This window comes from Triticum urartu, chromosome 2 (assembly GCF_003073215.2).
Source record: "Triticum urartu cultivar G1812 chromosome 2, Tu2.1, whole genome shotgun sequence".
Taxonomy (NCBI): domain Eukaryota; kingdom Viridiplantae; phylum Streptophyta; class Magnoliopsida; order Poales; family Poaceae; genus Triticum; species Triticum urartu.
Window position 1 is genome coordinate 683,466,797 of NC_053023.1, and position 72,089 is coordinate 683,538,885.

The following is a 72,089-nucleotide window of genomic DNA, read 5'->3' on the forward strand; positions in this document are numbered from 1 at the left end:
CTTGCAGCGCGTCGTGGCAAGTGCCATAGGGCGTGCCAGGCTGTCTACGCTCGCTGGGGAGGAAGAGGGTTCCCGTCCAGAACAGGTCTCCGGACGACGGTGCACCTGGCCCCACGGTGGGCGCCAAATTTCGGGTGGTAGGTGCGACATATGCCAACAGATGGCTTATCATTGTGGGAGCCAGTAAGACGTCGCCGGTGCCTGGAAACGTGATGAGGCGAAGACATGCACGCCGGCGAATCTTACCCAGCTTCGGGGCTCTCCGTGGAGATAACACCCCTACTGCTGCTCTGCGGGGTCTCCGCATGATCACTAGATGAACAAGTAGCTACACGATGCTCCTTGAGCTGTTTGGCGAGAGGAGGAAGAAGGGCACGGCTCGCTCTCTTCTCCTCCCTATGTGGTGTCTAAAACTAGCAGGGATCAACCCTTTGCATGGGTGTCCCGGGGGATTTATATAGGCCTACCCCCCGGGGGTACAATGGTAATCCGGCTGGGCGCGGGGCCCAGCCGTCTATGTCTACACTTGCCGGCTTCTGCGCCGGCTGCTGGGGCCCGCCGGCTGGTGGGTCCCGCTGGCTGCCGGCTCCTTGGTCTACAGGCAGGCCCCACTGTCCAGGGCCTTATCGGTGGCTGGTTACTATTGCCTCGACCTGGTGACGAGGGCTTCGCTGGGGTGAGTGTGGCTACAGCGCCGCCGCCCGGCGGGCGATCGCTGTAGCCTCACCGCATCTTGTCTCCTTAATGGGGCGTCTCCTTCGAGGAAGGTGGCAAGCCGGCTGTGGGGAGCCGGCTCTGTCTTGGGCCGACTGGGGAAGGCCTGGCCGCCTTCGGGTGTCTCTCTGCCCGAAGGGGCCCACCGCCCGTGGGCCGTGCTGGCAGCCCGTCGTGGATGACATCAGGGTCAACATGGCAACAGTGCCGCGCCGGACGGGTCATAGCCACCCGTACGGCGCACTGTGCCAGGCGTGCACCGGGATTCGGGGGTGGCAGGCTTTACTTTAGCCACGCCCCGTCACATCGCCGTTACGTGGATGCAGACTTCGAGGGTATGATCTTGGCCGCTTTGTGGGAGCCGGCTTCTTGGAGTCGGCCTTCTCGCGGCCGGCTTCTTTGAGCCGGCCCTCCCACGGCTTTCTCTATGAGGGCTAAATTCGGGCCGCCCTCCGATAGTCGGCCTGGGAGACAGCCGGCAAGGGGAAGGCGGCCCCACATCTTGGATTCTTGAGGGCCGGATCGGCTCGTAATTTTTCAGAAGAGCCAGGGGGTGCCGGCTAGGCTACCCGTGGTCATTTACTCCGACATGTATCTTCATAGTCCAACAGTCCGCCCGAAGGATATAGTCCGGCTGTCCGAGGACCCCCTAATCCAGGACTCCCTCACTATCCCCTGAACCAGGCTTCAATATAATGACGATGAGTCCGGCGTGCAGATTGTCTTCGGCATTGCAAGGCGGGTTCCTTCTCCGAATACTCCATAGAAGATTTTGAACACAAGGATCGTGTCCGGCTCTGCAAAACAAATTCCGCATACCATTGTAGAGAGTATAATATTTCCACAAATCTCATCTCCTAACAACTTTTCATGACGTGACATCACGCCATGGCCCGGTCATTATTCAAACCATTTTTCTCAGCCAGCTATTACACATATTGCGAAGCGGTTTTCTCGGCACGTCTTGTCGAAGCAGAGATCATGTCCCCTTATAACTGGATTCTCATCAATACGGGTGTGGGTAACCCAACCGCGCCATCAATCACGACGCTTGGGGAATAAGCGAGTTTACCAGACAAATGGGGAGGCTCATAGTTTCTTCCGCCCTTATAAAGGGACAAGGGCTCCTCCTTTTCACCCACGCCTTCTTCTTCCCGATCCATTCCCCCTCACCCGAGCTCCAGCGCCCGAGCGTTCGTCTTCTCCGCCCGAAAATGTCCGAATCCGGAGCAGGAGGCAAGTGGATGGCCTCTACCGTCTAGGAGAAGCATATCAAAAAGCTTCGGGAGGCCGGGTATCTGGCCAAAAAAATCGACCACCGTCTCCCGACGGCGGGATAGATCGTTCCCACTCCGGAACCCCAAGAGAGGGTTGTATTCCTTCCTCACCTTGTCCGCGGGCTAGGTTTTCCCCTCCACCCGTTCGTCCATGGCATCCTGTATTATTACGATATCAATTTTCATGATCTATCCCCCAATTCCTTCCTCAACATCTCGACATTCATCGTTGTGTGCGAGGCTTTTCTCCGCATCTCGCCACACTTCGGCTTATGGCTGAAGATCTTCAATGTGAAGCCCGAGGTGGTGAGCGGCGAGCACGTCGAGTGCGGGGGCGCCATGGTGAGCAAGATGCCCAACGTCACATGGCCAACAGGTACCTTTAATGATTCCGTCAAAGAGTGGCAACAACAGTGGTTTTACATTACTGAGCCGCGCGGTACGGAATGGGCCGCTGCTCCAGAGTTCCAATCCGGAGACCCTCTGCGGCTTATGTCCTGGCCCAAGAAGGGCCTGAACTGGTCTTCGTCTGACGAACTGTCTATGCTCCAGACGCGCATTAAGGATATGGAAGACAAGAAAATCGAACTTGTCAATGTAGTCCAGGTGATGTTAGTTCGCCGGATCCTGCCTTGTCAGCACCGGACTTGCAATCTCTGGAAATTCGATCTGGCCAAGAACCAGACCCTGCGAAAGCTCTTTGGCTCCTTGCATGAAGACATCTAGAAGGTGCTTTTCAAGTCCGGCAAATCATGGCCGGACTCGCCCGAGGACCGCGGGTATCAACTGTCCCGCCTTGCAAGCTCGGTAAGTTTTTACGCGTTTTAACCGCATAACCCAAGGGAAATGCTCAATGTGTTTTCCTCAACTCCCCTAGGGATGGACAAAGAAGGAGGGGCGGATCCACTGTCCGTCCCCGTTGCCCGAAGAAACCGGCCGGCCCACTTCTGACGAAGATGCTGGTCCTTGCGCCGTACAAGGCGCCGAAGAAGAAGACCGAGAAGGAGGCTAAAAAGACCCGGGGCGGCCTTCGTCACCGTGGCACTTCAGGCACAATATCTGAAGGCTCCAACGTCTGTTCTGCCTCCGAAGAGGACGAGGAGGAGGAGGAAGACGAGCCCCCAGCGGGGGGAAGAAAGAATAGGACGGCCTCCATACACCTGGAGGCCGAGTCGCCCAAAAGGGAAAAAACTCCTCTTCCGGAAGAGTCCACTGCCGCCGCTGACAGCAGCCCAGCATGGGATCCCAGGGCCCAGCCCCTGGTGAACTCGTGAGTATAAAAACCGAACACGTTTATGAGTCCAGACTCATCATGGAATAATTTTTTAACCTGAGCTATATTTGTGTAGTCCGTCGAGGTCCCGCACCGAACAATCCTCATCAGAGGATTCGCTGAGTTCGGATGCTATAGAGAGCAGGACGCCCTCGAGGGCCCCTTCCCCCAAATATGTGCATAATACCGAGGCTTCGTCCTAGAAGGACCCCGGCCAAGGAGGGGGGGAAGAGATAATGAAAGTGGCGTCTGGAGGTCAAACATCGGGGGCCAAAGACATGGGGGAGAAGATTCCCATGGAAGTCGACGGCGGAAGCCTTCTTGGATTCGGCTCCCAGCCGGACGCAATCCCGGTGACCAATACGGCTCCAAAATCAAGCATGCAGCCTCCCTCGGCTGGAGGGGGCGTGCCTATTCCACTGGCAATCTCTGTCCAGCCAGAGGTGCCGGATGTTTTGTTGGCGGCGCTGAAGAACGCCTCCATCATCGATGAAAACCGTGCCCTGATGGGTGTGGTGATTAAGGAGATTTAGTCTGGTGAGAGTGGACTGAATGAAGCCTGTATCAGCGTTATAAGAGGCTTTGAGGTATGTTTTATGAGGTTTCGAAGAGTGTCATAGTATGGATAGTAGCCCCTGATACACTGTTCGGTGCAAGAAAGGACCGGACAAAGGATCAATTTTATGTTCGCAGGAAGACTGATACGTCTCCATCGTATTTACTTTTCCAAACAGTTTTGCCCTTGTTTTGGACTCTAACTTGCATGATTTGAATGGAACTAACCCGGACTGACGCTGTTTTCAGCAGAATTGCCATGGTGTTATTTATGTGCAGAAACAAAAGTTCTTGGAATGACCTGAAACTTCACGGAACATCTTTTTGGAAATAATAAAAAAATCCTTGCAAAAGATGAAGACCAGGGGGCCCACACCCTGTCCACGAGGGTGGGGGGCGCGCCCCCTACCTCGTGGGCCCCCTGGAGCTCCTCCGACCTCTACTCCAACTCTATATATTTACTTTCAATGAGAAAAAAAATCAAAGAGAAGGATTCATCACGTTTTACGATACGAAGCCGCCGCCAAGCCCTAAAACCTCTCCGGAGGGCTGATCTGGAGTCCGTTCGGGGCTCCGGAGAGGGAATCCGTCGCCATCGTCATCATCAACCTTCCTCCATCACCAATTTCATGATGCTCACCGCCGTGCATGAGTAATTCCATCGTAGGCTTGCTGGACGGTGATGGGTTGGATGAGATTTATCATGTAATCGAGTTAGTTTTGTTAGGGTTTGATCCCTAGTATCCACTATGTTCTGAGATTGATGTTGCTATGACTTTGCCATGCTTAATGCTTGTCACTAGGGCCCGAGTGCCATGATTTTAGATCGGAACCTATTATGTTCTCATCAATATATGAGAGTTCTTGATCCTATCTTGCAAGTCTATAGTCACCTACTATGTGTTATGATCCGGCAACCCCGAAGTGACAATAATCGGGACCACTCCCAGTGATGACTGTAGTTTGAGGAGTTCATGTATTCACTATGTGTTAATGCTTTGGTCCGGTACTCTATTAAAAGGAGGCCTTAATATCCCTCAGTTTCCGCTAGGACCCCGCTGCCACGGGAGGGTAGGATAAAAGATATCATGCAAGTTCTTTTCCGTAAGCACGTATGACTATATTCGGAATACATGCCTACATTACATTGATGAATTGGAGCTTGTTCTGTGTCACCCTATGTTATGACTGTTACATGATGAACCGCATCCAGCATAATTCTCTATCACCGATCCATTGCCTACGAGCTTTCCATATATTGTTCTTCGTTTATTTACTTTTTCGTTGCTATTACTATCATCACTACAAAATACCAAAAACATTACTTTTGCTATCATTACCTTTTGCTACTGTTAGTACTACTATCATATTACTTTGCTACTAAACACTTTGTTGCAGATATTAAGTTTCCAGGTGTGGTTGAATTGACAACTCAGTTGCTAATACTTAAGAATATTCTTTGGCTCCCCTTGTGTCGAATCAATAAATTTGGGTTGAATACTCTACCCTCGAAAACCGTTGCAATCCCCTATACTTGTGGGTTAACAAACACTCACTTGATGACATCTATCTCTCTTCTTTTATAAGCAGGCGTCTGCAGCGGCTGCTGCTTCTCATGCTGCGGAGGTCTCCGGACTGAATCAAAGTTTGGAGCGGGCCGAAGAAGAACTTGGCCAGTTGAAAGGTAGTTGGAAGATAAACAAGGTATGCGCAAGCCTTGTTCGTGTTCAGTGCGAACAAATTCTTAGTATGATAAAATATGTTTCGTTATTTGCGCCAGGAGCGATGACCGAAGTCGAGGCTCCAAGGAAGGCTGTTGCCGAAGCCGAGGAAAAGGCAGCCACAGAGCAGGCTCTTTGTGAGAAGCACGAGGCCAGGGTTATTGAAGCTGAGCAAGAGCTTCAAAAGTCCGTGAAGAAATGCGAGACCTTGGAGCAGAGTTTAACAGAGAAGAAATCCGAACTCGCCAGGGCTCATCAGGCCGCGCGCGATGCCCAGGGGGAAACCCAAGGTGCCCTGCAGGAGATCCAAGAGGCGAGGACGATCGCGGCGAGCAAGGCTGTTTTCCATGTAAAGCAAGTACTTGAGCAGAAAATCATGTTTTTAATTTTGAGTTCGGATTTCTCCAGGGGTATTTGGGAACTGCCCTGCAGCATATCGGATGCTGCCCAATTCTGCCGAGCCGAAGAAGGGAACACTGCGGATAAGCTCTTCTGGTCGCAGTATCTGGCACCGAATTATCCGGTGCCTTTTGCCGACCAACTAAAACAGCTGATCGAACTGCATAGGGCGGCCGAAGTAGCCATGAAGGATTTGATTATCCGGCTATGGCCTGCCGAGCCGATTCCAGGCAGCTACTTCGGGCTCGTGAAGCGGCTTGTATGTGCCTGCCCTCGACTTGATGTCATCCAGAGGTCGGTCTATATAGAGGGTGCGCGAATGGCCTTCGCCCGCGCAAAGGTGCACTGGGGGAAGATGGATGCTGAAAAGCTAATGACCGAGGGACCACCAGAGTGGAAGGCGCACCGCAAGCCCGAATTATATTATGAAAGTGTCCTGAAAGGATCCTGTCTAGCGGCGGAGCAATGCACCAAGGACATTATATTTTCATGAATACAATTATGTTGTCCTTTGTAATGTTGAACAAGGTCATTTCTATCATTTATTGCCTGTTATATGAAAGTTTATCCTGCTGCGCGGCCGTTTTAAATATATTAATCCTGAGAGTTGGCCAGTCGTCGGCTTCTGCCCCCACATAGGAAGTACGGGGGAGTTCGAGATGAACCTGATCACTCTTTATCCCAGTTTTGGGTCCTTCAAAGGAGGTGTTCAGCACAACGAACCATGCAATCGGACTATAGGTCTTTATCACTCTCACTTGGCCATAGGAGCTTTATAAAAGGAAGGTAGGCGCAGCCCCTGGTGTTCAGAAGACCGCACGAGGGGCTATATAAGCACTTGATCGGAAGAAAAGCCGATCCATCGGACGCTGCATTGGTTATGGCATTATGCGGGAGAAATCCTTAATGATTTTACAACCTCTCGAACAGCTGACCTGCTCTCGCCGTATCATGACAGTCAGTTTTCGGCTTTCTCTACTGAGGTGCTCTTCCGGAAGAACCGGGACACAATCGCAGTAGTTCTCCCTGTGCCGCCTTAGCTGGTATAGCGGAACGTAAGGCAGCAAAACATGGGAGCTGGGCAAACCCAACATTTGACCCAAGACATGATTCGCAGCTGATGCATATAATGCTATAAGTTCGGGGTGCCGAACTTCCATGAAGGTGTTCGGTCTTTATTGCCGTATTATGGGAAAACGAAGCCCCTGGCATATTTAAAGCGTATCGCGGTGTACATATGCCACTTGACAAAAGAATTTCAATAAGAAATAACAGCAGATAAGCGTTATATAAATCCACATGTTGTATTTGAATAGTACGTCGATGTGTGTGAGTACAGGTAATGTAAAAAAGAAATATGACCGTGGAACCTGCTGAGAGCAGGGGGAAGAAGATGTGTGCGGATCCGGAGTATAGTCGGATGGTCATCGCGGGGAATATCTGAGGATTCCCTTGCGTGTTCGAGCTGCTTCCATATCGCCAGTCCTGGTCTGCGCAAAGTTGAACCTGCAAACAAAATGTAGGAAATGCTTGTGTGCCGCAGAGCAGTTGAGCTGCGGTATGTGGCCTGTCCTGGCTTTCGCTGGAGTGTTTAATTGAGCGCTGGACGAGCTGGGCTATCTTGCCACGAAGTAGTTCGAAGTCCTTTGGCGGTGTCCGGGAGCCGGACCGTCGACCCGAGGTTCGGTTGGAAGGTGCCACTTGTGGCTTCTGCTGTTAAAGCAGCGGTATACTCCTTTGTGCCGAGGCAAAGTTCGGCCCTGCCATTAACCGTGATGACACCACGTGGACCGGGTATCTTGAGCTTATGGTTGGCATAATGTGGTACTACGTTGAATCGAGCGAACGCGGTTCGTCCGAGCAGTGCCTAATAATCACTACGAAAGGGGACGATGTCGAAGATTAACTCTTCGGCACGGTAATTGTCTGGTGATCCGAAGACTACCTCAAGGGCGATGGAGCCTGTACAGCTGGCCTCCACACCTGGTATAATACCGCTGAAGGTGGTTTTAGTGGGCTTGATCACCGAATGATTGATGCCCATCTTGCGCACTGTGTCCTGGTAAAGCAGGTTTAGACTGCTACCTTTGTCCATAAGGACTCGTGTGAGGTGGAACCCTTCAATTATTGGGTCGAGGACTAGTGCGGCTGGATTGCCCTGATTGGTGTTGACCAGATGATCTGTGCGGTTGAAGGTGATCGGCCCTAGTTTATATCGTGGGATGACTGGTTTCGTTAAGTCGACATCCCTAAGGGTGTGCGTCCGGTCCGGGTTGGGAGTGTAGGTGCCGTTTACCACGTTCACCATTTGGATTTGCGAGGGAAATTTCTTTTGCCCTCCTGTACTTGGTGATCTGGGCTCCTCGTCGCCATCGTCACTTTGAGACCCCTTATCTTTGTTTTTGGCACCTGACCTGCTGGCTTGTTTGAAGACCCAACATTCTCTGTTGGTATGATTGGCTGGTGTTCCTGGGGTGCCATGAATTTGGCATGGGCGGTCGAGTATGCGGTCCACACTGGACGGACCCGAATTGTCATTTGTGAGTGGCCCGTTCTGCTGACTAGACGTAGAGCCCCTAAATCCGGCATTAACTGCCGTATCTTTGGTGTTTCCACCATTTTTGCGGCGCTTGTTGCGTCGGGGTTTGCCGTTGCTATCCCTGGCTTCTGATGTGCCAGGGTTGCTTGCTGTGTTGTTGCTACGGGCCAACCAGCTATCTTTGCCCGCGCAAAAGCGGGTCATGAGTGTCGTGAGGGCTGCCATGGATTTTGGCTTCTCTTGGCCGAGATGTCGGGCGAGCCACTCATCACGGATGTTATGTTTAAAGGCCGCTGTCGGTGTCAAAACCGGCGGATCTCAGGTAGGGGGCCCGAACTGTGCGTCTAAGGCGGATGGTAACAGGAGGCAGGGGACACAATGTTTACCTGGGTTTGGGCCCTCTCAATGGAGGTAATACCCTACGTCCTGCTTGATTGATCTTGATGATATGAGTATTATAAGAGTTGATCTACCACGAGATCGTAGAGACTAAACCCTAGAAGCTAGCCTATGATTCTGATTGTTGTCGTCCTATGGACTAAACCCTCCGGTTTATATAGACACTAGAGGGGGCTAGGGTTACACAGAGTCGGTTACAAGGGAGGAGATATACATATCCGAATTACCAAGCTTGCCTTCCACGCAAAGGAGAGTCCCACCTGGACACAGGACGAAGTCTTCAATCTTTTATCTTCATAGTCCAACAGTCCGGCCAAAGTATATAGTCCGGCTGTCCGAGGACCCCCTAATCCAGGACTCCCTCAGTAGCCCCTGAACCAGGCTTCAATGACGATGAGTCCGGCGCACAGATTGTCTTCGGCATTGCACGGTGGGTTCCTTCTCCGAATACTCCATAGAAGATTTTGAACACGACGATCATGTCCGGCTCTGCAAAACAAATTCCACATACCACCGTAGAGAGTATATTATTCCACAAATCCAATCTGCTGACAACTTTTTCATAATGTGATGTCACGCCATGGCCTGGTCATTATGCAAACCATTTGTCTCAACCAGCTACTACGCGTATTGCGAGGCGTTTTTCTTGGCATGTCTTGTCGAAGCAGAGATCGTGTCCCCTTATCACGGGATTCTCATCAATAAGGGTGTGGGTAACCCAACCGTGCCATCAATTGTGGCACTTGGGGAATAAGCGAGTTTACCAGGCAGGTGGGGAGGCGCATAGCTTCTTCCGCCCTTATAAAGGGACAAGGAGTCCTCCTTTTCACCCACGCCTTCTTCTTCCCTGCCCATCCATTCTTGCGCACTCGAGCTCCAGCGCCCAAGTTCGCATTTTCTTCGTAAAACCACTCCAAACATGTCCGGAGCGGGAGGCAAGTGGATGGTCTCCTCCGTTACGAAGGAGAACATTACGAAGCTCCGGGAAGCCGGATACCTAGCCGCAGACATCGCGCACCTGCTCCCAGACGAGGGGCAGATCGTCCCTACTCCAAGACCCCATGAGAGGGTTGTATTCCTCCCCCACTTCGTACGCGGGCTGGGATTTCCCCTCCACCCGTTTTTTCCATGGGCTCATGTTCTACTACGGGCTAGACTTCCATGATCTGGCCCCCAATTTCATCCTCAACATTTCAGCGTTTATCGTCATGTGCGAGGCCTTCCTCCGCATCAAGCTCCACTTCGGCCTATGGCTGAAGACCTTCAACATGAAACCGAAGGTGGTGGTCGACCAGCAAGTGGAGTGCGGAGGCGCCATGGTGGGACAAATGCCTTATGTCACCTAGCTCGAGGGATCCTATGTGGAGACTGTGAAGGGGTGGCAATCAGGGTGGTTCTACATCACCGAGCCGCGCGACGCCAACTGGACGGCGGCCCCCGAATTTTGATCTAGCATGCCCACGCGGCTCACCTCCTAGAAAGAGAAGGGCCTATCCTGGGGTTCATCGTTGGACCTGACCGGACTCCAAAACTGCGTAAGAAATATGATAAGCAAGAAAATCAAGCTCGTCAACATGGTCCAGGTCATGCTCTTCCGTCGGATCCTTCCGTGTCAAGGACGGGCATTCAATATGTGGGAGTTCGACCCAGCCAAGCACCAGACGCTGCGAGAGCTTTTTGACATGACACACCAAGACGTCTGGAGGGTGCTATTCAAGGCCGCCGAGGTACCTCCTCCCCTTACCGAGGATCGCGGACTCAGCGCAAAGCGCCCTGCCAATCCGGTAAGCCTTTTATAAATCATAAGATGTTTCTTTCCCCGGTATAATCATGTGGGGGATCTAAGCCTCCATGCCATTTGACAGGAATGGGTCGCGACAGCGGAGCAGATCGAGTGTCCGGCCCCACTGCCCGAGGATCCAGCAAGTGCTCTCTTAACTAAGATGCTGGCTCCGGTGCCCTATGAGGCGCCAGAGAAGAAGGCCACGGGGACCAGGAAAGGTCTCCGGCGCAAGGTCATATCGGACTCATCGTACGGTAACACCGAGGCGCCCTCCTCCGACGAAAACGAGGAGGAAGAGGAAAGTTCTCCCCCCTAGCCGGGGGAGACAAGAAAAGGAAGTCCGCCCCATCAGGGGAAGCCGAAGGGTCCAAGAAGGGAAGGACACTTGAGGGAGTCCTGGATTAGGGGGTGTTCGGGTAGCCGGACTATACCTTCAGCCGGACTCCTGGACTATGAAGATACAAGATTGAAGACTTCGTCCCGTGTCCGGATGGGACTTTCCTTGGCGTAGAAGGCAAGCTTGGCGATGCGGATATTCAAGATCTCCTACCATTGTAACCGACTTTATGTAACCCTAACCCTATCCGGTGTCTATATAAACCGGAGGGTTGTAGTCCGTAGGCAATCAACTCCATACACAACAATCATACCATAGGCTAGCTTCTAGGGTTTAGCCTCCTTGATCTCGTGGTAGATCTACTCTTGTACTACCCATATCATCAATATTAATCAAGCAGGAGTAGGGTATTACCTCCATCGAGAGGGCCCGAACCTGGGTAAAAAAACATCGTGTCCCTTGTCTCCTGTTACCATCCGGCCTTGACGCACAGTTCGAGACCCCCTACCCGAGATGCGCCAGTTTTGACACCGACAACTCTCCTCCCGGACTGCTCCACGGTGGCCGCTGTTAGCGACGAGGAGTGGTTATCCATAGACAAGCCCCTGGCAAAGTCGTACGTATCCGGATACCATAATAGTTCTTGGTATGTTTTATTTTATTACTTCTTATCATGCCGAACATGACCATGCAGCCCATCCAAAGCCCATATTGATGTATCCTCTTTGGATGAGTCTTTGGGCCTGTCGGAGATGAATAGCGATTCACTCCCGACCGCCTCCTCCCCCCGCCCTACGGATGACATCGATGTGCTGTCTCAAAGGGTACCGAACGAAGGGGAGACAGTTCCAGAAGCGCCCCAAGGCGACATTCCGGACGCTGGGCACACGAGGGGCAAGACTCCCATGGGCTCTAACGCCGGGGGCAGCAAGTCTGTGCCGATGTCCTCTGTCCATCCAGGGTCATCGAACAGTTTGCTGGAAGCGCTTCGCGACGCTTCCATTCACGAAGAGCACCGCACTATCATGAGTGCGGTGGTCAAGAAGATTCACTCCGCCAAAAGCGGACTGACTGATGCCTGTGCCAGCCTCCTAACAGGCTTTGAGGTAACTAATCAAATTATGAGAAAATGTCATAGCATAGATAGTAGCCCCTGATGCTCTGTTTGGTGTTCGGAAGAAAAGCCGAACAGAGGGTCAAATAATAACCACATGAGTCTAATCAGAATATGTCTATGTGAATAACAAGGTTTCACTGCTGGCCGCTGCCGCTCACACAGTGGAGGTCTCCGCACTGAAGCGGGACCTTGAGCGGTCCGAGGAAGAGCTCGGCCATACCAAGAGGCAGATCGAAGAGAACAAAGGTAACTGATACCTCGTCTGTTTATTGATAAAGAGAAAGGAAACTTGTCATTGGATCACAGGATCGTCATGAATTTTGCTAGGGGCCACGATCAAAGTGGAAGCCCTGAAGAAGGAGCTGTCTGAGGCCGAAAGCAAAGCGGCCAAGGAGCGCGCCGAGCATGATAAGCAAGAGGCCTGAGTTGGCGAGGTTCAGCAAGAGCTCCAGGAGTTCGTCAAGAAGTACGAGTCCTTGGAGCGTGACTCTAAGACACAAGGGTCCGAGCTTGCGAAGGCCCTCGAGAACACGCAAAATGCCAAGGCCGAAGCCCAAAAGGCCCTCCAGGAAATTGAGGAGGTCAAGAAGATAGCAGCGGGTAAGGCATTCATTATGCAAAGCAAGCCTGTGAAGGAAACTTTCCTTTTACTTACACGAATTCGGAGTTCTCCAGGAGCGTTCGCAGATATACCCTGCAGTGTGTCGAACGCTGCAGAGTTCTACCGGGCCGAGGAACGGAGCTTGACGGAGAAGTTATTCTGGTCTCAATATACTGGGACCAAACATATGATGCCCTTGAGCGACCAGTTGAAGCAACTGGTCGAGCTTCACAAGGCGGCAGAACTGGCCATTAAAGGCCTCATAGTTCGGATGTGGCCTAGTGAGCCCCTGCCTGGCAGCTATTTCGGCTTGGTAAGGCGGCTCGTGAACACATGCCCCGGTTTGAAGTCATAAAGCGGTCCGTCTGCATTGAGGGTGCGCGCAGGGCTTTTGCCCGGGCGAAAGTGCACTGGGCGAAGATGGACGCCGAAAAGCTGGTGAAGGAAGGGTCGCTGGAGGGCAAGGAGCATCGCCACCCCGAAAAGTATTATGATAGCGTCCTGAAGGGTGCTCGCCTTGTGGCAGAGGAATGTACTAAGGATGTAATATTTGAATGAATGTACTTTCTGATCCTGTAACATGAACCAAGTTCATATGCGCTATGTAGTGCTTGTTTGATTTAAAATATTACCTTCTGTGCGGCCGTTTATAAAATTTGGGAGTTGGCCAGTCGTCGGCTTCTGCCCCCATGTAACTAGTACTGAGGTGTTCGGGATAAACCTGATCACTGTTTATCCTAGTTTTGGGTCCTTCGAAGGAGATGTTCTGCACAACGAACCAGGCAATTGGACTATAGAGCTTTATCACTCTCACTTAGCCATAGAAGTCTACAATTTTAAATTTTGGCGAAGCCCCTTGTATTCGGAAGGCCGAACTTGGGGCGCTATGTACACCTAAGTCGGACAAGACCGACTCCTTGCCCGAAGCGGAAAAAATATTTAAGGATTTGGGACCTCTCGAACAACGACCAGCTCTCGCCGCATCATGACAGTCAGTTTTCGGCTTTCTCTACTGAGTTGCTCGTCCGGAAGAACCGGGACACAATCGCAGTAGTTCTCCCAGTGCTACCTTAGCCGATATAGCGGAACATCAGGTACCAAAACATGGGAGCCGGGCGAACCCAACTATTGACCCAAGACATGATTTGGAGCTGATGCATATAATGCTATAAGTTCGGGATGAGTGTTCGGACTTTTCTTGTCGTGTTATGGGGCACACTGAAGCCCCTGGTGCACTGTACGTACCAGAACGTACGGGTGCAATTTGTCCTAAATAGGCAGACAGGAAAAAAAGATGAAGAAATATAATAGTAAGCTAACGCTGTACATTGTTATTGAAATTACGTCGAAGTGTATGTATACAAGTAGTGCAATAAGCAAAAATAGGACTATTTGACATGTCCTATCCAAGGGCAAGCTGCGTGTGGGTATGTAAAACAGGTATAGTGATCGTTACCAAAGACCACCTGGGGATTCCCTTGTACGTCAAAGCTTCTTGCTTCCTTGGTGTTTCCTTCCCGTGACGGGTCCGATGATTAGATTACCGGAGAGGGCCTTTGGAGAGGAGGGGCCTGAAAGGAAGAAAATGTTAAAGGTATACGGGCCCTGAAGCAGTTGAGCCGCATTGTGGGCTGCGCCGTGGCCGTGCCTCCGCCTATGCCCATGGTATCTTGAGTGCGTAATTATGTACGCGCGACACTAATTTCGCCACTTGAATGGGACTAGGACGGAGGCCAAACTGCTAGGCGAGCTCTAAACGTGCCTGGCGATCCTCTTGCAGGGTACTCCAGACTCGCTTGAAGGTGTCCGGGGTCTTTTTCGCCGAATTGGCGGTTTGCCTCATACGGCTGCTTTGCGCTTCTGCTGCGAGGGCCGCAGTGTGTTCCTCCGTGCGGAGTGAGCTCTCTGTGTTTCCATTAACTATTATAACCCCGCGAGGTCCTAGCATTTTGAGCTTGAGGTATGCATAATATGGTGCCGCATTGAACCTGGCAAATGCGGTTCGTCCGAGCAGTGCGTGATAGCCGTTGCGAAAGGGGACGATATCGAAGATTAATTCCTTGCTTCGGAAGTTATCCGGAGATCCACAGACCATTTCTAGCGTGATTGAGCCCGTGCAACAGGCCTCTACACCTAGGATGACACCTTTAAAGGTGGTTTTGGTGGGTTTGATCCTCGAGGGGTCTATACCCATTTTGCGCACTGTATCCTGATAAAGCAGGTTCATGCTGCTGCGACCGTCCATAAGGACCCGAGTGAGGTGAAATCCGTCAATGATGGGGTCAAGGACCAATGCAGCAGAACCGCCATGACTGATACTGGTGGGGTGGTCCCTACGATCGAAGGTGATCGGACAAGAAGACCATGGGTTGAACTTTGGGGCGACTGGCTCCAACGCATAGACGTCCCTTAGTGCACGCTTCCGTTCCCTCTTAGGAATATGGGTTGCGTGTATCATGTTTACCATTTTCACTTGTGGAGGAAATTTTTTCTGCTCTCCGGTGTTCGGCGGCCGGGGCTCCTCCTCGTCGTTGCTATGCAGCCCCTTTTCCTTATTTTCGGCATTCAACTTGCCGGCCTATTTGAACACCCAACATTCTCTGTTGGTGTGGTTGGCTGGTTTATCAGGGGTGCCGTGAATTTGACATGAACGATCGAGTATGCGGTCCAAGCTGGACGGTCCTGGATTGCTTCATTTAAACAGCTTTTTCCGCTAACCGGATTTAGAGCCACTGAATCCGGCTTTAACTGCCGTGTCTTCGCGTTGTCGCCGTTGTTGCGACACTTGTGCCTGTTACGACGTGACATGCCGTTGCTATCTTTTGAATCTGAATTGCCAGGGTTTCTTGATGTGTTGTTGTTGCGAGCCAGCCAACTATCCTCGCTCGCACAAAAGCGGGTCATTAGTGTCGTGAGCGCTACCATGGATTTCGGCTTTTCTTGGATTAGGTGTCGGGCGAGCCATTCATCGCGGATATTATGCTTAAATGCCGCTAAGGCCTCGGCATCTGGACAGTCGACAATTTGGTTCTTTTTAGTTAGGAACTGAGTCCAGAATTTCCTGGCTGATTCCCCTGGCTGTTGGGTTATGTGACTCAAGTCATCGGCATCTGGTGGTCGCACATAAGTACCCTGGAAGTTTTCGAGGAATGCATCTTCCAAATTTTCCCAACTGCCAATGGAGTTTGCCGGTAGGCTATTGAGCCAATGTCGAGCAGGCCCTTTGAGTTTTAATGGAAGGTACTTGATGGCGTGTAGATCGTCACCGCGGGCCATGTGGATATGGAGGAGGAAATCTTGGATCCATACCGCGGGGTCTGTTATGCCATCATATGTATCAATATTCACAGGTTCAAAACCTTCTGGGAACTCGTGATCCATTACTTCATTAGTGAAGCATAGGGGGTGTGCGGCACCTCTGTGCCGGGCTATATCACGATGCAGTTCATATGAGTCTTGTCTGCTGTGTTTGGCCTGGCCGGATTTGCTTTTAGAGTATCGGGCATGACGGTCGTCGTCACGCGTTGGGCTGCGGCCCCGTGATCCGTAGATCGATCTTGTAAGTCCTGCTTTGTTCTCCAATACGTCTTGCAGGTCCTGCGTGTTGACCCAGGCCTTTGTGTTTTTAATTTACTGGTGAGGGCTGCGAGCTGGACTTCGGCCTGATATGCCGCTTTGTCTCGGCCACGAGCTGGAAGCGTAGGCTTCAATGCTTCCTCCTCAAGTTGGGGTAACAACCTGCGCTCTGGGTAACTTTTGGTTGGGCATTCGAGTTCGTATTCCTCGGCCACCAGGACCTCGGTCCATCTATCCGCTAGCAGATCTTGGTCAGCTTGAAGCTGTTATTGATTTTTCTTCAAGCTTTTTGCTGTGGCTATAAGCCAGCGCTTGAAGCGCTCCTGTTCGGCGGGATCCTCAGGTACGATAAATTCGTCGTCGCCGAGGCTCACCTCGCCTTCGGAGAGAGGCATGTAATTGTCATCCTCTGATTCTCCGTCTGCTACCTATTCCTTAGGGCTGGCTTGCCCATCCTCCCGCTCGAGGCTTGGCTGGAGAGGATTGTATTCGTCTTCGGCGCTATCCACAACATTATTGTCTCTTGTGCCGGTATCGCCATTTGCTATGGCGGGGCTTAGAGTGGCGTCGTTGACGCTGGTGCTTAGACTGCTTCTCGGTGGGAATATCCTCTGCTGCCTTATTGCCATCGCTTTCCTTGGGGGTGTCCACCATGTATATATCATATGATGAGGTGGCGGTCCAGCGCCCTATGGGCGGTGGTTCCTGCTCTTCTACGTCGTCGTCCATACCGTCGATGTCTTCGGAGCCGAAATCAAGCATGTCGGTTAAGTCATCGACAATGGCTATTAAGTGGGTGGTGGGTGGGGAATGAGTTTCTTCGTCGTCCGCTTCCCACTCAAGCCGGACATAGTTCGCCCAAGGGTCTCCTGACAAGGAGAGAGATTTCAATGAGTTTAGCAAGTCGCCCAAGGGCGAGTGCTGAAAGATATCCGCGAAGGTGAATTCCATGATCGGTGCCCAATCAGATTTGATAGGCACGGACACGAGCGGTTTAGAGCCTGTGGCCGGGGATGAATCCAAGGGTCCGTCAACACAGGTCTCATAGGGAGTGAAGTCAGTATTCATCTCTAACGCCGCTGAGTGTGCGGCCTCCATGGCGGGGTCTATCCACACGTCCTCGGAAGGCACGATCTGCTCCGGATCGAAGGCCGAAGTAGCCACAGGTGTGATCTCCCGAACACCGTCCGACGACAGAGCTAAGTCATGCTTGTCGAGACTGGGCGGCGCACCTGACATGGGCTCGAATCCTTCGAAGATCAAGTCTCCGTGGATGTCGGCAGTGTAGTTTAAGCTTCCAAACCTGACCTGATCGCCGGGGGCATAGCTCTCGATCTGCTCCAGATGGCCAAGTGAGTCGGCCCGCAGTACAAAGCCACCGAATACGAAGATCTGTCCTGGGAGAAAAACCTCACCTTGGATCGCATCGTTGCCTATGATCGAAGGAGCCATCAAGCCTTATGGCGACGACACAGCGGAACTCTCAATGAAAGCACCAATGTCGGTGTCAAAACCGGCAGATCTCGGGTAGGGGGTCCCGAACTATGCGTCTAAGGCGGGTGGTAACAGGAGGCAGTGGACACAATGTTTACCCAAGTTCAGGCCCTCTCGATGGAGGTAATAGCCTACGTCCTGCTTGATTGATCTTGATGATATGAGTATTACAAGAGTTGATCTACCACGAGATCATAGAGGCTAAACCCTAGAAGCTAGCCTATGATTCTGATTGTTGTCGTCCTACGGACTAAACCCTCCGGTTTATATAGACACCAGAGGGGGATAGGGTTACACAGAGACTGTTACAAGGGAGGAGATCTACATATCCGAATTTCCAAGCTTGCCTTCCACGCAAAGGAGAGTCCCACCTGGACACGGGACAAAGTCTTCAATCTTTTATCTTCATAGTCCAACAGTCCGGCCAAAGTATATAGTCCGGCTATCCGAGGACCCCCTAATCCAGGACTCCCTCAGCCGCTAGGGCTTCGGCATCCGGACAGTCGACAATTTGGTTCTTTTTAATTAGGAACCGAGTCCAGAATTTCCTGGCTGACTCTCCGGGCTGCTATGTGGTGTGACTTAAATCGTCAACATCTGGTGGCCACACATAACTGCCCTGGAAGTTGTCCAGGAATGCGTCTGCCAGGTTCTCCCAGCTTCCGATGGAGTTTGCCGGCAAGCTATTCAGCCAATGCCGAGCCGGTCCTTTGAGCTTTAGCGGGAGATACTTGGTGGCATGTAGATCATCCCCGCGGGCCATGTGAATGTGGAGGAAGAAATCCTCTATCCATACCGCGGGGTCTGTGGTGCCGTCATATGATTCAATGTTTATGGGTTTAAACCCTTCTGGGAATTCATGATTCATTACTTCATCAGTGAAGCATAGGGGGTGTGCGGCGCCTCTGTGCCGGGCTATGTCACGACGCAGTTCATACAAGTCTTGTCTACTATGTTCGGCCTGGCCGGGTTTGCTTTTAGTATATCCGGCGTGACGGTTGTCGTCGTGCATTGGGGCGCGCCCCCGTGATCCGTAGATCGATCTTTTATGTCCTGATTTGTTTTCCAATACTTTTCGCAGGTCCTGCGTGTTACCCCGGGCCTTGGTATTTTTGTTTGACTGGCGACGGAGTGTGGTCTGGACTTCAGGCTGATATGCCGCTTTGTCTCGGCCACGAGGTGGCCGGCCAGCTGCATCATACGCTGGTGGTGTAGGCTTTAATGCTTCCTCCTCGAGTTGGGGTAGCAACCTGCGCTTTGGGTAAGTTTTGGTTGGGCGCAAGAGTTCGCATTCCTCGGCTGCCAGCACCTCGGTCCATCTATCCTCTAGCAAATCTTGATCAGCTTGAAGATGCTATTGCTTTTTCTTCAGGCTTTTTGCTGTGGCTATAAGCCGACGCTTGAAGCGCTCCTGTTTGACGGGATCCTCAGGAATGATAAATTCTTCGTCGCCGGGGCTCACCTCGTCATCGGAGAGGGGCATGTAATTGTCATCCTCTAATTCTCCGTCCGCCGCCTGTTCCTTGGGGCTAGCTTGCCATCCTCCTGTTCGAAGTCTGGCTGGAGGGGATTGTCTTCGTCTTCGGCATTGTCCGCAACGTTATTGTCTCTTGTGCTGGTATCGCTGCTTTTTCTATGGCGGGGCTTAGAGAGGCGCCGATGACGCAGGTGCTTAAATTACTTCTCGAGGGGATTATCCTCCTTTGCCTTATTGCCATCGCTTTCTTTGAGGGTGTCCACCATGTATATGTCATATGATGAGGTGGCTGTCCAGCGCCCTGTGGGCGGTGGTTCCTGTTCTTCTCCTGCATCATCGTTTGATGGAGTCCTGGATTAGGGGGTCTCTGGACAGCCGGACTATATCCTTTGGCCGGACAGTTGGACTATGAACATACAAGATTGAAGACTTCGTCCCGTGTCCGGATGGGACTCTCCTTGGCGTGGAAGGCAATTTTGGCAATACGGATATGTAGATCTTATTCCTTGTAACCGACTCTGTGTAACCCTAGCCCCCTCCAGTGTCTATATAAACCAGAGGGTTTAGTCCTTAGGACGAGAACAAGGAGACCATAGGCCAGCTTCTAGGGTTTAGCCTCTACGATCTCGTTGTAGATCAACTCTTGTAATACTCATATCATCAAGATCAATCAAGCAGGAAGTAGGGTATTACCTCCATCGAGAGGGCCCGAACCTGGGTAAACATCCTGTCCCCGCCTCCTGTTACCATCCGCCTTAGACGCACAGTTCGGGACCCCCTACCCGAGATCCACCGGTTTTGACACCAACATTGGTGCTTTCATTGAGAGTTCCACAGTGCCTTCACCGTAAGGCTTGATGGCTCCTTCGATCATCGGTAACGATGCGGTCCAGGGTGAGCTTTTCCTCCCCGGGCAGATCTTCGTATTTGGCGGCTTCGCACTGCGGGCCAACTCGCTTGGCCATCTGGAGCAGATCAAGAGCTACGCCCGTGGCCATCAGGTCAGGTTCGGAAACTCGAACTACACTGCCAACATCCGCGGAGACTTGATCTTCGACGGATTCGAGCCTATACCAGGTGCGCCGCACGATCATGACGAGCATGATTTAGCTCTGCCTTCGGACAGTGTTCGGGAGATCACACCTGCAACTACTCCGGCCTTCAATCCGGAGCAAATTGTGCCATCCGAGGACGGGTGGATAGACCCCGCCATGGAGGCCGCACTCTCGGTGGCGATGGAGCCGGATACTGACTTCACCCCTTACGAGAGTCGTGTTGTCGAACCACTGGATTTGTCTCCGGCCACGGACTCCGAGCCGCCTGCGTCCGTGCCTATCAAATCCTATTGGGCGCCGAATTGAGTTCACCTCCGCGGATATGTTTCAGCACTCACCTTTCGGTGACGTGCTAAATTCATTAAGGTATCTATCCTTGTCAGGAGAACCTTGGCCGAACTATGTCCGGCTAGAATGGGATGCGGACGACGAAGAAATTCGCTCCCCACCCACCACCCACTTAGTAGCCACTATTGAAGATTTGACCCACATACTCGACTTCGACTGCGAAGACATGGACGATATGGACGACGATGCAGGAGACGAACAGGAACCACCGCCCACAGGGCGCTAGACCGCCACCTCATCATATGATATATACATGGTGGACACCCCCAAAGAAGGCAATGGCGACGAGACAGCGGGGGATGACCACTCCAAGAAGCAACCTAAGCGCCAACGTCAGCGGCGCCGCTCTAAGTCCCGCCATAGCAAAAGTAGTGATACCGGCACAAGAGACAATAACACTCTGGATAGTGTCGAAGATGACAACAATCCCATCCAGCACGATTTAGAGTGGGAGGGTGAACAAGCTAGCCCTCCAGAGCGGGCAGCAGATAAAGAATCGAAGGAGGACAATTACATGCCTCTCTCCGAAGACGAGGTGAGCCTCGGTGACGAAGAATTTATCGTGCCTGAGGATCCCGTCGAGCAGGAGCGCTTCAAGCACCGGCTTATAGCCACAGCAAATAGCTCGAAGAAAAAGCAACAACAGCTTCGAGCTGATCAAGATTTGCTAGCAGACAGATGGACCGAAGTCCTTGCGGCCGAGGAATACGAAATCGAGCGCCCCTCCAAGAGTTACCCAAAGTGCAGGTCGCTACCCCGACTCGAGGAGGAAGCATTGAAACCTACATCACCAGTGTACGATGCGGCTGACAGGCCACCTCGTGGCCGAGCCAGAGAGGCGTTTCAGCCTGAAGTTCAGCCTGCACCCCGCCGCCACTCAAAGAAAAATACCAAGGCCCGGGGCAACACACGGGACCTGCGAGACATATTGGAAACCAGGGCAAAACATGCAAGGTCGATATATGGGTCACGGGGGCGCGCGCCAACGCGGGATGATGACCGTCACGCCGGATACACTAAAAGTAAATCCGGCCGGGCCGAATACAGCAGACAAGACTCATATGAACTGCATCGTGATATAGCCCGGCACAGAGGCGCCGCACACCCCCTATGCTTCACTGATGAAGTTATGGATCACGAATTCCCAGAGGGTTTTAAACCTGTGAATATCGAATCGTATGATGGTACAACAGATCCTGCTGTATGGATTGATGATTTCCTCCTCCACATCCACATGGCTCGCGGTGATGATCTGCATGCCATCAAGTACCTCCCACTAAAACACAAGGGACCAGCTCGACATTGGCTGAATAGCTTGCCAGCAGACTCTGTCGGTAGTTGGGAGGATTTGGAAGACGCATTCCTTGACAACTTCTAGGGCACTTATGTGCGACCACCGGATGCTGATGACTTGAGCCATATAACTCAGCAGCCATAGGAACCGGCCAGGCAATTCTGGACACGGTTCCTAACTAAGAAAAACCAAATTGTCGACTCTCCGGATGCAGAGGCCTTAGCGGCATTCAAGCATAACATCCATGACGAGTGGCTCGCCCAGCACCTCGTCCAGGAGAAGCCGAAGTCTATGGCAGCCCTCACGACACTCATGACCAGCTTTTGTGCGGGCGAGGATAGCTGGCTGGCTCGCAGCAACAACACATCAAGGAATCCGGGCACTTCGGATACCAAAGATGCCAACGGCAGACCATGTCGTAACAGACACAAGCGCCGCAACAACGGCGATAACGCCGATGATACATTAGTCAATGCCGGATTCAGAGGCTCTAGATCCGGTCAGCGAAATAAGCCATTCAAAAGAAGTACTCTGGGCCCGTCCAGTTTGGATCGCATACTTGATCGCTGGTGTCAAATCCACGGCACCCCTGATAAGCCAGCCAATCACACCAACAGAGAATGTTGGGTGTTCAAGCAGGCCAGCAAGTTGAATGCCGAAAACAAGGACAAGGGGCTGCATAGTGAGGAGGAGCCCCGGCTGCCGAACACGGGAGGACAGAAGAGGTTTCCCCCACAAGTAAAGACGGTGAACATGATATATGCAACCCACATTCCCAAGAGGGAACGGAAGCGTGCACTAAGGGACGTCTATGCGATGGAGCCCGTCGCCCCAAAGTTCAACCCATGGTCCTCTTGTTCGATCACCTTCGATCGCAGGGACCACCCCACTAGTATCCGTCATGGCGGATCCACCGCATTGGTCCTAGGTCCCATCATCGTTGGATTTCACCTCACTCGAGTCCTTATGGACGGCGGCAGCAGCCTGAACCTGCTCTATCAGGATACAGTGTGCAAAATGGGTATAGATCCCTCGAGGATCAAACCCACCAAAACCGCCTTTAAGGGCGTCATCCCAGGTGTAGAGGCCCATTACACGGGCTCAATCACACTGGAAGTGGTCTTCGGATCTCCGGACAACTTCTGAAGCGAGGAGTTAATCTTCGATATCGTCCCATTCCGCAGTGGCTATCATGCACTGCTCGGGCAAACCAAATTTGCAAAATTCAATGCCGTACCGCATTACGCATACCTCAAGCTCAAGATGCCAGGACCTAGGGGGGTCATAACAGTCAATGGAAACACAAAACGCTCGCTCCACATGGAAGAGCACACTGCGGCCCTCGCAGCAGAAGCACAAAGCAGCCTTTTAAGGCAAACCGCCAATTTGGCGATACAGCCCCCGGACACCATCAAGCGAGTCTGGAGTAACCTGCAACAGGATCGTATGGCACGTTTAGAGCTCGCCTAGCAATTTGGCCCCTGTCCCAGTCCCAGTCAAGCGACGAAATCCGCGCCGCACGTACATAATTACGCACAGAAAATACCATGGGCATAGGCGGGGGGACAATCAGGGCACGTCCTGCAATGCGGCTTAACCGCCCTAGGGGCTGCATACCTTTATCATTTTTTTCTCTTTCAGGACCTTACTCTCTGGAAGCCCTTTCCGGCAGTATGATTGCCGGACACATTACGGGAAGGAACAACCAAGGAGGCAAGAAGCTAAGACGTACAAGGGAACCCCCGGGTGGTCTCTTATAACAATTGATATACCCGCTTTTTACTACCCATACACAGCTTGCCCTTGGATAGGACATGTGAAATAGTCCTATTTTTTTGCTTATTTCACTACTTGTATCAGTACACTTCGACGTATTATTTAAATAACAATTCATAGCATTAGTCTATTATTGCATTATCCATCCCTTTTTTCTTATATGTTCATTTACGACAACTTGCACCCATACATTCTGGTACGGTCAGTATGCCAGGGGCTTTCGTTTAGCCCATAATACGGCCTGAGAAGTATGAACACTTTCGACAGTGCGGCACCCCGAACTTATAGCATTATATGCATCAGCTCTGAATCATGTCTAGGGTCAATAGTTGGGTTTGCCCGGCTCCCATGTTTTGGTACCTTGCGTTCCGCTATATCGGCTAAGGTAACGCTGGGAGAACTACTGCGATTGTGTCCCGGATCTTTTGGACGAGCACCTAAGTAGAGAAAGCCGAAAACTGACTGTCATGATAAGGTGAGAGCTGGTCGCTGTTCGAGAGGTCTCAAGTCCTTAAAGACTTTTTCCGCTTCAGGCGAGGAGTCGGCCTTGCCCGACTTAGGCGTATATAGCGCCCCAAATTCGGCCTTCTGAATACTAGGGGCTTCGCCAAAATTTAAAATTGTAGACTTCTATGGCTAAGTGACACTGATAAAGCCTTATAGTCTGATTGCCTGGTTCGTTGAGCTGAGCACCTCCCTCGAAGGACCCAAAATTGGGATAAAGAGTGCTCTGGTTTATCCCGAACACCCCGGTACTAGTTACATGGGGGCAAAAGCCGACGACTGGCCAACTCTCAGATTTTATAAATGGCCACACAGAAAGTAATATTTTAAATTCAAAAAGCGTTGCATAGCACAAATGAACTCGTTTCACATTACAGGATCACATGAGCATGTTCATTCAAAAATTACATCTCTAGCACATTCCTCCGCCACAAGGCGGGAACCCTTCAGGACACTGTCATAATACATTTTGGGGCAGCGATGCTCCTTGCCCTCCGGCGGCCCCTCCTTCACCATCTTTACGGCATACAACTTCGCCCAGTGCACCTTCGCCCGGGTAAAAGCCCTGCGCGCACCCTCGATTCAGACGGGCCACTTTATGACTTCAAGCCGTGGGTAGGCATCCACAAGCCGCCTCACCAGACCGAAGTAGCTCCTAGGCAGGGGATCGCCAGGCCACATCCGGACTATAAGACCCTTCATGGCCTATTCGGCCGCCTTGTGAAGCTCGACCAGTTGCTTCAGCTGGTCGCTCAAGGGCATAGGGTGTTCGGTCCCAGTATACTGAGACCAGAACAACTTTTCCGTCGAGCTCCCCTCCTCAGCTCGGTAAAACTCTGCGGCATCCAGTACACTGCGGGGAAGATCTGCGAACGCTCTTGGAGAGCTCCAAACTTGGGAAAGTAAAAGGAAAGTATCCTTCATGTGCTTGCTTTGCATAATGAATGCCTTACCCGCTGCAGTATTCTTCACCACATCAATCTCCTGGAGGGCCTTATGGGCTTCAGCCTTGGCGCTCCGTGCGCTTTCGAGCGCCTTCGCAAGCTCGGACTCTCCTGTCTTAGAGTCAAGATCCAAGGACTCGTGTTTTTTGGCGGGAGCCTTGAGCTCTTGCTGCACCTCGCCTACCCGGGCTTCTTGCTTTTCCCGCTCAATGCGCTCCTTGGCTGCTTTGTCTTCGTCCTAGGACAGCGCCTTCTTCAGGGTCGCCACCTCGGTCGTGGCCCCTGGAAAATTCATGATGATCCTATTACTTTACAACCGAATTTCTTTTTAATATATAGACAAGGTATTGCTTACCTTTGCTCTCGTCGAGCTGCCTCTTGGTAAGGCCGAGCTCTTCCTCGGACCGCTCAAGGTCCTGCTTCAGTGCAGCGACCTCCGCAGTACGTGCGGCAGCGGGCAGCAATGAAGCCTGCATATGCACATAGACATATTCTAATTAGACTCCTTAGTCATTATTTGATCCTCTATTCAGCCTTTCTTCGCGAACGCCAAACAGAGCATCAGGGGCTACTATCTATGCGGTAATATTTTCCTATATTTTGATTGCTTACCTGAAAGCCTGTTAGGGGGCTGGCACAAGCTTCGGTTAGTCCGTTTTCGGCGGACTAAACTTTCTCGATCACGGCACTCATGATAGTGCGGTGCTCTTCGTCGATGGAAGCACCACGAAGCGCTTCCAGCAAGTTGCCCGGTGCCTCTGGATGGACAGAGGCCACTGACACGGGCGGCTTTCCCCTCTTAACGGGGGGTCGCCTGCCGGAGTCCGGAACCACCGAAGGTTCCGGCGCAGTGTTCGGTTGGGGGCCGAACTTGGAGCCCGTGGGAGTCTTGCTCCCTTTGCGCCCAGGGTCCGGAAGGTCGCCTCGAGGCGCCCCTAGGACTACCTCCCCTCGGCTCGGTGCCTTTTGAGACAACACCTCGACGTTGTCCATAGGGCAAGGGGTGGAAGCGGTCGGATGTGAATCGCTATTCATATCCGACGAGTCCAAAGAACCGTCCGACGAAGATACGTCGAGACGGGCTCGGGACGGACGGCATAATCATATTCGGCGTAAGGAGAAGCAGTGCAATAAAACATACCATGAATTACTATGGTATCCGGATACTTACGACTTCGCCAGGGGCTTGTCCCTGGGTAACCACTCGTCGCCGCTGTAGGCGGCCGTCGTGGAGCAGTCCGGAAGGAGGGTCCTTCCCTTCTTGGACCCTTCGGCCTCCCCGGTTGGGGCGGCCTTCCTTTTCTTGTCTCCCTCGGCTGGGGGGGGGACTTTCCTCTTCCTCCTCCTCGTTTTCGTGGGAGGAGTGCGCTTCAGAGTTATCGGACGATGAGTCCGATATAAACTTGCGCCGGAGACCCTTTCGGGTCCCCATGGCCTTCTTCTTGGCCTTCTTCAACGGCACCTCGTAAGGCGCCGGAACCAGCATCTCCGTTAGGAGAGCATCTGCAGGATCTTCGGGCAGGAGGGCTGGGAAATCGATGTGCTCCGCTGTCTCTACCCAGTCCTGTTAATGGCATGGAAGCTTAGACCCCGCACATGATTAAACTGGGGCAAATAAATATCGTGTGAGATATAAAAACTTACCAGATTGGCATGGCGCTTTGCGCTGAGTCCGCGGTCCTCGGTAAGGGGATGAGGTACCTTGGCGCCCTTGAACAGCACCTTCCAGACGTCCTTGTGCGTCCTGTCGAGGAGCTCTCACAGCATCTGGTGCTTGGCCGGGTCGAACTCCCACAAATTGAATACCCGTCGTTGACACGGGAGGATCCAGCGGAAGAGCATGACCTGGACCATGTTGACGAGCTTGATTTTCTTGCTCATCATGTTCTTGATGCAGGTCTGGAGTCCGGTCAGCTCTACCGGGGAACCCCAGGACAGGCCCTTCTCTTTCCAGGAAGTGAGCCGCGTGGGGATTCTGGATCGAAATTCGGGGGCCGCCACCCAGTTGGTGTCGCGCGGCTCGGTGATGTAGAACCACCCCGATTGCCACCCCTTTATGGTCTCCACATAGGAGCCTTCGAGCCAGGTGACGTTAGGCAATTTCCCACCATGGCCCCTCCACACTCTACTTGCTGGCCGACCACCACCTTCGGTTTAACATTGAAGGTCTTCAGCCACAGGCCAAAGTGGGGCCTGATGCGGAGGAAGGCCTCACACACGACGATAAACGCCAAGATGTTGAGGATGAAATTGGGGGCCAGATCATGAAAATCCAGCCCGTAGTAGAACATGAGCCCGCGGACAAACGGGTGAAGGGGAAATCCCAGTCCGCGGACAAAGTGGGTATGGAAAACTACCCTCTCATGGGGTTCGGGCGTAGGGATGCTATGCCCCGCATCTGGCAGCCGGTGCGCGATGTCCGCGGCCAGATATCCGGCTTCCTATAGCTTTGTAATGTTCTCCTCCATGACGGAGGAGACCATCCACTTGCCTCCCGCTCCGGACATGCTTGGAGTGGTTTAAGGAGAAAGACGCAAACTTGGGCGCTGGAGCTCGAGTGTGCGAGAATGGATAAGCAAGGAGGAAGAAGGCGTGGGTAAAAAGGGTGAATCTTTGTCCCTTTATAAGGGCGGAAGATGCGATGCGCCTCCCCACTTACCTGGCAATATCGCTTATTCCCCGAACATCGTAATTGATGGCGCGGTTGGGTTGCCCATACCCGTATTGATGAGAATCCCGTGATAAGGGGACACGATCTCTGCTTCGACAAGATGTGTCAAGAAAAACGCCTCACGATATGTGCAGTGCTGGTTGAGAAAAATGGTTCGAATAATGACCGGGCCATGGCATGATGTCATGTTGCTAAATGTGTCAGCAGATTAGATTTGTGGAAATATTATTCTCTCTATGGTGGTATGTGGAACTTGTTTTGCAGAGCTGGACACTATCCTTGTGTTCAAAATCTTCTATGGAGTATTTGGAGGAAGAACCCGCCTTGCGATGCCGAAGACAAATCTGCGCGCCGGACTCATCGTCATTATGGGGTACTGGATTTGGGGGTCTCCGGACAACCGGACTATATCCTTTGGCCGGACTGTTGGACTATGAAGATACAATGAAGACTTCGTCCCGTGTCCGGATGGGACTCTCCTTGGCGTGGAAGGCAAGCTTGGCAATACGGATATATAGATCTTCTTCCTTGTAACCGAATCTGTGTAACCCTAGCCCCCTCCGGTGTCTATATAATCCGGAGGGTTTAGTCCGTAGGACGAGAACAACGAGACCATAGCCTATCTTCTAGGGTTTAGCCTCTACGATCTCATGGTAGGTCAACTCTTGTAATACTCATATCATCAAGATCAATCAAGTAGGAAGTAGGGTATTACCTCCATCGAGAGGGCCCGAACCTGGGTAAACATCGTGTCCCCCGCCTCTTGTTACCATCCGCCTTAGACGCACAGTTCGGGACCCCCTACCTGAGATCCGCCGGTTTTCACACTGTCATCCACCATACCGTCGATGTCTTTGAAGCTGAAATCAAGCATGTCGGTTAAGTCGTCGAGAATGGCTATTAAGTGGGTGGCGGGTGGGGAATGAATTTCTTCGTCGTCCGCTTTCCACTCAAGGCGGACATAGTTCGGCCAAGGGTCTCCTGACAAGGAGAGATACCTCAATGAATTTAGTACGTCACCCTAGGGGAGTGCTGAAAGATATCCGCGGAGGTAAACTCCATGATCGGTGCCCAATCAGATTCGATAGGCATGGACGCAGGTAGTTCGGAGCCTATGGTCGGGGATGAATCCAAGGGTCTGGCAACACAGGTCTCATAGGGGGTGAAGTCAGTATTTGGCTCTATCGCCGCTGGGTGTGCTGCCTCCGTGGCGGGGTCCATCCACCCGTCCTTGGATGGCATGATCTGCTCCGGATTGAGGCCGGAGTAGCCACAGGCGTAATCTCTCGAACACCGTCCGGCGGCAGAGCTAAGTCATGCTCGTCGTGATGCTACCTCTTGAGCACTGCGTTGGATTTCCTTGAAGAGGAAAGGATGATGCAGCAAAGTAGCGTAAGTATTTCCCTCAGTTTTTGAGAACCAAGGTATCAATCCAGTAGGAGGCTACGCGCGAGTCCCTCGTACCTACACAAAACAAATAACTCCTCGCAACCAACGCGATAAGGGTTTGTCAATCCCTTCACGGTCACTTACGAGAGTGAGATCTGTTAGATATGATAGGATAATATTTTTGGTATTTTTATGATAAAGATGCAAAGTAAAATAAAAGCAAAGTAAAAAGCAAAGGAAATAATGAAGTATTGGAAGATTAAAATGATGAAGATAGACCCGGGGGCCATAGGTTTCACTAGTGGCTTCTCTCAAGAGCATAAGTATTTTACGGTGGGTGAACGAATTACTGTTGAGCAATTGACATAATTGAGCATAGTTATGAGAATATCTAGGTATGATCATGTGTATAGGCATCACGTCCGAGACAAGTAGACCGACTCCTGCCTACATCTACTACTATTACTCCACTCATCGATCGCCATCCAGCATGCATCTAGAGTATTAAGTTCATGAAAACAGAGTAACACCTTAAGCAAGATGACATGATGTAGAGGGATAAATTCATGCAATATGACAAAAACCCCATCTTGGTTTCCTCAATGGCAATAATACAATACGTGCCTTGCTGCCCCTACTGTCATTGGGAAAGGACACAACAAGATTGAACCCAAAGCTAAGCACTACTCCCATTGCAAGAAAGATCAATCTAGTAGGCCAAACCAAACTGATAATTCAAAGAGACTTGCAAAGATAACCAATTATACATAAAAGAATTCAGAGAATATTCAAACATTGTTCATAGATAATCTTGATCATAAACCCACAATTCATCGATCTCAACAAACACACCGCAAAAAGAAGATTACATCGAATAGATCTCCACAAGAGAGGGGGAGAACATTGTATTGAGATCCAAAAAGAGAGAAGAAGCCCTCAAGCTAATAACTATGGACCAGAAGGTCTGAGGTAAACTACTCACACTTCATCGGAGAGGCTATGGTGTTGATGTAGAAGCCCTCTGTGATGGATGCCCCCTCCGGCGGATCTCCGGAACAGGCCCCAAGATGGGATCTCGTGGATACAGAAAGTTACGGTGGTGGAATTAGGGTTTTGGCTCCGTATCGTTTCGTTTGGGGGTACATAGGTATATATACGAGGAAGGAGTACGACAATGGAGCAACAGGGGGGGCACGAGGGTGGAGGGCGCGCCTGGGGGGGGGGGGGGGGGGGGGGGTAGGCGCCACCTACCTCGTGGCCTCCCTGTTGGTTGCTTGACGTAGGGTCCAAGTCTCCTGGGTCTTGTTCGTTCCAAAAATCACGTTCCCGAAGGTTTCATTCCGTTTGGACTCTGTTTGATATTCCTTTTCTTTGAAACCCTAAAATAGGCAAAAAATAGCAATTCTGGGCTGGGCCTCCAATTAGTAGGTTAGTCCCAAAAATAACATAAAAGTGGATAATAAAGCCCAATAATGTCCAAAACAGTAGATAATATAGCATGGAGCAATCAAAAATTATAGATACGTTGGAGACGTATCAAGCATCCCCAAGCTTAATTCCCGCTCGTCCTCGAGTAGGTAAATGAGAAAAAAGATAATTTTTGATGCGAAGTGCTACTTGGCATAATTTTAATGTAATTCTTCTTAATTTGTGGTATGAATATTCAGATTCGAAAGATTCAAGATAAAAGTTTAATATTGACATAAAAATAATAATACTTCAAGCATACTAACAAAGCAATCATGTCTTCTCAAAATAACATGGCTAAAGAAAGTTATCCCTACAAAATCATATAGTCTGGCTATGCTCTATCTTCACCACACAAAGTATTTAAATCATGCACAACCCCGATGACAAGCCAAGCAGTTGTTTCATACTTTTGACATGCTCAAACTTTTTCAATCTTCACGCAATACATGAGCGTGAGCCATGGATATAGCACTATATGTGGAATAGAATGGTGGTTGTGGAGAAGACAAAAAGGGAGAAGATAGTCTCACATCAACTAGGTGTCGGAGTAATGGGCCACGGGTAGGCTAACCTGAGGCCCAGAACCTTTCAAGACATCGGGGCTGACTGCGCCCCTCAAGACACCAGGATGGCGAACCGCCTTCCAGAGGACGGCTAAAGGAGCAGCCGACTGCCCGCATACGGCCGAGTCCTGGAGGCGAGGTCAAGACGGGCCGACTCCCGCCTGGCGGCTCCTAGAGGAGCCGGCCACGGGGAGTCGGCCCACGACACCAACAAAGCCCATGCCCACGTAAGGGGGGGTGGGATGGGGAGTGGCAATAGTGAAGCCCACTCCCTCCCCTTTTCATGGGATGGCAAGGCCACAGTGCGCCGTACCAGTGGAGATCTCCGTCCGGCGGGGCACTGTTGACGTGTCGTCCATGACATCAGCAACAGTAGGCGGAGTCCTGCACCCACGATGGCATGTTGGTACGGTCTACGGACGATGGGCCCTACCGGTCAGCGAGAGTCCAGAAAACGGCAAGAGTGCCACCAGTCGGACCGGAAGGGAGCCGGCCCCCTGGAAGTCGGCCTGCCCCTCCCATGGGTCCCACGCGCTATTAATTAGACGAGACGGGGAGTGGCTATAGTAATCACCCGCCCGGTAGCAGGGCTGTAGCCACGACCCCATGACTAAGCCTGCGTCATTAGAAGCACGGCTACAATAATCAACAGCTGGCAGGACCCGCGAGCGGCGGGTACGGCCTGTCGGCTCCGTACCAGACCAGTCGGCGGGGCCCACCAGCCGGCGGGCCCCAGCAATCGGCAGCGAAGCCGTCGGACGAAGAGACTGACGGTTGGGCCTTGTGCCCAGTCGGTTTACCATTGTACCCTCGGGGGTAGGCCTATATAAACCCCCCGGGGCACCCATGCAAAGGGTTCCGACCCATTACAACTAGATCATACCTTAGAGAAGGAAGAGAGCTGGCCTAGCCTCCTCCTATCCACATATAAAACTCGAGGAGCACCATTGTACTCACTTTCGCCTTAGTGATCATGCGGAGACCCCGCAGAGCAGGACTAGGGGTGTTATCTCCTAGGAGAGCCCCGAACCTGGGTAAAGTTCGTCGGCGTACGTATCTACGCCTCATCCCGTTTCCAGGCACTGGCGACATTCTACTGGCCCCCACCATGATAAGCCAACCCCCGACATTTGGCGCCCACCGTGGGGCCTGGTGCACCGTCGTCCGGAGACCTGTTCTGGACGGGAACCCTTTTTCTCCCTGGCGAGCGCAGCCAGCCCGGCACGCCAGACGGAGTCTGCACCGACGCGCTGCATGGCGCTGAAATCGCCTGCGCGGCCAGTTGCCTCGCCGATCTTGTAGGCGAGGTCCGCCTCTCCGACGAGCCCGCATCTGACGAGGGCACAGGCGGCCCCTAGAGCCTCCTCGCGGGCCTCCTCGATCAACTTCACGTCGCCAGCGAGCCAGCTAGGGACTTGGAGTCCGTAGGCTCCACTGATCCGATGTTGGTCGACTCCGACACCGTGTCGCTTGACACGTTCCCCACCAATGTGGTGGTCTACGACGAGCCGCTTCCTCGCGTGGAGATCGGCGGAAGCACCATCACGGAAGTGCTTGTCATCGATCATGGCGAGCACTCCGGCGGGGCTGATTACGACCCGCTCCATGCGGCGCTGCAAGACCTGGCAGCGCCCATCCCTGAAGATGCCGACGCCGAGACGCTGGAGGCACGCCGCCTTCAGCTAGTCGAAGGCGCCAAAAAACTGGCCAGCATGAGACACCTGTCAGAAGCCTACCAGCGCGAGATGGACCGCACGGTGGGCGGCACGCCGGCTCCAGCTGGGACTAGCCACCTTGGCACGGTCCAGCAGCGCGGTGCGGCTATCGCCGATCTGTTCGGGGTGAATCGCCCCGTCTACGCCACACCTGCAGAGAATATTCAAGCCACCCAGGCGGTGGAGGACGAGCTGGACAAGTTCGAGGGCGAAGAGCATCGCTTGATGACGGAGCGCGTGCAGCGACTCCTTGACACGGCTGCTGAGCACAACGTGGCCGTCTGCCACACTGATGCGCTGCGCCGATGGAATGACAACCTGCTCCCACGCCGAGACCAAGGCGCGGAGTCTCGGACACCGACTGGCGGCGTCCGTGGAAGAAAATACAAGGAGTCAGCTGCCAGCCGCAGTCGGACTCACATCACCATAGAGCACGACCGAGACGGCCGCCCAAGAACAGTGGAACGACGGGATGACTGTTCGCCTCCTCCCCCTCAGAGGGAAAGGCGAGTCTCCCTGCTTCCTATTGATCAGCCGACGCTCGGCGACCGCCTTGGCCGCCGAGAGGGAGTCGGTGAGAACGACGCCCGCCATCGGATCGACCGTCTCCATCGATCCATGGCGCTTGAGGAAGACGATGAGTTGGGTCCGCCGTGTTTTGGCCCCCGCATCCGAGATGAGCCCTTCCCCAAAGGGTTCACGCTCCCGGGAGACACACCCAAGTACACCGGCTCCGTGAAGCCGGAGGACTGGCTGGTCGACTACTCCACGGCCGTCAGCATAGCAAACGGCAACAAGCATGTTGCTGTGAAGTACGTTCCACTCATGCTCCAGGGCACGACCCGGACATGGCTGGACAACTTAAGGCCTCGCAGCATCAACAGTTCGGTCGACTTCACCGACGCCTTCGTCCGCAACTTCACCAGCACGTATAAGCGACCTCCCAAGCCCCGCCAGCTCTCCTTGTGCGTGCAAGGCCCCAGCGAGTCAACTCGCGACTACCTCACGCACTGGGCCGAGCTCCGCAACTCTTGCAAGGGCATGCACGAGGTGCAGGCTATTGAGTACTTCACTGTAGGATGCCGAGAAGGCACCCTCCTCAAGCACAAGCTTCTCTGCGATGAGCCAGAAATACTCGACGAGCTGCTGATCATAGCAGACAAATACGCCACGGCCGATTCTTCCATGAATACAAAGATTCAGGTCAGCGCAACTGGCAAAGTGGCTCCTCAGGCTCCCCAAACCCCAGCCGGAGACACCAGTCGGCGTCAACAGCAGAACGACCACAAGCGTAAAGCCCCCCCCCCCCCCCCCCCCCCCGCCGACTTCCACCAGTCGGCAGGTGGCAAGAATTGAAGACCAACAGCCGGAAGGGCAGCCTCCGCTCAGACGTCAGAAGGGCGACAAGTCCTACTGGCAGCCGGCTTTCTCATATGAGCAGAGTCTGGATGGACCCTACAAGTTCCACAGTGGCGCGAAGCCGTCCAACCACACCACTCGGAAATGCCACTGGCTCACCAGGATCGCCAAGGGAGACGGCCTTATGCCTCCCCCACCTGCTGGGCAGCCGCCTCCCCCTCCGCCCAAGCAGCCGGCGGTCAGACCAGTCGGCGCAGTGCAAGACGAGTACCCGGAAGAGCAGGGAGCATACGTCGTGTTCACCAGTGTGGCCGACGATCGACACAGTAGACGGCTGCAGCAGCAGGAGGTGAATGAAGTGGCTTCTGACACACCTAAGTTCATGCACTGGTCTGAGAAGCCCATCAGCTGGAGTCGGGCTGACCACCCCGAAGTAATGCCCAAACCCTACTCCTATGCCTTGGTTTTGGACGCCACCTTTGCCACCGACAAGCGAGCTGCTCGTTTTTCCAGAGTGCTGATGGACGGCGGTGGCAGCATCAACATCTTGTACAAAGACACCATGGAGAAGTTGGGAATCAGGCAGAGGCAACTGCAGTCCAGCCGGACGGTGTTCCACGGCATAGTCCCTGGCCTTTCCTGCTCGCCAATCGGCAAGATCTTGATCGACGTCCTCTTCGGAGACAAAGATCATTTCCGCCGCGAGTTAATATGGTTTGAGGTGGTGGACCTGGAGAGCCCATACAATGCAGTGCTTGGCTGGCCAGCCTTGGCCAAGTTCATGGCAGTCCCCCACTATGCCTACCTCAAGATGAAGATGCCGAGTTCCAAAGGGATTCTGACCATAACTGGCGACTACAAGAAGTCATCCGCCTGCGCATCAAAGAGCAGTCGGCTGGCTGAGTCCCTCGTGATCGCAGCTGAGAAGCGGCTGCTAGATCGAGTTGTGGCGATGGCAGGCAAGCAGCCAGAGAGGTCGCCTGATCCCAAAGAGTCGGAAGCTGAGGGCTTGTTCAAGCCGGCCAAGGAAACAAAGAAGATACCTTTGGACCCGAAGCACCCAGAGAGGTACGCTGTCGTAGGCGCCAACCTCGACAGCAAATAGGAAGGCGAGCTCGTCGATTTCCTCTGTGAGAGTCGAGGCATCTTCGCATGGTCCCCCAAGGACATGCCAGGTGTCCCGACGGAATTCGCCGAGCACAAATTACACGTCCGATCTAATGCCAAACCAGTCAGACAGCCTTTACGCCGCTTGTCAGAAGAGAAGAGGAGAGTTGTTGGAGAAGGGATAGCCCGGCTGCTCGTAGCCGGCTTCATCATGGAAGTATTTTTCCCAGAATGGCTGGCCAACCCGGTCTTGGTACTGAAGAAAAACAAGCAATGGCGAATGTGTATTGACTACACCAGCCTCAACAAAGCATTCCCCAAGGACCCGTTCGCGTTGCCAAGGATCGACCAAGTGATAGACTCCACAGCCAGATGCGAGCTGTTGAGCTTCTTGGATGCATACTCAGGGTATCACCAAATCAAGTTAAACCCAGCCGACAGGCTGAAGACTGCCTTCATCATACCATTTGGAGCTTTCTGCTACCTAACCATGACGTTCGGCTTGAGGAACGCCGGCGCCACCTTCCAACGATGCATGCAGAAGTGTCTCCTCAAGGAGCTCGGCAAAAATGCTCACGTCTACGTGGATGATGTGGTGGTAAAGACGGAGAAGCGTGGAACACTGCTGGAAGACCTCAAGGAGACCTTCGACAACTTGTGCCGATTCCAGATCAAGCTCAACCTGGAGAAATGCGTCTTCGGAGTACCAGCTGGCTAGCTCCTTGGTTTCCTGGTCTCCGAACGCAGCATGGAATGCAACCCTGTGAAGATCAAGGCGATTGAAAGGATGGAGGTACCCAGCCAACTACTGGACGTACAAAAATTCACCGGCTGTTTGGCGTCCGTCAGCCGGTTCATCAGTCGGCTGGGCGAGAAGGCCCTTCCCCTGTACCAACTCATGAAGAAGACCACTTTTTTCGAGTGGAACCACAAGGCGGACGAAAAATTTGTCCAGCTAAAGAAGATGCTGGTGACTCCACCTGTTCTGGCGGCTCTGACTCCTAAGGAGCCCATGCTCCTCTACATCGCCGCCACCAGCCGAGTGGTCAGCACGGTCATTGTAGTAGAGCGCAAGGAGGAAGGAAAAGCACTACCAGTTCAGAGACCGGTATATTATTTGAGTGAAGTACTGTCGACCTCCAAGCAAAACTACCCCCACTACCAGAAGATGTGCTATGGTGTGCATTTTGCCGCCAAGAAATTGAAGCCTTACTTCCAAGAGCATCCAATCACTGTGGTCTGCACGGCTCCGCTAGCCGAGATCATCGGCAGCCGAGACGCTTCGGCACGAGTGGCCAAGTGGGCCATAGATTTGGCCCCCTACACCATCTACTACCAACCTCGCATTGCCATCAAGTCACAAGCGCTGGCCGACTTCTTCATCAACTGGGCCGAAACCCAGTATCTACCACCAGCGCCCGACTCCACCCATTGGCAAATGCACTTCGACGGCTCCAAGATGCGCACCGGCTTGGGAGCCGGCATCGTCCACACCTCTCCCAAGGGCGACAAGCTCAAGTATGTGCTGCAAATCCATTTTTCCGCCTCCAACAACGTCACCGAGTACGAGGCACTCGTTCACGGGCTCTGGCTAGCCAAAGAGCTCGGCATTCACCGGATCCTGTGTTATGGTGACTCTGACTTGGTGGTCCAGCAGTGGTCAGGCGATTGGGACGCCAAGGACGCAAACATGGCAAGCTACCGCTTCCTCGTACAGCAACTCAGTGGGTATTTTGAGGGATGTGAGTTTCTCCATGTACTAAGAAACGACAATGACCAAGCAGACGCCCTGGCGCGAATCGGCTCCACCCGTCAGGCGATATCGTCTGGCGTCGCCCTTCAATGCCTCCTCAAGCCGTCCGTCAAGCCATCACCGGAGTCAAACTCCATCTTCGTGCCGGCTCCTCCTGAAGTAGTCGGATCCGATTCAAGAGCCCGACATATGGCGCGAGAGTTCCGGCAGACGGCGCGGGGATCGTGGCAGTCGCACCCGGCCCGGGGACTGCGGCGGCCGGCCCGGAGACTTCAGAACCCGGCCCGGGGACTTCGCCAATTTGCCCGGGGACTTCATCGACGCAGCAGGCGGCTGCCGACTCCAACCCGCCACTTCTCGGCCCACCCACCCTCGTCCAAGTCGTAGTCTTGGCGGTTGCAGAAATTGCAGCACCTTCATGGGCCCAACCGATCCTCAAATTCTTGGTGAACAAAGAGCTACCAGCCGATGAGAGTTCGACTCGGCAAGTACAATGCCGGGCGACAGCGTACGCCATCATCGATAGAGAGCTCGTCAGGCGCAGCATCACTAGTATTCATCAGCGGTGTGTGGCGCCAGAGCAAGGCCAGGCAATCCTCAAAGACATCCATCAAGGCGAATGTGGCCATCATGCGGCTTCAAGAGCACTCGTCGCCAAAGCTTTCCGCCATGGTTTCTTCTGGCCGACTACTCTTGAAGACGCCAAGTCTCTAGTCCAAAAATGCAAGGGGTGCCAGAAGTTCTGCTCTAAGCCTCATCAGCCGGCTTCAGCACTCAAAACAATTCCTATTGCCTGGCCCTTTGCTGTTTGGGGCCTAGACATGGTCGGACCATTCAAGACGGCGTGAGGTGGTTTGACTCATTTACTTGTTGTAGTGGACAAGTTCACTAAGTGGATAGAAGCAAAACCAATAAAGAGTTTGAATGGTCCGACTGCTGTGACCTTCATCTCCGATATCACAATTCGGTATGGCATACCGCACAGCATCATCACCGACAACGGCACAAACTTCGCCAAAAGGTGCCTCGGCCCGTTTTTGCGCGACGCGGGGCATCCGACTGGACTTAGCATCCGTTGCCCATCCGCGGTCCAACGGCCAAGTAGAGCGAGCAAACGGCCTAATCCTGTCCGGCATCAAGCCCCGGCTGGTCGAGCCTCTGGAGCGCTCGGCAGGCTGCTGGCTTGATGAGTTGCCAGCCGTCCTCTGGAGCCTACGCACAACTCCAAACAAGTCAACCGGCTTCACGCCCTTCTTCCTCTTCTATGGTGCCGAAGCTGTCATCCCAACGGACATAGAGTTCGACTCCCCTCGAGTCACCATGTATACCGAGGAGGAAGCAGAGGAAGCACGTCAAGACGGCGTCGATCTGCTGGAAGAGGGCTGGCTGTTGGCACTCAGCCGGTCCAGCATCTACCAGCAGAGCCTACGCCGATACTACAATCGGAAGGTCAAGATGCAATATTTCCAAGAAGGAGACCTTGTGCTTCGGCTGATTCAGCGAACAGCTGGCCAGCACAAGCTCTCAGCACCTTGCGAAGGCCCCTTCATCATCAGCAAGGTGTTGGGCAATGACTCCTACTACCTGATCGACGCTCAGAAGCCCCAAGCACGCAAAAGAGGCGACTCCGGCAAGGAGACGGAGTGACCATGGAATGCAAATCTCCTCCGAAGATTTTACAGTTAATGCAGTATGTATCACGCTACCTTTTGTATTAAAGTACGAAGACTTTGGGCCCCTCGAGAAGATCTCCGGACTGCCTTCTTTTATCTATATGATAATGAGTTATGCCTATGAGTATGTTATTCTTTATCGCTTGGCACCGGGTTCGACTAGTCGGCCCGGGGACTTGCCGTCTTGAGCTATGAAATGACTTCCTGCAGCCGGACAAGTAGTGTGTGGCACTCAAGCCGTCTCGTGTTAGAAGCTACAGATCGCAGAGCGACTGACTGGCAAGCAGGAGTAAGGTAGGATGGGTGTCCATATGAAAAATGGCTAAGGACTCAAAGCATGCACATAGTTTAAGCCGGTTTCCAGCCTTTTGCAACTGACCCTCGAGTAGCCGGCTCGCCGTTTTCAAAATTAACTTGCTAAAAACTCTAAATGGCTAAGTACTTGCCTCCCAAAGAAGCCAAGTATTTGATCTAGCGGCAGTCCGCAGAGCAACTGTCCGACTAGCCAAACGGCAACCAAGGGAAGGCAGCAAAGGTAAAAGCTAAAGAGCAATAAGCAAGAAGAGATAGAACATGGATAAATATTTACATAGAAAGTCCCTTGGCCGAATCATCAAATAGGAGTTCAAAATACACCCACACCGAGTGGGTGGAATTGTGCAAAATAACAATTTCGTTGAGACTACTAAGCAGGAAAAACAAAGATAAAGTGGCAGCCTAGGAAGCCGCGGACGGACTCGGAGGACCAGAGGGGTCGGCGGTGCCAGTTGGCCGGGCAGTCGGCTGGTTGGTCTCCGCCTGATCACCCCTGGCGACAGCTGACTCAATTGTGCGCGGCTCGTTGCTGGAGGCGCGGTCGGGCTGGGGCTGGCCATCTGCCTCGACCTCTGGCGCCTCCTCCTCGTCTCCTTCCTCCTCCTCGCCTTCCTCTTCGCCACTGGAGTCGATCACCTCCGCCGAGTCCTCGATATCGTCCGAGTTCAGCCCAAACCACTCCGGCGGCGCCTCCTCGCCGTTCTCAGCCCGCTCTGGGACAAAGACACTGGTGTCGGTGTACTCAGCGATCGATGCGGCGCGCCTGACGAGATCGTCCTCCACCGTTGCCAGCTCTGCCTGAGCTTCCAGCCGGAACGTGGCTAACTGGGCTAAACTCAGCCCAGGATACCACGCCTTGGCGAATTCCAAGGCCCGGCGGGCTACAGCCCGGGCTGCAGAACCCTTTCAGGCCTCAAGACGGCCGGCTGCCACCACCAACCAGTCGGCAGTCCGGCTGGGGGTGCGCGGCGCCTGCATGTCCGGCCACAGGGCGGCAATCGCCTGGGCGCCGACGCATTGAAGCCGGCGCAGCATCCAGTGGGCAGGCCGAAGATGGGCCTTGATGCTCAGAATCTGCTCGTTAAGAGTTCGGGGGGCGTCGGCGGCAACCTATGCGCCGTCCGCCCTCCGTGCTTCACGATCAGCCTCGATGGCCTGATTGGCGGCATCAGAATGTCCGGGGAAGAAGTCTGCTAAGGAAGAAGAGCAAAGAAACAAAGTTAAAAATTTAAGGCCAACTCGACTAGAAGTCGGCAGCCCGGAAAAGGAAGCAAATGGAAGATCACCATCGACATGATCATCGATTGCCTGGAAGCCGGAGACCAGCGTCGCCTCCTTGTCAGTCCAGGAGGAGCGCTCGGACGCAAAATCAGCAAGAAGGGCGGTCTCCTTGTCCTCCGCCTCCTTCTGGGCCCTCTGGAGCAGCTCCTTTTGCTCCGCCAGCTGCGTAGCCAGCCGGTCGCGCTCCTTCGTCAGCCGGCCGCACTCCTCCTCCCTAACGCGCAGGCGGTTTTGACTTCGCCCAGCTGCTGCTGAAGGGCGGTGTTGGCCTCTGAAAAAAGAGGGGGAGGGATGTCAGTCGTCAGCAAAGAAGAAAGGTCGCCGGGGAGATCCGGCCCGACTGCTCAGCAGTCGGCCCGAATCTCGGGGACTACAACCCGCGGGTGCGCCAGCGCGCCCCTGCAGAGAAAGAAGAAAACTCACCCCGGCTGTCCGACAAGTCGGCGGTCCGCTTGGCCAGCTACTCAACATTGGCGTTAAAGGAGGTCACGCGAAGATTGTGGTAATCCTGCATCAAAATTTCAGAAAAAAAAACATTGGTACTTGGAACTCACCGATTAGAGTTCCGAGCCGCCTGCTCAACAGCCGGCCCGAAACTCGGGGTCTACACCCAGTGGGTGCGCTGGCGCGCCCCCACAAAGAAAAAACAAGGAAGCAAAGCAAAGAAAGGATGCGTACCCGGATGGCCGTTCGTGACGCCAGGTATGCCTTGGTGCACTCCTTGATGGCGTCGCCCTCGGCCCGGAGCTTGGCTTGGACGTCCAAGAGCGCCCGGTTCAACGGGCCCATCCCGCCTCCCCACACCTCGGTGTCCGGGATCGAGGAGCTCGCAGCGCCGGTCTCCAGAGGACGCGGCGCTGAGGCCGCCTTCGCGAGACAGCGGCGCGTCGGTGTACCGACCTCGAGGGCCAGGCCCGCGACCGTCGCGCCTCCGGTTGGCGGCACTGGCGGATCCGCCGGTTGTCTGCCTGGCGTGCCTCCGGATGGTGGCGGTGGCAGCACAATGACCTCCGGCGTAGCGGCGACGTCGGCGTCCCTCCCATGACCGGGTTCTCGTCGCCGGCTTCCCTAGTCTGCGTCGAGAACTCCGGTGGCGGTGGTGCGGAGTTCAAGGGGACGACAAACACCGCCGACTGGCGGCGTGCGGCTTCCTCCTCGCGCTTCTTCTCCGCATCAGCGGCCTCGGCCTCCGCCAGCTTCTTCAGGGCGGCAGCCTCCGCCTTGTCGGCTTCCGCCTTCTTCAGGCGGGCGGCTTCCCCCGCCTCACGCGCCTCCCGCGCATTCCGCTCCGTCGCCTCCCGGAGGTCGGCGGCGGGGTCAACCCGCAGGGTGGTAGAGGAGGTCTCCGCCGACTTCACGACGGAGCCGGCGGCCGACTTCTCAAGGGAGAGAGGGGCCCTAAAGACAGAAAACAAAGTAAAAGAAATTTCAAACAGACTCAATAAAGAAATATGAAGATACGAGAGGAGGTGGTGCTTACGCTGAAATAAGCTGCGGCGTCTTCACCGGCTTGTGGAAGCGGTTGGCCTTTGCGGCCGCCTCGTCCCGCTTGGTCACCGCGGCTGAGCCCTTGGGCTTCTTTGGCCGGCTGCCAAACAGGCTCGCCCCGGCCCTGCGCTTCTTGCTGCCGCCTTGTGCGTCCGGCGGAGCTGACGAGCCCGCGCCCGACTGGCCGGCTCCTGGCTGGTGGCGTGGGACGACCTCCTCGTCATCATCGGGCCAGTCCTCGAGACTGGCCCCAAGTCTCAGGCTGCCCGCTGCACCGCCTCCTCCCTCGGCGTCGTCCTCCAGGGCCGCCGCCCCCAGGTCAGGGTCGTCAACATCACTCTCCGCCTGGTCGGGGAGGAATTCGTGGTCCGGCCTCGCGGTGCCGGCTACTGCTAGAGGAGGGGGTTCGGACCAAAGCCGGCTGGTCAGATCGGACAAAACAGACTCGGCAACGAAGAAGTCAGAGAGAAAGAGAAAAAGAAAACGACTCACCAGAGGCGGAGGGGCGGCACGTGAATACGTCTCCTTGCCGAACTGCCACTCTTCGTTGAGGTCGCAGCTCGCAAGGTAGTTCACCATGTAGGCTACCTCCTCGTGAGGCATCACCTTGGTGCACATTCGGCTCGGGTCTCGGTGCCCTCTCATCTAACAGATCATGTGGGGGCGACTTTGGAGGGGCAGCACGCGGCGCGCCACGAAGGCGGCCAGCAAGTCCGGCCCGGTCAGGCCCTCCGACTGCACCAGTACTCGAAGCCGTGCAACGGCATCGGCTCCCGCATGCGTCATTGTCCCGGCCCGGTACGACCAGTTGGGTTGCCTCCCAGCTGGCGGCCGGCTACGAAGGCCGGCAGGTTGATCCAGTCGCCCTCCACGGAGACGTTCTTCACGTAGAAGTACGACCGCTGCCACATCTTCACCGACTTGATCAACTTAATGGAGGGAAACGGGTTGTCGGCCCCCGACCTCCGCACGGCGATGAACGTGCCGCACTGAGCCGGCACGCCCGCGGCCTGGGTGCCGAGCTTGGAAAATAAGAACTCCCCCCAGAGCTCCATGGTGGGGAGAACGCCGATGAAGCCCTCTTACAAGGTGACGAAGGCGGACAGCAACACCATCGTGTTGGGGTTGAGGTGGTGAGGCTGGAGTCCGTAGAACTCAAGGAAGGAGCGGAAGAAGTTGCTCACCGGCAGGCCCAGACCGTGCAGGCAGTGCGAGCGGAAGACGACCCGCTCGCCCTCCTGTGGCGCCGGCGAGATCTCTCCCCTTCGCACGAGGCGGACCTTCACGAGGTCCTCGCCAGGCAGTCGACGTGTCTTGCGGAGGAAGTCGATGTGATCCTTGTGGACCTCCAAACCATCCCAGGTGCCGGAGTGCGCCGTCGGGGGCGTAACGGCGCAAGTAGAGCTCATCATGAGCGGACCGCCGCGACGTTCGACGAGGTTCGAGGAGCGGAGAGGGAGAAGAAGCAGAAGAAGCAGTGGGGAGGTGGGACGTGCGTGCTCCGCCGCTTCCCCTCCTCCCCCTACTTATATCCCAGTGGGCTGCGAAGCCGAGGGGCAGTAGTGGGATTTACTGCACCCACTACTCCATGCCCCCCATGTTTGTCACGCAAACTTACTGCGCGCGGTAATTCCGTGGGAACCTCAACCGCCCCCCACGGCCGCAGCGGATCCGCTCGCATGCCGAGGCATGGTAGTGGCGGGCCCCGCCTGCAGACATGTCCTATCTCGCGGATGGGTAGGCGGGCTGGCCCGGTGACTGGTTGCCACATGGCAGGCACGAGTGGATGGCAGTCAGAAAGCTTAGCTCATACGCTACCGAGTTCCCGCCGGGGGATTCGAAAGCATTTTTTGAACTAGTTAAAGTCAGGCGACTCCGACTCCTACCAGTCGGCGCGGCAGAAGTCAAACAAGGTCTCACCTCAAGCACTCGGAGAAACAAACTGCTGAGGCTCATCGGCTGGTCGTCCGTGGCGCCTCACCAGCTTCGGGGACTACTGTCGGAGTAACGGGCCACGGGTAGGCTAACCCGAGGCCCAGAACCTTTCAAGACATCGGGGCTGACTGCGCCCCTCAAGACACCAGGATGGCGAGCCGCCTTCCAGAGGCCGGCTAAAGGAGCAACCGACAGCCCGCATACGGCCGAGTCCTGGAGGCAAGGTCAAGACAGGCCGACTCCCACCTGGCGGCTCCCAGAGGAGCCGGCCACGGGGAGTTGGCCCACGACACCAACAAAGCACATGCCCACATAAGGGGGGATGGGATGGGGAGTGGCAACAGTGAAGCCCACTCCCTCCCCTTTTCATGGGATGGCAAGGCCACAGTGCGCCGTACCAGTGGAGATCTCCATCCGGCGGGGCACTGTTGTCGTGCCGTCCCTGACATCAGCAACAGTAGGCAGAGTCCTGCACCCACGACGGCCTGTTGGTACGGTCTACGGACGATGGGCCCTACCGGTTAGCAAGAGTCCAGAAGACGGCAAGAGCGCCACCAGTCGGACCCGAAGGCAGCCGGCCCCCTGGAAGTCGGCCTGCCCCTCCCACGGGTCCCACGCGCCATTAATCAGACGAGACGGGGAGTGGCTACAGTAATCACCCGCCCGGTAGCAGGGCTGTAGCCACGACCCCATGACCAAGACTGCGTCATTAGAAGCACGGCTACAGTAATCAACAGCCGGCAAGACCTGCGAGCGGCGGGTACGGCCTGTCGGCTCCGTACCAGACCAGTCGGCGGGGCCCACCAGCCGGCGGGCCCCAGCAGTCGGCAGAGAAGCCGGCGGACGAAGAGACTGACGGCTTGGCCCTGCGCCCAGTCGGTTTACCATTGTACCCCTGGGGGGTAGGCCTATATAAACCCCCGGGGCATCCATGCAAAGGGTTCCGACCCATTAGAACTAGATCAGACCTTAGAGAAGCAAGAGAGCTGGCCTAGCCTCCTCCTGTCCACATATACAGCTCGAGGAGCACCATGGTACTCACTTTCGCCTTAGTGATCATGTGGAGACCCCGCAGAGCAGGACTAGGGTGTTATCTCCTAGGAGAGCCCCAAACCTGGGTAAAGTTCGTCGGCGTACGTATCTACGCCCCATCCCGTTTCCAGGCACCGGCGACGTTCTACTCGCCCCCACCATGATAAGCCATCCATTGGCATATGTCACACCCAACCACCGACACTAGGCGTATCAACGGGCTATGGAGATGCCCATCAATAGATATCAATGTGAGTGAGTAGGGATTGCCATGTAACGGATGCACTAGAGCTATAAGTATATGAAAGCTCAACAAAAGAAACTAAGTGGGGGAATCATAGTCTCCATCATCCTTTCCTCACTGGGACAATGCTCTAATAATGATGATCATCAAACTTTTATTTTCTTACAACTCAACAATTACAACTCGATACTTAGAACAAAATATGACTCTATATGAATGCCTCCGACGGTGTACCGGCATATGCAATGAATCAAGAGTGACATGTATGAAAGAATTATGAATGGTGGCTTTGCCACAAATATGATGTCAACTACATGATCATGCTAAGCAATATGACAATGATGGAGTGTGTCATAATAAACGGAACGGTGGAAAGTTGCATGGCAATATATCTCGGAATGGCTATGGAAATGCCATAATAGGTAGGTATGGTGGCTGTTTTGAGGAAGGTATATGGTGAGTGTATGATACCGGTGAAAGGTGCGCGGTATTAGAGAGGCTAGCAATGGTGGAAGGAAGAAAAGTGTGTATAATAATCCATGGACTCAACATTAGTCATAAAGAACTCATATACTTATTGCAAAAATCTACAAGTTATCAAAGCAAAGTATTACGCGCATGCTCCTAGGGGGTAGATTGGTAGGAAAAGACCATCGCTCGTCCCCGACCGCCGCTCATAAGGAAGACAATCAAAAAATAAATCATGCTCCGACTTCGTCACATAAGGTTCACCATACGTGCATGCTACGGGAATCACAAACTTTAACACAAGTATTTCTCAAATTCACAACTACTCAACTAGCACAACTTTAATATCACCATCTTCATATCTCAAAACAATTATCAAGCATCAAACTTCTCATAGCATTCAACACACTCATAAGAAAGTTTTTACTATTCTTGAATACCAAGCATATTAGGATTATTTAAGCAAATTACCATGCTATTTAAGACTCTCAAAATAATCTAAGTGAAGAATGAGAGATCAATAGTTTCTATAAAACAATTCCACCATCGTGCTCTAAAAAAACATAAGTGAAGTACTAGAGCAAAACTATATAGTTGAAATGATATAAGCGAAGCACATAAAGTATTCTAACAAATGCCAAATCTTGTATGGCTCTCTCAAAAGGTGTGTACAACAAGGATGATTGTGGTAAACTAAAAAGCAAAGACTCAAATCATACAAGACGCTCCAAGCAAAACACATATCATGTGGTGAATAAAAATATAGCTCCAAGTAAAGTTACCGATAGAAGTAGACGAAAGAGGGGATGCCTTCCGGGGCATCCCCAAGCTTTGGCTTTTAGGTGTCCTTAGATTATCTTGGGGGTGCCATGGGCATCCCCAAGCTTAGGATCTTGACACTCCTCGTTCCATAATCCATCAAATCTTTACCCAAAACTTGAAAACTTCACAACACAAAACTTAAAGTAGAAAATCGCGTGAGCTCCATTAGCGAAAGAAAACAAAAGACCACTTCAAGGTACTGTAATGAACTCATTCTTTATTTATATTGGTGTTAAACCTAATGTATTCCAACTTCTCTATGGTTTATAAACTATTTTGCTAGCCATAGATTCATCAAAATAAGCAAACAACTCACGAGAAACAGAATCTGTCAAAAACAGAACAGTCTGTAGTAATCTGTAGCTAGCGCAAGATCTGGAACCCCAAAAATTCTAAAATAAATTTCTGGACGTGAGGAATTTATCTATTAATCATCTGCAAAAATAATTAACTAAATATCACTTTCCAAATAAAAATTGCAGCAGTTCTCGTGAGCGCTAAAGTTTCTGTTTTTTTACAGCAAGATAACAAGACTTTCCCCAAGTCTTCCCAACGGTTCTACTTGGCACAAACACTAATTAAACACAAAAAACACAACCAAAACAGATGCTAGGTAAATTATTTATTGAATAACAGCAAGGAAAAATATTGGGTTGTCTCCCAACAAGCGCTTTTCTTTAAAGCCTTATAGCTAGGCATAATATTTCAATGATGCTCACATGAAAGACAAGAATTGAAGCACAAAGAGAGCATCATAAAGCACGTGACAAACACATCTAGGTCTAACATACTTCCTATGCATAGGCATCTTATAGGCAAACAACTTATCAAGGCAAGCAAAAACTAGCATATGCAAGGAAATGGAAAGAAACAATAGCAATCTCAACATAACGAGAGGTAATTTAGTAACATGAAAATTTCTACCACCATATTTTCCTCTCTCGTAATAATTACATGTAGGATCATAAGCAAATTCAACAAAATATCTATCACATAAAATATTTTCAACACGATCCCAATGCATGCAAAGTTGACCCTCTTCCAAAATAGTGGGATTAACATTAACTAAAGTCATGACCTCTTCAAACCCACTTTTATCAAAAACTTCATAAGATTGAACATTATCCAAATATGTGGGATCTAAAGTTGACACTCTTCCAAACCCACTTTTAGTATTACTAGAAACACTATTATCAATCTCATAATCATCATGGGGAGTAAATAAATTTTCAAGATCAAAAGAATAATCACCCCAATCATGATCATTGCAACAAGTAGAGGACATAGCAAAACTAGCATTCCCAATCTTAGGGTTTTGCATATTATTAGCACAATTTACAAAAATAGAATTTATAATAAAATCATTGCAATCATTCTTTTTATTCAAAGATCTATCGTGAATCGCTTCATAAGGTAATTCATCACACTTTTCAGATTCATGAATTTCAAGCAAAACCTCATAAAGATAATTTAGTGCACAAAACTCACTAGCAATTGGTTCATCATAATTGGATCTCTTAAAAATATTAGCAAGCGGATGAGGATCCATAGATCTTAGGTTCTCTATTTAGCAATAAATAAATAACTATTCCAACCAAACGAGCAAACGAGCCAAGTAAGACATTAAAGAAAATGGAAAAAGGGCAAATGGAAAAGAGAGGGCGAGTAAAATGGCAACGGTGAAGTGGGGGAGAGGAAAACGAGAGGCAAATGGCAAATAATGTAATGCGGGAGATAGGGGTTTGTGATGGGTACTTGGTATGTTGACTTTTGCGTAGACTCCCCGGCAACGGCGTCAGAAATCTTCTTGCTACCACTTGAGCACTGCGTTGGATTTCCTTGAAGAGGAAAGGATGATGCAGCAAAGTAGCGTAAGTATTTCCCTCAGTTTTTGAGAATCAAGGTATCAATCCAGTAGGAGGCTACGGGCGAGTCCCTCGTACCTGCACAAAACAAATAACTCCTCGCAACCAACGCGATAAGGGGTTGTCAATCCCTTCGCGGTCACTTACGAGAGTGAGATCTGATAGATATGATAAGATAATATTTTTGGTATTTTTATGATAAAGATGCAAAGCAAAATAAAAGCAAAGTAAAAGGCAAAGGAAATAACTAAGTATTGGAAGATTAATATGATGAAGATAGACCCGGGGGCATAGGTTTCACTAGTGGCTTCTCTCAAGAGCATAAGTATTTTACGGTGGGTGAATGAATTACTGTTGAGCAATTGACATAATTGAGCATAGTTATGAGAATATCTAGGTATGATCATGTGTATAGGCATCACGTCCGAGACAACTAGACCGACTCCTGCCTACATCTACTACTATTACTCCACTCATCGACCACTATCCAGCATGCATCTAGAGTATTAAGTTCATGAAAACAGAGTAACGCCTTAAGCAAGATGACATGATGTAGAGGGATAAATTCATGCAATATGATAAAAAAAACCATCTTGTTATCCTCGATGGCAACAATACAATACGTGCCTTGCTGCCCCTACTCTCACTGGGAAAGGACACCACAAGATTGAACCCAAAGCTAAGCACTTCTCCCATTGCAAGAAAGATCAATCTAGTAGGCCCAACCAAACTGATAATTCGAATAGAATTGCAAAGATAACCAATCATACATAAAAGAATTCAGAGAATATTCAAATATTGTTCATAGATAATCTTGATCATAAACCCACAATTCATCGGTCTCAACAAACACACCGCAAAAAGAAGATTACATCGAATAGATCTCCACAAGAAAGGGGGAGAACACTGTATTGAGATCCAAAAAGAGAGAAAAATCCATCTAGCTAATAACTATGGACCCGAAGGTCTGAGGTAAACTACTCACACTTCATCTGAGAGGCTATGGTGTTGATGTAGAAGCCCTCCGTGATGGATGCCCCCTCCGGCGGAGCTCCAGAACAGGCCCCAAGATGGGATCTCATGGATATAGAAAGTTACGGCGGTGTAATTAGGGTTTTGGCTCCGTATCTGATCATTTGGGGGGTACATAGGTATATATAGGAGGAAGGAGTACGTCGGTGGAGCAACAGAGGGCCCACGAGGGTGGAGGGCACACCTGTGGGGGGGGGGGGGTAGGCGCGCCCCCCTACCTCGTGGCCTCCCTGTTGGTTTCTTGACGTAGGGTCCAAGTCTCCTGGGTCTTGTTTGTTCCAAAAATCATGTTCCCGAAGGTTTCATTCCATTTGGAATCCGTTTGATATATTCCTTTTCTTCGAAACCCTAAAATAGGCAAAAGAAACAACAATTCTGGGCTGGGCCTCCGGTTAATAGGTTAGTCCCAAAAATAATATAAAAGTCGATAATAAAGCCCAATAATGTCCAAAACAGTGGATAATATAGCATGGAGCAATCAAAAATTATAGATACATTGGAGACGTATCACGTGACTGTGCAACGCACCTGATACGGGCTCGAATCCATCGAAGATCAAGTCTCCGCGGATGTGGCAGTATAGTTTAAGTTTCCAAACCTGACCTGACGGCCAGGGGCGTAGCTCTCGATCTGCTCCAGAGGGCCAAGCAAGTTGGCCCGTAGCACGAAGCTGCCGAATACGAAGATCTGTTTGGGGAGAAAACCCTAGATCGCATCATTGCCGATGATCGAAGGAGCCATCCAACCTTACGGTGACGACACAGTGGAACTCTCAATGAAAGCACCAATGTCGGTGTTAAACCCGGCGGATCTCGGGTAGGGGGTCCCGAACTGTGCGTCTAAGGCAGATTGTAACCGGAAGCAGGGGACACAATGTTTACCCAGGTTCGGGCCCTCTCGATGGAGGTAATACCCTACTTCCTGCTTGATTGATCTTGATGATATGAGTATTACAAGAGTTGATCTACCACGAGATCGTAGAGGCTAAACCCTAGAAGCTAGCCTATGATTATGATTGTTCTTGTCCTACGGACTAAACCCTCCGGTTTATATAGACACCGGAGGGGGCTAGGGTTGCACAGAGTCGGTTACAAGGGAGGAGATCTACATATCTGAATTGCCAAGCTTGCCTTCCATGCAAAGGAGAGTCCCACCCAGACACGGGACGAAGTCTTCAATCTTGTATCTTCATAGTCCAATAGTCCAGCCGAAGGATATAGTTCGGTTGTCCGAGGACCCCCCTAATCCAGGATTCCCTCAGTCGTGGCCACCACCCCACTACCGGCCATCACCAGCTCCACCACCGCGGCCCGAAGGCGGGAGGTGGCTGTCGTGGCCGCCACCCCACTGCCGGCCATCACCAGCTCTGCCACCAGGGCAAAAGGTGGGAGGTGGCCGTCGAGGCCACCACCCCATCATTGGCCGCCGTGGCCGCCAGCCCACCGTCGACCACCGGGATCATCACCCGCTCCGCCACCGCCGCCTGAAGGAGGTAGGCGGAGGTGGAGGCCCCCACGTGTGTCAGCGACCTTGCGCACTACATCGAGTTCCTGCGGTAGGAGGAGGGACGCCTCGTCGAGCATGCAAAGAGCCTTACCGCAGCCATGGACGCAACACACGCTGACGTAGAGACGAGGAATCATGAGATCTACGAGCAGTACGGTCGCTTCGAGAGGGATCGTCTAGAGCGGCAGTGGGCGTTCGAGCTGGCGAGCGTCGCTGAACGTGCAGCAGCGGCAGACACCGTATTGCATTTTTCCAGCTCGTCGGTGGGCTCCTCCTCCTCTGCTTCTTACTAAGTGCGCTCGGCGGAGGAGAGGCTGCCGGAAGTAGCACAAAGCCCCTCTGTAGTAGTAGTATTTAGTGGCTATTTTGTTTAGTTCATATGACTATAGATGTGGTGGGACTGTACAACGTACTTAAAATTAGCTACTATATATAATTGAACTAGCTATTTCAGTACGTGGTTGGCAACAATTGGGGAAAAATTTGGTCGGTTCAGCTGTCGAGTTGAATTGTTTGTATAAATTAAAAAAGACTGCTTAATCTATGAATGAACTATATGCTTAATTACTAAATTTTGGTTGCAAAAATTAGATAGTGCTAGTGATTTTTAGCTGCATATTTTGACAAATCGCAGTGTTACAATGATTGAAAAATGGCAATGTTACTAGATCAACAAATGTCAATCTTTCCAGTTTGACAAATGGCAACATACCCAATATGACATAGGCAAATCTTACCAAATTGTTTGTACGTGGTTGCACACGGGTCATTCAAAACAACCGTTTGCGTTGAAGGGATGCACAAATCCTGCGCTGTGAATTTTCCCTCGACTTAAGGGGGAAGAACATATCTCTCACTTTGCATACGAGTGTTCTATCTAAAATGTTTGCGATCAAGAGCTGCAGAAATCCACTCAACACATTTTCTCTTGGCTTCCTGGGGAAGCTGTCGGTTTGCATACGGGTGTTCTAACTAAAACGTTTGCAATCAAGAGCTGCACAAATCCCGCTAGGCACATTTTCCCTTGGCTTCCTAGGGAAGTTGTCGGTTTGCATACCGGTGTTCTAACTAAAATGTTTGCGATGAGTGTTCTATATTTAAAAACCGTATTAAACTGCGGCTTGGGCACCATTAATGGAGAGGATGTGAGCAAGGCGGGCAGCCATGGAAGTCAAAGGGCTCGCTTCCTGGTGAGTCTGCGCGGCGTACAGCTCGCACGCTTCCCGGTTATCCTCCGCAATGGAGTATACTGCTCGCACGCCTCCCATTTAGTCAAGCACTCAAGCACCTGTCCGCACGGCACCTCCTAGCCACTAAAATAGTGAGACGTTGTGTCGTGTGAATGGTTAACAAAACGCACACAATTTAAACTAGATGATTCCCCGCGCGTTGTTGTGGGAACTATTGCCAAAAATTGATGTTTTACTCCACAAACCAACTCTCCTAAAAGGATCAGCAAAATAGTTTGATTCTCTTTTGACAGCCATAAGTTAGAATGATATTACTGTAGTGGTACACAGGAAAGATTGATCGTCCGAAATTGTATCATTCAAAGTTTGGAGAATAGGCGAATAATCAAATTTTAGGATTATATGGTCATAATAACCCACGGAGCAACTTTCAACGCTTCAACTAAAACATCACCACCTAGATATCACACATGTCTTGATTGTGCAAAATCTCCATCAAAACTCACATGTGAATTTACTTTGATTCATCTCGCAACAGTAGGTAGACAAATCTCATTAGTCCAAATAGAATAGTAAGGTTCTGCCTTCTAAACATATTATGGATTGGAACTATGGAGAAAAATGAACATCCAGTTATCTTGCATTACCTTTAAAAATGGCATAATTCAGGTGGTGCCAAACTTACGAAGTGTTCATCTACCTTGTTGACTATATTAAGAAATGAAACTGGTCTCACCGTAGTAAAGAACTCAGAAGGTAGCTCCAGACCACACTGAGTGCGTAGTAAATTTTACTTCCCAACCATTCCTCATCGGGAGAATTTATACTTGAGACATGAGCAAGAGTGAGAAAGAGAGAAAATGATTAAAACGTTACATAGTATGGGTAAACATTTTGTTCAAAACATGTAAATTTCTTTGTGTGTATAACCATTTTCATCTACATCATCACGTGCACTTTCACAAAGAAATATCATTAGACATCTTCCGTGATGCATGGTAGTAAGATATGTGCAAATGTGAACCTAAAAAGGGAAACAAAAGAAAATGAGTTGCATTAAGAGGATGATAGCATTGTCTTCCTCAATGGTTTAGTAACATGGTTGATAAAATCTAATGTTGTACGCAAACACGCTGTATCAGGGAAAAATAGATCAATAGGTAACATTTTTATACACATTAATTGATGAGGGATCTCTGATGTACCTAGATAGTCACTACACCGGTATACTTTCTGTAGTAGTTGACTGCATTTTATATGTCGTGATACCCCTTGTGACAACAGTGCTCCTTTTCATAAGAATTCATATGACCGAACAAAAGGAAATCAAGGATATGCTCCAGCGCCATATGACATAAAACCATCAGTCGGAAATGTGGAGACATGCCAGGAAAATTTATATGGATCCATCTCTAGCAATGGCCTTCCTGCAAATGACACATGACGACGAGTAAAATTTCATGAAAATCTAGTTATGTAGATCTACATCCAATCTGACTGAGAACATGGATATGGCAGATCAAGATGAGCTACATGATGTTGGGGAACAGAGTAATTTCAAAAAAATCCTACATGAAGGAAATATGCCCTAGAGGCAATAATAAAGTTATTATTTATTTCCCTATTTCATTATAAATGTTTATTATTCATGCTAGAATTGTATTAACCGGAAACATAATACATGTGTGAATACATAGACAAACATAGTGTCACAAGTATGCCTCTACTTGACTAGCTCATTGATCAAAGATGGTTAAGTTTCCTAACCATAGACATGAGTTGTTATTTGATCAATGGGATCACATCATTAGGAGAATGATGTGATTGACTTGACCCATTCTGTTAGCTTAGCACTTGATCGTTTGTTTACTGCTATTGCTTTCTTCATGACTTATACATGTTCTTATGACTATGAGATTATGAAACTCCCGGATACCCGAGGAACACTTTGTGTGCTACCAAACGTCACAACGTAACTACGTGATTACAAAGGTGCTCTACAGGTGTCTCTGATGGTACTTGTAGACTTGGCATAGATCAAGATTAGGATTTGTCACTCCGATTGTCGGAGAGGTATCTCTGGGCCCTCTCGGTAATACACATCACTATAAGCCTTGCAAGCATGATAACTAATGAGTTAGTTACCGGATGATGTATGACGGAATGAGTAAAGAGACTTGCCGGTAACGAGATTGAACTAGGTATTGGGATACCGACGATCTAATCTAGGTTAAGTAACATACTGATGACAAAGAGAACAACGTATAGTGTTGTGCAGTTTGACCGATAAAGATCTTCGTAGAATATGTAGGAACCAATATGAGCATCCCGGTTCCGCTATTGTTTATTGAACGGAGACGTGTCTCGGTCATGTCTACATAGTTCTCGAACCCATAGGGTTCGCACGCTTAAAGTTCTGTGATGATCAGTTTTATGAGTTTATATGTTTTGATGTACCGAAGGTAGTTTGGAGTCCCGAATTTGATCACGGACATGACGAGGAGTCTCTAAATGGTCGAGACATAAAGATTGATATATTGGAAGCCTACATTTGGACATCGGAATAGTTCCGAGTGAAATCGGGATTTTACCAGAGTACCGGAGGGGTTACCGGAACCCCCCGGGGACTAATGGGCCTTGTTGGGCCATAAGGGAAAGAGAGAGGGGCCGGCCTAGGGCAGGCAGAGTGCCCCTTCCCCCTGTCCGAATTGCACTAGGAGAAGGGGGGGCAGCGCCCCCCTTTCCTTCTCTTTCTCTCCTTGCCTTTCCCCCTCCTAGTAGGAGTAGGAAAGGGAGGAATCCTACTCCTACTAGGAGGAGGATTCCTCCTCCTAGGAGGGCCAACAAGGGCCGGCCGGCCTCCCCCTTGCTCCTTTATATACAGGGGCAGGAGACACCTCTAAACACACAAGTTGATCACAAAGATCTCTCCCAGCCATGTGCGGTGCCTCCCTCCACCATAACCCACCTCGGTCATTCTGTAGCAGTCTTTAGGCGAAGCCCTGCTATAGTAACTTCATCAACATCGTCACCACACCGTCGTGATGACGAAACTCTTCCCCAAGCTCTACTGGATCGTGAGTTCGTGGGACGTCACTGAGCTGAACGTGTGCAGAATCGTGAAGACGTATGACTACATCAACCGCGTTATCATAACGCTTCCGCTTAACGATCTACGAGGGTATGTGGACAACACTCTCCCCTCTCGTTGCTATGCATCACCATGATCCTGTGTGTGCGTAGGAAATTTTTTGAAATTACTACGTTCCCCAACAGTGGTATTAGAGCCAGGTTTTATGCTTAGATGTTATATGCACGAGTAGAACAGAAGTGAGTTGTGGGCGATACAAGTCATACTGCTTACCAGCATGTCAAACTTTGGTTCAGCGGTATTGTTGGATGAAGCGGCCCGGACAGACATTACGCGTACGCTTATGCGAGACTGATTCTACCGATGTGCTTTGCACACAGGTGGCTGGCGGGTGTCAATTTCTCCAACTTCAGTTGAACCGAGTGTGGCTACGCCCAGTCCTTGAGAAGGTTAAAACAACACCAACTTGACGAACTATCGTTGTGGTTTTGATGCTTAGGTAAGAACGGTTCTTGCTCAGCCCATAGCAGCCACGTAAAACTTGCAACAACAAAGTAGAGGACGTCTAACTTGTTTTCTCAGGGCATGTTGTGATGTGATATGGTCAAGACATGATGCTATATTTATTGTATGAGATGATCATGTTTTGTAACGGAGTTATCGGCAACTAGCAGGAGCCATATGGTTGTCGCTTTATTGTATGCAATGCAATCGCCCTGTAATTGCCTTACTTTATCACTAAGGGGTAGCGATAGTCATAGAAGCAATAATTGGCGAGACGACAATGATGCTATGATGGAGATCAAGGTTTCGTCCCGGTGATGATGGTGATCATGATGGTGCTTCGGAGATGGAGATCACAAGCACAAGATGATGATGGCCATATCATATCACTTATATTGATTGCATGTGATGTTTATCCTTTATGCATCTTATTCTGCTTTGTTTGATGGTAGCATTATAAGATGATTTCTCACTAAATTTCAAGATAAAAGTGTTCTCCCTGAGTATGCACCGTTGCCAAAGCTCGTCGTGCCGAGACACCACGTGATGATCGGGTGTGATAAGCTCTACGTCCATCTACAACGGGTGCAAGCCAGTTTTGCACACGCAGAATACTCGGGATAAAATTGACGAGCCTAGCATATGCAGATGTGGCCTCGGAACACAGAGACCGAAAGGTCGAGCGTGAATCATATAGTAGATATGATCAACATAGTGATGTTCACCATTGAAAACTACTCCATTTCACGTGATGATCGGTTATGGTTTAGTTGATATGGATCACGTGATCACTTAGATGATTAGAGGGATGTCTATCTAAGTTGGAGTTCTTAAGTAATATGATTAATTGAACTTAAATTTATCATGAACTTTGTACCTGATAGTATTTTGCTTATCTATGTTGTTGTAGATAGATGGCCCGTGCTGTTGTTCCATTGAATTTGAACGCGTTCCTTGAGAAAGCAAAGTTGAAAGATGATGGTAGCAATTACACGGACTGGGTCCGTAACTTGAGGATTATCCTCATTGCTGCACAGAAGAATTATGTCCTGGCAGCACCGCTGGGTGCCAGGCCTGCTGCAGATGCTGCTGACAACGTTAAGAACATTTGGCAGAGTAAAGTTGATGACTACTCGATAGTTCAGTGTGCCATGCTTTACGGCTTAGAACCGGGACTTCAACGACGTTTTGAACGTCATGGAGCATATGAGATGTTCCAGGAGTTGAAGTTAATATTTCAAGCAAATGCCCGGATTGAGAGATATGAAGTCTCCAATAAGTTCTATAGCTGCAAGATGGAGGAGAATAGTTCTGTCAGTGAGCATATACTCAAAATGTCTGGGTATCATAATCACTTGACTCAACTGGGAGTTAATCTTCCTGTTGATAGTGTCATTGACAGAGTTCTTCAATCACTGCTACCAAGCTACAAAAGCTTCGTGATGAACTATAATATGCAAGGGATGAATAAGACAATTCCCAAGCTCTTCGCGATGCCAAAGGCTGCGGAGGTAGAAATCAAGAAGGAGCATCAAGTGTTGATGGTCAATAAAACCACCAGTTTCAAGAAAAAGGGCAAAGGGAAGAAGAAGGGGAACTTCAAGAAGAACGGCAAACAAGTTAATGCTCAGGAGAAGATACCCAAGTCTGGACCTAAGCCTGAGACTGAGTGCTTCTACGGCAAACAGACTGGTCACTGGAAGCGGAACCGCCCCAAGTATTTGGCGGATAAGAAGGATGGCAAGGTGAACAAAGGTATATGTGATATACATGTTGTTGATGTGTACCTTACCAGAGCTCGCAGTAGCACCTGTGTATTTGATACTGGTTCTGTTGCTAATATTTGCAACTCAAAATAGGGACTACGGATTAAGCGAAGACTGGCTAAGGACGAGGTGACGATGCGCGTGGGAAATGGTTCCAAAGTCGACGTGATCGCCGTCGGCACGCTACCTCTACATCTACCTTCGGGATTAGTTTTAGACCAAAATAATAGTTATTTGGTGCCAGCGTTAAGCATGAAGATTATATCTGGATCTTGTTTGATGCGAGACGGTTATTCATTTAAATCTGAGAATAATGGTTTTGGTCTATTTAGATGAGTAATATCTTTTATGGTCATGCACCCTTAAAGGGTGGTCTATTCTTGTTGAATCTCGATAGTAGTGATAAACATATTCATAATGTTGAAGCCAAAAGATGCAGAGTCGATAATGATAGTGCAACTTATTTGTGGCACTGCCGTTTGGGTCATATTGGTATAAAGCGCATGAAGAAACTCCATACTGATGGACTTTTGGAATCACTTGGTACTTTACAACCATGCCTTATGGGCAAGATGACTAAAACGCCGTTCTCCGGAACTATGGAGTGAGCAACACATTTGTTGGATATCATACATACTGATGTATGTGGTCTGATGAATATTGAGGCTTTCGGTGGGTATCGTTATTTTCTCACCTTCACAGATGATTTAAGCAAATCTGGGTATATCTTCTTAATGAAACATAAGTCTGAAACATTTGAAAAGTTCAAAGAATTTCAGAGTGAAGTGGAAAATCATCGTAATAAGAAAATAAAGTTTCTACGATCTGATCGTGGAGGAGAATATTTGAGTTACGAGTTTGGCATACTTTTGAAACAATGCGGAATAGTTTCGCAACTCACGCTACCCGAAACACCACAACGTAATGGTGTGTCTGAACGTCGTAATCATACTTTACTAGATATGGTATGATCTATGATGTCTCTTACTGATTTACCGCTATCATTTTGGGGTTATGCTTTAGAGACGTCTGCATTCATGTTAAATAGGGCACCATCAAAATCCGTTGAGACGACGCCTTATGAACTATGGTTTGGCAAGAAACCAAAGTTGTCATTTCTTAAATTTTGGGGCTGCAATGCTTATGTGAAAAAGCTTCAACCTGATAAGCTTGAACCCAAATCAGAGAAATGTGTCTTCATAGGATACCCAAAGGAAACTATAGGGTACACCTTCTATCATAGATCCGAAGGCAAGATATTCGTTGCTAAGAATGGATCGTTTCTAGAGAAGGAGTTTCTCTCGAAAGAAGTGAGTGGGAGGGAAGTAGAACTTGATGAGGTAACTGTACCTGCTCCCTTATTGGAAATTAGTTCATCACAAAAACCGGATCCTGTGACACCTACACCAATTAGTAAGGAAGCTAATGATGATGATCATGAAACTTCATATAAAGTTACTACCGAACCTCGTAGGTCAACCAGAACAAGATCCGCACCAGAGTGGTACGGTAATCCAGTTCTGGAGGTCATGTTACTTGACCATGACGAACCTACAAACTATGAGGAAGCAATGATGAGCCCATATTCCGCAAAATGGCTTGAGGCCATGAAATCTGAGATGGGATCCATGTATGAGAATAAAGTGTGGACTTCGGTTGACTTGCCCGATGATCGACAAGCCATCGAGAACAAGTGGATCTTCAAGAAGAAGACGGACGCTGACGGTAATGTTACTGTCTACAAAGCATGATTTGTTGCAAAAGGTTTTTGACAAGTTCAAGGAGTTGACTATGATGAGACCTTCTCACCCGTAGCGATGCTTAAGTCCATCTGAATCATGTTAGCAATTGCCGCATTTTATGATTATGAAATTTGGCAAATGGATGTAAAGACTGCATACCTGAATGGATTTCTGGAAGAAGAGTTGTATATGATGCAACCTGAAGGTTTTATCGATTCAAAGGGAGCTAACAAAGTGTGCAAGCTCCAGCGATCCAATTATGGACTGGTGCAAGCCTCTCAGAGTTGGAATAAATGTTTTGATAGTGTGATCAAAGCATATGGTTTTATACAGATTTTTTGAGAAGCCTGTATTTACAAGAAAGTGAGTGGGAGCTCTGTAGCATTTCTAATATTATATGTGGATGGCATATTATTGATTGGAAATGATATATAATTCCTGGACAGCATAAAAGGATACTTGAATAAGAGTTTTTCAATGAAAGACCTCAGAGAAGATGCTTAAATATTGGGCATCAAGATCTGTAGAAATAGATCAAGACGCTTAATTGGACTTTCACAAAGCACAGACCTTGATAAAGTTTTGAAGAAGTTCAAAATGGATCAAGCTATGAAAGGGTTCTTGCCTGTGTTACAAGGTGTGAAGTTGAGTAAGACTCAATGCCCGACCACTACAGAAGATAGAGAGAAAATGAAAAGTGTTCCCTATGCTTCAGCCATAGGCTCTATCATGTATGCAATGCTGTGTACCAGACCTGATGTGTGCCTTGCTATTAGCCTAGCAGGGAGGTACCAAAGTAATCCAGGAGTGGATCATTGGACAGCGGTTAAGAACATCCTGAAGTACCTGAAAAGGACCAAGGATATGTTTCTCATTTATGGAGGTGACAAAGAGCTCATTGTAAATGGTTACATTGATGCAAGCTTTGACACTGACCCGAACGATTCTAAATCGCAAACTGGATACGTGTTTATATTAAACGGTGGAGTTGTCAGTTGGAACAGTTCTAAACAGAGCGTCATGGCGAGATCTACATGTGAAGCAGAGTACATTGTTGATTTAGAAGCAGTGAATGAAGGAGTCTAGATGAAGGAGTTCATATCCGATCGAGGTGTCATACCTAGTGCATCGGCTCCAATGAAAATCTTTTGTGACAATACTGGTGCAATTGCCTTGGCAAAAGAATCCAGATTTCACAAGAGAACCAAGCACATCAAGAGATGCTTCAACTCCATCCGGGATCAAGTCGAGGTGGGAGACATAGAGATTTGCAAGATACATACGGATCTAAATGTTGCAGACCCATTGACTAAGCCTCTTCCATGAGCAAAACATGATCAGCACCAAGGCTCCATGGGTGTTTAAATCATTACTGTGTAATCTAGATTATTGACTCTAGTTTAAGTGGGAGACTGAAGGAAATATGCCCTAGAGGCAATAATAAAGTTATTATTTATTTCCTTATTTCATGATAAATGCTTATTATTCATGCTAGAATTGTATTAACCAGAAACATAATACATGTGTGAATACATAGACAAACATAGTGTCACTAGTATGCCTCTACTTGACTAGCTCCTTGATCAAAGATGGTTAAGTTTCCTAACCATAGACATGACTTGTTATTTGATCAATGGGATCACATCATTAGGAGAATGATGTGATTGACTTGACCTATTCCGTTAGCTTAGTACTTGATCGTTTGTTTACTGCTATTGCTTTCTTCATGACTTATACATGTTCTTATGACTATGAGATTATGCAACTCCCGAATACCGGAGGAACACTTTGTGTGCTACCAAACATCACAACGTAACTAGGTGATTAAAGGTGCTCTACAGGTGTCTCTGATGGTACTTGTTGAGTTGGCATAGATCAAGATTAGGATTTGTCGCTCCGATTGTCGGAGAGGTATCTCTGGGCCCTCTCGGTAATACACATCACTATAAGCCTTGCAAGCATGATAACTAATGAGTTAGTTACCAGATGATGTATTACGGAACGAGTAAAGAGACTTGCCGGTAACGAGATTGAACTAGGTATTGGGATACCGACGATAGAATCTGGGGCAAGTAACATACCGATGACAAAGAGAACAACGTATAGTGTTGTGCAGTTTGACCGATAAAGATCTTCGTAGAATATGTAGGAACCAATATGAGCATCCAGGTTCCGCTATTGGTTATTGACCGGAGACGTGTCTCGGTCATGTCTACATAGTTCTCGAACCCGTAGGGTCCGCACGCTTAAAGTTCTGTGACGATTAGTTTTATGAGTTCATATGTTTTGATGTACCGAAGGTATTTCGGAGTCCCGGATTTGATCACGGACATGATGAGGAGTCTCGAAATGGTCGAGACATAAAGATTGATATATTGGAAGCCAACATTTGGACATCGGAATAGTTCTGGGTGAAATCGGGCTTTTACCGGAGTACCGGAGGGGTTACCGGAACCCCCCGGGGACTAATGGGCCTTGTTGGGCCATAAGGGAAAGAGAGAGGGGCCGTCCTAGGGCAGGCAGCGCGCCCTTCCCCCTGTCCGAATTGGACTAGGAGAAGGGGGGCTCCCCTTTCCTTCTCTTTCTCTCCCTGCCTTTCCCCCTCCTAGTAGGAGTAGGAAAGGGAGAAATCCTACTCCTACTAGGAGGAGGATTCCTCCTCCTAGGCGCGCCAACAAGGGTCGGCCGGCCTCCCCCTTGCTCCTTTATATACAGCGGCAGGGGGGAACCTCTAAACACACAAGTTGATCACAAAGATCTCTCCCAGCCGTGTGCGGTGCCCTCCTCCACCATAATCCACCTCGGTCATACTTTAGCAGTGTTTAGGAGAAGCCCTGCTGAAGTAACTTCATGAACATCATCACCACGCCGTCGTGTTGACGAAACTCTTCCCCGAGCTCTACTGGATCATGAGTTCGTGGGGCATCACCGAGCTGAACGTGTGCTGAACGTGGAGGTGCTGTATGTTCGGTACTGAGGATCGGTCGATCGTGAAGATGTACGACTACATCAACCGCGTTATCATAATGCTTTCGCTTAACGGTCTACGAGGGTATGTGGACAACACTCTCCCCTCTCGTTGCTATGCATCACCATGATCATGTGTGTGCGTAGGAATTTTTTTGAAATTACTATGTTCCCCAACACTAAGCACACGCAAGATCATGGTGATGCATAGCAACGAGAGGGGAGAGTGTCGTCTACGTACCCTCGTAGACCGTAAGCGGAAGCATTATGACAACGCGGTTGATGTAGTCATACGTCTTCACGATCGACCGATCCTCAGTACCGAATGTACGGCACCTCCGCATTCAGCACACGTTCAGCTCGGTGATGTCCTGCGAACTCACAATCTAGTAGAGCTTCTGGGAAGAGCTTCTTCAGCACGAGGCGTGGTGACGGTGTTAAGGAAGCTACCGACGTAGGGCTTCGCCTAAGCACCGCTACAATCTGACCGAGGTGGATTACGGTGGAGGGAGGCACCGCACACGGCTAAAAGATCAATGATCAATTGTTGTGTCTCCAAGGGGTGCCCCCCTCCCCATATATAAAGGAGTGGATGAGGGGGAGGGGGCGGCCTCCTATGGCGCGCACCGTGAGGAGTCCTACTCCCACCGGGAGTAGGACTCCCCCTTCCAAGTAGGAGTAGGAGTAGGAGAGGAAGGGAGAGAAGAAGAGAAGGAAAGGGGGGCGCCGCCCCTCTCCTTGTCCAATTTGGACTTGAGGGGGAGGCGGCGCGCGGCTGCCCTGGCCGCCCCTCCTCTTCTCCCACTAAGGCCCATTAGGCCCAATATACTCTCTGGGGGGTTCTGGTAACCCCCCGATACTCCGGTATATGTCCCAAACCTCCCGAAACACTTCCGGTGTCTGAACATAGTCGTCTAATATATCAATCTTTACGTCTCGACCATTTCGAGTCTAATGCCCTCGATGCGTCTATATCTCCTACGTGTCAAAGCACGACTTAGAGGCATAACCGCATTGAAAGCAATGTCGCAAGTAAGGTAATCTTCACAACATCCCATGTAATATAGATAATAAAGGGAAAGGTACATAGTTGGCTTACACTCGCCACGTCAAACAAAGTACATAAGTAGCATTACATCATCCAATCACTCATGGACCGACTACGGTGCCAAAATAAAAGATCAACCCAACATGTGACACGGTCCCGATCACCCCAACTGGGCACCACTACTGATCATCAGGGAAAGACACATAGTAACGGCGTGAATCTTCGTCAAACTCCCACTTGAGCTCAAGCGCATCATCTAGAACAGAGTCATCAGGCCCTGCATCTAGTTTGGAAGTAATCTGTGAGCCATGGGGACTCAACAATCTCGCACCCTCGCGATCAAGACTATTTAAGCTTATAGGAAAGGCAAGGTAAATATGTGGAGCTGCAGCAAGCGACTAGCATATATGGTGGCTAACCTATTCGCAAAAGAGAGCGAGAAGATGAAGGAAATATGCCCTAGAGGCAATAATAAAGTTATTATTTATTTCCTTATAATCATGATAAATGTTTATTATTCATGCTAGAATTGTATTAACCGGAAACATAATACATGTGTGAATACATAGACAAAAAAAGTGTCACTAGTATGCCTCTACTTGACTAGCTCGTTAATCAAAGATGGTTATGTTTCCTGACCATGAACAATGAGTTGTTATTTGATTAACGAGGTCACATCATTAGTTGAATGATCTGATTGACATGACCCATTCCATTAGCTTAGCACCCGATCGTTTAGTATGTTGCTATTGCTTTCTTCATGACTTATACATGTTCTATGACTATGAGATTATGCAACTCCCGTTTACCGGAGGAACACTTTGGGTGCTACCAAACGTCACAACGTAACTGGGTGATTATAAAGGAGCATTACAGGTGTCTCCAAAGGTAGATGTTGGGTTGGCGTATTTCGAGATTAGGATTTGTCACTTCGATTGTCGGAGAGGTATCTCTGGGCCCTCTCGGTAATGCACATCACATAAGCCTTGCAAGCATTACAACTAATAAGTTAGTTGCGAGATGATGTATTATGGAACGAGTAAAGAGACTTGCCGGTAACGAGATTGAACTAGGTATTGGATACCGACGATCGAATCTCGGGCAAGTAACATACCGATGACAAAGGGAACAACGTATGTTGTTATGCGGTCTGACCGATAAAGATCTTCGTAGAATATGTAGGAGCCAATATGGGCATCCAGGTCCCGCTATTGGTTATTGACCGGAGACGTGTCTCGGTCATGTCTACATTGTTCTCGAACCCGTAGGGTCCGCACGCTTAAGGTTACGATGACAGTTATATTATGAGTTTATGCATTTTGATGTACCGAAGGTTGTTCGGAGTCCCGGATGTGACCATGGACATGATGAGGAGTCTCGAAATGGTCGAGACGTAAAGATTGATATATTGGAAGCCTATGTTTGGATATCGGAAGTGTTCCGGGTGAAATCAGGATTTTACCGGAATACCGGGAGGGTTACCGGAACCCCCCGGGAGCTATATGGGCCATAGTGGGCCTTAGTGGAAAAGAGAAGGGGCTGCCCTAGATGGGCTGCGCGCCTCCCCCTTCCCCTAGTCCTATTAGGACTAGGAGAGGTGGCCGGCCCCCTCCTCCTCTTTTCCCCCTCCGCGAATCCTATTCCGACTAGGATTGGGGGGGGGGAATCCTACTCCCTCTGGGAGTAGGACTCTCCTGCGCCCTCCTCCTTCGCCGGCCAGCCTCCCCCCTCTACTCCTTTATATACGGAGGCAGTGGGCACCTCTAGACACACAAGTTGATCCACGTGATCTATTCCTTAGCCGTGTGCGGTGCCCCCTGCCACCATATACCTCGATAATACTGTAGCGGAGTTTAGGCGAAGCCCTGCTGCTATAGTTCATCAAGATCGTCACCACGCCGTCGTGCTGACGGAACTCTTCCCCGACACTTTGCTGGATCGGAGTCCGGGGATCGTCATCGAGCTGAACGTGTGCTCGAACTCGGAGGTGCCGTAGTTTCGGTGCTTGATCGGTTGGATCGTGAAGACGTACGACTACTTCCTCTACATCGTGTCAGCGGTTCCGCAGTCGGTCTGCGTTGGGTACGTAGACAACACTCTCCCCTCTCGTTTCTATACATCACATGATCTTTCGTGTGCGTAGGAAAATTTTTGAAATTACTACGAAACCCACAGTGGCATCCGAGCCTAGGTTATTTATGTTGATGTTATATGCACGAGTAGAACACAAGTGAGTTGTGGATCATACAAGTCATACTGCCTACCAGCATGTCATACTTTGGTTCGGCGGTATTGTTGGACGAGACGACCCGGACCAACCTTACGCGTACGCTTACGCGAGACCGGTTCCCTCGACGTGCTTTGCACATAGATGGCTTGCGGGCGACTGTCTCTCCAACTTTAGTTGAACCAAGTATGGCTACGCCCGGTCCTTGCGAAGGTTAAAACGGAGTCTATTTGACAAACTATCGTTGTGGTTTTGATGCGTAGGTGAGATTGGTTCTTACTTAAGCCCGTAGCAGCCACGTAAAACTTGCAACAACAAAGTAGAGGACGTCTAACTTGTTTTTGCAGGGCATGTTGTGATGTGATATGGTCAAGGCATGATGCTGAATTTTATTGTATGAGATGATCATGTTTTGTAACCAAGTTATCGGCAACTGGCAGGAGCCATATGGTTGTCGCTTTATTGTATGCAATGCAATCGCGATGTAATGCTTTACTTTATTACTAAACGGTAGTAATAGTCGTGGAAGCATAAGATTGGCGAGACGACAACGATGCTACGATGGAGATCAAGGTGTTGCACCGGTGACGATGGTGATCATGACAGTGCTTTGGAGATGGAGATCACAAGCACAAGATGATGATGGCCATATCATATCACTTAAATTGATTGCATGTGATGTTTATCCTTTTATGCATCTTATCTTGCTTTGATTGACGGTAGCATTATAAGATGATCTCTCACTAAAATTATCAAGAAGTGTTCTCCCTGAGTATGCACCGTTGCCAAAGTTCGTCGTGCCCAGACACCACGTGATGATCGGGTGTGATAAGCTCTACGTCCATCTACAACGGTGCAAGCCAGTTTTTGCACAAGCAGAATACTCAGGTTAAACTTGATGAGCCTAGCATATGCAGATATGGCCTCGGAACACGGAGACCGAAAGGTCGAGCGTGAATCATATAGTAGATATGATCAACATAAACGATGTTCACCATTAAAAACTACTCCATCTCACGTGATGATCGGTTATGGTTTAGTTGATTTGGATCACGTAATCACTTAGAAGATTAGAGGGATGTCTATCTAAGTGGGAGTTCTTTAGTAATATGATTAATTGAACTTAAATTTATCATGAACTTAGTCCCTGATAGTATCTTGCTTGTTTATGTTGATTGTAGATAGATGGCTCGTGCTGTTGTTCCGTTGAATTTTAATGCGTTCCTTGAGAAAGCAAAGTTGAAAGATGATGGTAGCAATTATACGGACTGGGTCCGTAACTTGAGGATTATCCTCATTGCTGCTCAGAAGAATTACGTCCTGGAAGCACCGCTAGGTGCCAGGCCTGCTGCTGGAGCAACACCAGATGTTATGAACGTCTGGCAGAGCAAAGCTGATGACTACTCGATAGTTCAGTGTGCCATGCTTTACGGCTTAGAATCGGGACTTCAACAACGTTTTGAACGTCATGGAGCATATGAGATGTTCCAGGAGTTGAAGTTAATATTTCAAGCAAATTCCCGGATTGAGAGATATGAAGTCTCCAATAAGTTCTATAGCTGCAAGATGGAGGAGAACAGTTCTGTCAGTGAGCATATACTCAAAATGTCTGGGTATAATAATCACTTGATTCAATTAGGAGTTAATCTTCCAGATGATTGCGTCATTGACAGAATTCTCCAATCACTGCCACCAAGCTACAAGAGCTTCGTGATGAACTATAATATGCAAGGGATGAACAAGACTATTCCCGAGCTCTTCGCAATGCTGAAAGCTGCAGAGGTAGAAATCAAGAAGGAGCATCAAGTGTTGATGGTTAACAAGACCACTAGTTCCAAGAAAAAGGGCAAAGGGAAGAAGAAAGGGAACTTCAAGAAGAACAGCAAACAAGTTGCTGCTCAGGAGAAGAAACCCAAGTCTGGACCTAAGCCTAAAACTGATTGCTTCTACTGCAAGCAGACTGGTCACTGGAAGCGGAACTGCCCCAAATATTTGCGGATAAGAAGGATGGCAAGGTGAACAAAGGTATATGTGATATACATGTTATTGATGTGTACCTTACTAGAGCTCGCAGTAGCACCTGGGTATTTGATACTGGTTCTGTTGCTAATATTTGCAACTCGAAACAGGGACTACGGAATAAGCGGGCACTGGCAAAGGACGAGGTGACGATGCGCGTGGGAAACGGTTCCAAAGTCGATGTGATCGCGGTCGGCACGCTACCTCTACATCTACCTTCGGGATTAATATTAGACCTAAATAAGTGTTATTTGGTGCCAGCGTTGAGCATGAACATTATATCTGGATCTTGTTTAATGCAAGACAGTTATTCATTTAAATCAGAGAATAATGGTTGTTCTATTTATATGAGTAATATCTTTTATGGTCATGCACCCTTGAAGAGTGGTCTATTCTTATTAAATCTTGATAGTAGTAATACACATATTCATAATGTTGAAGCCAAAAGATGCAGACTTGATAATGAAAGTGCAACTTATTTGTGGCACTGTCGTTTAGGTCATATCGGTATAAAGCGCATGAGGAAACTCCATACTGATGGACATTTCGAACCACTTGATTATGAATCACTTGGTACTTGCGAACTGTGCCTCATGGGCAAGATGACTAAAACACCGTTCTCCGGTACTATGGAGAGAGCAACGGATTTTTTGGAAATCATACATACCGATGTATGTGGTCTGATGAATATTGAGGCTCGTGGCGGATATCGTTATTTTCTCACCTTCACAGATGATTTAAGCAGATATGGGTATATCTACTTAATGAAACATAAGTCTGAAACATTTGAAAAGTTCAAAGAATTTCAGAGTGAAGTTGAAAATCATCGTAACAAGAAAATAAAGTTTCTACGATCTGATCGTGGAGGAGAATATTTGAGTTACGAGTTTGGTGTACATTTGAAAAATTGTGGAATAGTTTCGCAACTCACGCCACCTGGAACACCACAGCGTAATGGTGTGTCCGAACATCGTAATCGTACTTTACTGGATATGGTGCGATCTATGATGTCTCTTACTGATTTACCGCTATCGTTTTGGGGTTATGCTCTAGAGACGGCCGCATTCACGTTAAATAGGGCACCATCAAAATCCGTTGAGACGACGCCTTATGAAGTATGGTTTGGCAAGAAACCAAAGTTGTCGTTTCTTAAAGTTTGGGGCTACGATGCTTATGTGAAAAAGCTTCAACCTGATAAGCTCGAACCCAAATCGGAGAAATGTGTCTTCATAGGATACCCAAAGGAAACTGTTGGGTACACCTTCTATCACAGATCCGAAGGCAAAACATTCGTTGCCAAGAAATGGATCCTTTCTAGAGAAGGAGTTTCTCTCGAAAGAAGTGAGTGGGAGGAAAGTAGAACTTGATGAGGTAACTGTACTTGCTCCCTTACTGGAAAGTAGTACATCACAGAAAACTGTTTCAGTGACACCTACAACAGTTAGTGAGGAAGCCAATGATAATGATCATGAAACTTCAGATCAAGATACTACTGAACCTCGTAGATCAACCAGAGTAAGATCCGCACCAGAGTGGTATGGTAATCCTGTTCTGCAAGTCATGCTACTAGATCATGATGAACCTACGAACTATGAAGAAGCGATGGTGAGCCCAGATTCCGCAAAGTGGCTTGAAGCCATGAAATCTGAGATGGGATCCATGTATGAGAACAAAGTATGGACTTTGGTTGACTTGCCCGATGATCGGCAAGCAATTGAAAATAAATGGATCTTTAAGAAGAAGACTGACGCTGATGGTAATGTTACTGTCTACAAAGCTCGACTTGTCGCAAAAGGTTTTCGGCAAGTTCAAGGGATTGACTACGATGAGACCTTCTCACCCGTAGCGATGCTTAAGTCCGTCCAAATCATGTTAGCGATTGCCGCATTTTATGATTATGAAATTTGGCAGATGGATGTCAAAACTGCATTCCTGAATGGATTTCTGGAAGAAGAGTTGTATATGATGCAACCGGAAGGTTTTGTCGATCCAAAGGGAGCTAACAAAGTGTGTAAGCTCCAGCGATCCATTTATGGACTGGTGCAAGCCTCTCGGAGTTGGAATAAACGTTTTGATAGTGTGATCAAAGCATTTGGTTTTATACAGACTTTCGGAGAAGCCTGTATTTACAAGAAAGTGAGTGGGAGCTCTGTAGCATTTCTGATATTATATGTGGATGACATATTGCTGATTGGAAATGATATAGAATTTCTGGATAGCATAAAGGGATACTTGAATAAAAGTTTGTCAATGAAAGACCTCGGTGAAGCTGCTTACATATTAGGCATTAAGATCTATAGAGATAGATCAAGACGCTTAATTGGACTTTCACAAAGCACATACCTTGACAAAATTTTGAAGAAGTTCAAAATGGATCAAGCAAAGAAAGGGTTCTTGCCTGTGTTACAAGGTGTGAAGTTGAGTAAGACTCAATGCCCGACCACTGCAGAAGGTAGAGAGAATATGAAAGATGTTCCCTATGCATCAGCCATAGGATCTATCATGTATGCAATGCTGTGTACCAGACCTGATGTGTGCCTTGCTATAAGTTTAGCAGGGAGGTACCAAAGTAATCCAGGAGTGGATCACTGGACAGCGGTCAAGAACATCCTGAAATACCTGAAAAGGACTAAGGATATATTTCTCGTATATGGAGGTGACAAAGAGCTCACCATAAAAGGTTACGTTGATGCAAGCTTTGACACTGATCCGGACGATTCTAAATCGCAAACCGAATACGTGTTTACATTAAACGGTGGAGCTGTCAGTTGGTGCAGTTCTAAACAAAGCGTCGTACCGGGATCTACATGTGAAGCGGAGTACATAGCTGCTTCGGAAGCAGCGAACGAAGGAGTCTGGATGAAGGAGTTCATATCCGATCTAGGTGTTATACCTAATGCATCAGGTCCAATGAAAATCTTTTGTGACAATACTGGTGCAATTGCCTTGGCAAAGGAATCCAAATTTCACAAAAGGACCAAACACATCAAGAGACGCTTCAACTCCATCCGGGATCTAGTCCAGATGGGAGACATAGAGATTTGTAAGATACATACGGATCTGAATGTTGCAGACCCGTTGACTAAGCCTCTTCCATGAGAAAAACATGATCAGCACCAAGGCTCCATGGGTGTTAGATTCATTACAGTGTAATCTAGATTATTGACTCTAGTGCAAGTGGGAGACTGAAGGAAATATGCCCTAGAGGCAATAATAAAGTTATTATTTATTTCCTTATAATCATGATAAATGTTTATTATTCATGCTAGAATTGTATTAACCGGAAACATAATACATGTGTGAATACATAGACAAACAAAGTGTCACTAGTATGCCTCTACTTGACTAGCTCGTTAATCAAAGATGGTTATGTTTCCTGACCATGAACAATGAGTTGTTATTTGATTAACGAGGTCACATCATTAGTTGAATGATCTGATTGACATGACCCATTCCATTAGCTTAGCACCCGATCGTTTAGTATGTTGCTATTGCTTTTCTTCATGACTTATACATGTTCCTATGACTATGAGATTATGCAACTCCCGTTTACCGGAGGAACACTTTGTGTGCTACCAAACGTCACAACGTAACTGGGTGATTATAAAGGAGCTCTACAGGTGTCTCCGAAGGTGATGTTGGGTTGGCACGTATTTCCGAGATTAGGATTTGTCACTCCGATTGTCGGAGAGGTATCTCTGGGCCCTCTCGGTAATGCACATCACATAAGCCTTGCAAGCATTGCAACTAATGAGTTAGTTGCGAGATGATGTATTACAGAACGAGTAAAGAGACTTGCCGGTAACGAGATTGAACTAGGTATTGGATACCGACGATCGAATCTCGGGCAAGTAACATACCGATGACAAAGGGAAACGTATGTTGTTATGCGGTCTGACCGATAAAGATCTTCGTAGAATATGTAGGAGCCAATATGGGCATCCAGGTCCCGCTATTGGTTATTGACCGGAGACGTGTCTCGGTCATGTCTACATTGTTCTCGAATCCGTAGGGTCCGCACGCTTAAGGTTACGATGACAGTTATATTATGAGTTTATGCATTTTGATGTACCGAAGGTTGTTCGGAGTCCCGGATGTGATCATGGACATGACGAGGAGTCCCGAAATGGTCGAGACGTAAAGATTGATATATTGGAAGCCTATGTTTGGATATCGGAAGTGTTCCGGGTGAAATCGGGATTTTACCGGAATACCGGGAGGGTTACCGGAACCCCCCGGGAGCTATATGGGCCATAGTGGGCCTTAGTGGAAAAGAGAAGGGGCTGCCCTAGATGGGCTGCGCGCCTCCCCCTTCCCCTAGTCCTATTAGGACTAGGAGAGGTGGCCGGCCCCCTCCTCCTCTTTTCCCCCTCCGCGAATCCTATTCCGACTAGGATTGGGGGAGGGGGGGAATCCTACTCCCAGAGGGAGTAGGACTCTCCTGCGCCCTCCTCCTTGGCCGGCCAGCCTCCCCCCTCTACTCCTTTATATACGGAGGCAGTGGGCACCTCTAGACACACAAGTTGATCCACGTGATCTATTCCTTAGCCGTGTGAGGTGCCCCCTGCCACCATATACCTCGATAATACTGTAGCGGAGTTTAGGCGAAGCCCTGCTGCTGTAGTTCATCAAGATCGTCACCACGCCGTCGTGCTGACAAAACT